Here is a 72,089-nt window from a genome sequence, read left to right as displayed (position 1 = left end):
TTGTTCGCTTTCTAACCTTTCCTTTGGATAAATAGAAGTGCGGTGACGACTCGAATTGTATGATTTACTTTTGATTTAGTCAATAAATCTAAAGGTAACGAATACCCCGCTACACTGAGCATCTTTCTTCTTGGTGCTATTCTTTATCTTCCCATAAGCATCTGGGTAAGTTTCCGGAAGGTTGAATGGATCAACCAATGGATCAATTCCTTCTTTAATATAATTAGCAAGGTCGTAGGCTAGAACATCTGAAGGATCAATCTTAGTGAAGATTGGGAAATTAGCAATAGGAATCCTTGTTCCATAAATATCTTCCTTGGAAGGAAGGTGATCTAGCTTAATAACTTTGGAAATAAGACCCATGCTTTTCAGATTCTTCCCCCCTAATACTTTCCCAACATCCTTGACTAACTCAGAAATTAATCCACTTACTAGAAGGTCTTAAACAAGACAATTCTCTACCAAAATGTATGAGATTAATCTTTCATTGGAAATAAACTTCCTCTTTTTGGAAGAGCTACCAGTTCTAGTTTCTCTTATTGAATCCTTGAGAAACCTAAACAAAATTGTTGGAAGCGACAACTTGATGCATTTCTCCAGAAAGAATAACATAAAGTTATGAGTAGTGTTGATATAATCAGAAGAGTTACTGTAGGGTTTGTGATGAATGCAAACCAGGATGATTTTGAACCAGACCCTCAAATCATCAGTCAAATATTTGGCACTTGGACCCTTTCCATCATCAAACTTCCTTCCTTCTTTGAAGATTACTGATGATACCTTGACATCTCTATGTGCATCATATTTTTTTAATTATACACCTTTTTCCCACAACCGTTGTGAGAAATCAAATTTGCGATTGACTTTTCCGTAACCACAATCTTCCTATTCATGATGTAGGAGGTGATTGTCTATTTTTCAGCAACTGCATGAATCCATAATTGTTTAACAAGAACTGGATAGACTGGACACGTCAATCTCTCAAAGAATGTATTCCAACCTTGGAATTCGATATTTCCTATTAGGTAAAAACCATTATCCTTTAGGTTCTTGAAATCTACTATGCTTTCACAGACAAGCATCGGTTCTTCGACCAGAGTATTGCGAGTAATTTCAGGAATCCCTTCCATAACTGGGTGATTTTAATTGGAAACAAAGTGAATAGGAGATTTTTATTGCTATTTATTCTCATCCATTGAAGTAAGTTGAAGGAGATGAACAGTTGCAGAGAGAATTTGGAGGTTTGAAAGAGTAAAAGTGTGGGAATAATGTGAGCATAGTGTGAAATGTGAGTGGAATGGGTTTATATAATTTTTTTCTAGATGTTGTTATTTAAGTCCATTCTACTGAGTTGATACAAATATTTTAACCTTCACATCCTCAGTTAGAATGTCTTTAAATAGAGGCAGCTGTAAGACCCTAATTTTGATCATAATATCCTTCATGTTATCTCATAATTTGCATTGGCTTTGTGATCACACCTTGACATCCTCCTTACCCATCATTCATTGGGTTTTCATGGGGAAATATCACCAAGAAAATTTGATTGTATCATACTTTTTTTCCATTATTTACTAACCAAAATGCCAAAAATATGTATTTGTATAACTTTACTTCTTTTAGGTAGTGTATGCATCCACCCATGCTCTATCAAGCCCACATCTAGGGTTTGAGACCCTCAATGCAAGGAGATCAATCAAGATATAGTTATCATTGGTTCTAGAAATCATATATGGATCCCCATTATCTTCACTTATCATTTTTATCAAGAAATCATCAAGAGTTTGAAGCTTGTTTGCCTTGGGAGCCCTAATTCATCTAGGTATCTTGTGTAACTTTCTCAGCAAGTTTCTTCAACACTTGATCAAATATTTCAAGGTATACTTCATATTATACATATATGATCCTCCATGAGTCCCAAAGATCAATAGAACTTCAAGTTTGCAAGTTAGTTCGAGGTGGTTGACCAGAGGAAGTCAACTAGTCAAAATTGGGGTTCCCTAGACCTTATTTCCTACAATGTTTGTCATATGAAAATGAATCCAAGAGAAACGTTACTCTTTATGACATTCCAAACAACTTTCATGTTGACATCAAGAGCTAGTTTTTCTTGGAAAGTCATTTTTTATGGTGAAAGATTATATGTCATTTTGTTTGTGCCCTAGTTAGGAGGTCAACTTACAAGGAACATAACTTGCTCAATTTTTAGGATATGAAGGCAATCCAAGTTTCATAATCAATTTCAATATGTCTTATCCAACTTTTATTCTTTTATAAACTTCAAATTAAACTTACAAGGGCATGTGCTAAGAGGAAACATTACAGGTCATTTTGGGCCATTACCATTGAACAAACAATTTTCCTCAACTTCTAAAATGCATAACACCTTCATGCCAAGTCCAAATGACGTCAAATTTATGACTAAATTTAATAGGATTGAAATATATACATCTTTGATAAAGGAATGTTTTCCATTCAAAACTCATAGAAAACATTATTCAAGGTGGAAGAAGTGGATATTTGACTTAGTACTTAGAAAAATTTCAATTATGTTTGATTTCTCAAACTTCCACCTCAAAATTCATCATGATCCAATCTTCAAATGGAAAAGTGTTCAACATGAAAGTTATTCCCCTTGATGTCACCTTTCCAAAAATTCCAATATCACCTCATTTGGACAAGATTTGAATAACTTGCACATGGTTACTCTTCATGGTTCCATTTGGATGAGTCACATGATCATTTCTTAATTACGAATGCATGACCTCATGTTAGACTTTCAGCATCATTCATGATCATTTTGGACCTGATTACATCATCTCATGGCCCTATCACACTCCTATGCAAGCATGCACTTCACATTTCTATTTTTGGCCAAAGTTTGGAAGTGTGTGAAAAGTAATGAACATGGCTATAAATACATGACCTTGGTGATCAGAATGTGGATCCTTTTGCCCAAGCTTCGAACCCCTTTCTCCCTAAACCTCATTGAAAGGATAATCTTGAATATTTCTTGGGAAATCGAGTTTCAATTCTCATTCTGTTTTGGAATTGAAACTCCAAGAGTCCAAGCTTTTTAATCATCAATATCATCTCCTGCAAGCTTCTAGAGTCAAGCCAAGCCAATTTAGAAGCAAGATTAAGCTGATTTGAAGCTCCCCGAAGGTGAGATTTCAGAAACTTCTCTTCTTCGATTCTCCCTAATTTCTCATCCGTTTTGATTAATTATTGGTTTGCTGAAGTCTTACCAATGTAGGCAACAAGATTGAGTTGCTTTGAGGTCAAATCGAAGCAACTCAATTCATGACCCTCAAAATTCAAATCCCTGTATCTTTCAATATACTTGGAATTGGAGAAAATTAAGGTCAAATTCGATCTCCTGAGCATTTTTTCTTTAAAATCATGTCGTTGTTTTTCATTTTGGTGAAAGTTAGTGGTGGACCAGTCCGGTGAGATCCACCGGAGAGGATGACCGGAGCCCTAGCTCCGGTGGTGTGGTGGTAATGTCCTATCCAACAGATCATCTCTCCATGTTTTAATCTCGTCCTTTGGTTTTGATTACCACTCCTACAACGCGTTTGACTTGGTCTTTGGTGGACTGCACAGGCGTGGCTATTAGATTTGCCACCTTAATTAATGAAGGAGATCTGATGGCCCCTGATTTTCTATATTTTCTGATTTTCCATTTAATTGTGTTATTTTGTTTAATTCATAATAAATCCATTTTTAATCCAAAAAATATGGGACTTTCACACAAAAAATTAAATATTTTTCTCTTCCATATTCTGAATTAAAATTATTTTTTGGATTGATTTTGGTGTATATTTTAAAGTGTTTTTATGTATATTTTTAATTGTTTAAAAATACTTTTGACTTTTTAAAAATATGGGACTTTCACCAAAAAAATTAAGTGTTTTTGTGTATATTTTTAATTTTTTAAAAATACTACTGACTTTTTAAAAATAGTGAAAGTTTTTGTCTAAGGTCCTTTAACCTTGTTTGACCTAAGATAAATCCCTTGGCAATTTATTTGGTGTTTTGAAGGGATTTTAGGTTTTGACCAAATAAAAATGTATTTTAATTCATTTTTAAAGTGACTTTTAATTTATTAAATGTTTAAAAATATTGTTGAGCCATTTTTATGGTCTTGTGATGTTTGACTTTCTGTTTGGGCCTTGGTCATGGTTGATTTGACTTTTGTTAGATCAAAACCATTGGATTTAGGGGTTGATGAAATGTACGTTTCATCTCCCAAAATGAATGGATGGTTTTGATTTGATGAAATTCCTCTCATGATCAATTTGTGTTTCTATCTTCCCCTTCCTCTTTATCTTCATCCCTAATTCCTTATTCCCTCATTTGACCAATGAAATCTCTAATGTCTAAAAGTTGATTGATTCTCAATGAACTTGTGTCAGATGAATCAATACAAGTATGATTGAGATAGGTACCTCCTATTTTCTTTTAGTGTGTGGTATATTTTAGGAGTTTGATTCTTTGTACCAAAGCTCTAACATGCATTAACATATATATTTTATTACCCGACCTCAAATAGTTGTGACTTCTACATAAGTCCAATTACGATTGCTTAATATAGAGCTAAATTTGACCCTCAAGGCATAACATTCTAGTAAGTGAGATTGTAAGTCTCCCATTCTTCATGGCATTGATTATGCTTTTACTTTCAAGTCATTTACCTTATGCAATTTAAATTATAGTCATTTATCATCCATGAGTATTCTCCAAAGAATGACTTAATAAATTAAAATTAAATACTAAAATTTGACTAACTCTTATTGATTATGCTTTTACTTTCAAGTCATTTACCTTATGCAATTTAAATTATAGTCATTTATCATCCATTGACATTTACATTCCATATAACTTGTTTATGTTTCAAGTCCTTTTCACTTTGCTCAATTGAGCCATATCTTGTGATTGTATATATTATTTGCTTGTTTTTAGTTTTGTTTGTGGTCTTAGTACCTTAAAACATTTAATAACAACAAAAACCCTAAAAAATATTTGGTGGACTGTTGAACTTGATTTGAACTTTTGGACTTAGGATTAGGAAACATTACCTATGCTAAAGGACTTGGCCAATGCCAACATTTTGAGACTGAGCTATCTTGAATTTTGCCTTAATTTGATGCAAGACCTTTGGGTGCTCTAGATTCACCTGCTACTCTGTCTTTGTGCTTAACTGCTTATTTTGATTGTTTGTGTCTCATGTTTTGTTCTGAGTTGCTTAAGGAATATTTCATCTGATACTTTGGAAGACAATAAAGACTGTTAGCTATTGGAGTGCTTGCTTGGATGTGACTATCTTTATTTGATGCCTTGATCTTCATGATGTCTGAATATTGCTCATTGCTCATTGCTTATTGTTTGATTAAAGTCCAAAGGAAAATGGGTTTCTATATGACATTCTTGTCTATTGGATTGCATCTCTTTGGTCAGATCTTTTCAACTCTTAACTTTTAAATTTGTGCTTAGGGTAGTCTCTTCATCTCCTCCAACCTTCTTTAATTTCAAAATCTCTCCCTATTTTCAAAAACTTTTCTTTGCTTATGATTTCAAACTTAGACATGTTTTATCGATTAGAAACTTTGGCCTTATGCCAATCAATTTTCAAACTTTTTCTTAAATCAAATTTGTAAATAAACTTAACCATATTGACTTAAATTTCATAGGATAAAAAAAGTAATTAATGACCCTATTCAAAACTTTAGCCTTTTGTTCCCTTTTACCTTAACTTTTTGTTAAAAATCAATTCACCAACTTATTAAAAAAATTTACCATGAACTACAGGGTTTGAACCCTAATTTTTATGTTGGTACGTAGTCATAAGACCAAAAGTCTTGTCAAACAAAAAAAATTAATTAATGAATTCTTTCCTCATCCCCACACTCTATTTCATCAAACATGTTTTATACTAAAAAAATATGCACACATAAAAAAGGGCTCCCTAGGAGTACCTAGGACACTTTGGGTGCTAACACCTTCCCTCTATGTAACCAACCCCCTTACCTGTAATCTCTGGCATTTTATTAGTTTTGATTTGAAAACTTCTTATCTTTGGGTTTTGTTCGTACTTTTCCTTTTTCCTTTAGAAACAATAAAAGCGCGGTGGCAACTCTGGTTTTATTGACGTTAAGGTTATCCATAGCTTGATGGTCATGAATTTACCGCTACAGAAATTAAGTGGCAAATCTGCTTGGGAGTAGTCCTCAGTGGGTTTAGCCTACTTTTTTATGTGTATATATTTGTATATTTAATGTTTATATGATATAATATGTCTGTTGTGCTTTGTGATCTCTGAGTGGTGAGATAAGTTCTAACCTGAACTTGAGTGCAACTAAGATAGGAGGATGGTATAGTTATGTTCAACTTGTGTGGAGTAGTCCTTAACAAGTTGGCTTAAGACCCATCTACTCAGTGGATAGCTCTTTAGAGTTACTGATGTGACACAAGTCATTTATGGATAGGCATTACTTTCTCTAATTTGGCGTCCGAGATGCTGAGGACCGTAGAACATTTAACCCAACTTGGCCTATTTAGGACATAGTGCGGAGATTGTTCAGGTGTAGACTTGATAATAGTTGTTATGCGATACTACACTCAGACGAGTTTCTCTTAAGAATATTATGGGTTGATGAGTCAGTCATCCTAACCTATAATATTCGATAGATGGGATTAATACTCTGGGCACTTTTGTAGAACTCCTTTGGGATGGTTCTTAGCCTGACTCCATGCTCGTGACTCACAACAAACCTTTTCATTCTCAGTTTATCTGATCAAATCTCATCAATATCTATTGAACTTGGGTGTTGATAAGGTGAAAACCTTAATCCACCAAAATGGATGATTGATATTGATGATGACTTGATCCATCCCTTGTTTATGATTGTTACATTAATGCATTCATGCACATCACGACATTCATCACAGAAAAATAAATTTCAAGAAAACTAAGAACTTATTTGCAAATATTTTTAGACCATGGATTGTGGACGAAGGAACACTAAGAAGTACAGTTTCAGATGTCCTGATTTGAAAGATCTAAGGAAGTTGTCATCCTTTGTATTAGGTTCAATCAACGTCATGGGAAACTCCTGTCTGTGTTATCTGTTGATGTGGTTGAAGGACTTTTGAGTGTTTCGGTTCAGTTCTATGATCCTCTCTATCGGTGCTTCACTTTTCTTGATTATCAGCTTGTGTCTATGTTAGAGTAGTATGCCCATCTCTTCGGAATACCCGTATCTAACAAGGTACTTTTTAGTGGATTGGAGGAGATTCCTGAATCTTACGTTATAGATAAAGCTCTTCATTTGAAAAAATCTGAGATTGATGCTCATTTGGTGAAGAAAGGAGGTATTCTTGGGTTGACTCTTGAGTTCCTCATTGGTATAGCTACTATTTTTGCTCAAGCCGGTAGTATGGATACTTTTCAAGCCATCTTTGTATTGCTCATCTATGGTTTAGCTTTGTTCCCTACCATTGACGATTTTGTTGATGTTAACTTTATTAGAATCTTCTTGATTGGGAATCCTTTTCTGGCTCTATTGGGTGACATGTATTTCTCTTTGCATTTGAGGAATTCTAAATATGGTGGGACTATTGTGTGTTGTGTTCCTCTTCTGTACAAGTGGTTTATTTCGCACTTGCCTCAGACGCTTGCTTTTTTGGAGAACAAGCAATGTCTACGGTGGTCTCGGAGACTTATGTCTCTCACTAATGATGATATTGTTTGGTATGATTCTGCATTAAGTAGTGTGGATATTATTGATAGTTGTGGTGAGTTATCTAATGTGCCCCTTGAGAGATAAACCTAATAACACTCAGTTAGAAGGTCTATTTTGTCATGAGGGTAAAGATCCCCAACTTTTGAAGAAAAGTATGATACATGCTTGGCATAATGTGCATAGGAAAGGAAGATCCGAGCTTGGTCCATGCAATTGTGTAGCTTTGGAGGCTTACACTCTATGGGTGAAGACGAGAGCTTTGGAAGCTTACACTGTATGATACATGATAGTTTCCTTTCCTCTTGTATTTGTATTTTGGTTTCTGAAATTATACTCAGTGTAATCCTTCCAATTTTATGAATAAAAAGAGATTTTATGGTCAAACGAATTGTTAATTGTTATTATTTAAATATATATATTAATTAAGGGATTAATTAACTTAATTAGTGTGGGAATTAATTATTTAGTTGTTATGAGAGATAGTTAAATAATTATATTAATTAAATTGGTATGACTAGTGAGTGGTTAATTATTTGAATTTAAATTTAAATAGAGGTATTTAAATATTAGGTATTTTGGGCCTAGTGATTAAATTAGATGAGTTAAGTCCAACTAGAATACCATTATAAATAGTAAGAGTGAAGGGAGTGAGAATCATAATTCACTTGAGCACTGAAGGCAATAGAGAAAGAGGAGAGGGAACGTAAAGAGGAGTTAAGGTTTCCATCAGAGTTACAAGGTAAGGGGGGAAATCCTTATTATTATGGGTTAGTATGATTGGTCAATGGGTAGGAACATGTTTTAGGTTGAAATTCTTAATTGGCATGAATTGGAATTATTAGGTTTTGATAAATACCCTTGAATTGTGATGAGTAAATTATGTTAAAACTGTGAATGAATCTATATTTGGGTGAGTCGTAATTTTCTGGACGTGTAGCTTTTTACGGAATCGAAATCGGAGGTCCGGAAGTCCTCCAACGGCGAAAAATGCGGGTAATTCTGCATTCTGTTCGTTGTTAGCGTAGGAACAGCTTTCTGTTATGCGTTAACCGGTTAACCCAGGGCGTTAACCGGTTAACACTGTTATGATAATTAAAAAAATTAATTTCTGTCTTGCGTTAACAGGTTAACCAAATGCGTTAACAGGTTAACACTGTTATAATTTGCCAAAAACGTATTCTGTCTTGCGTTAACAGGTTAACCAAATGCGTTAACAGGTTAACACTGTTGAAATACTGTTAGAATTGCATTATGTCTTGCGTTAACAGGTTAACCCAGGGCGTTAACCGGTTAACACTGTTGAAAAACTGTTAAATTTGTATTCTGTCTTGCGTTAACAGGTTAACCCAGGGCGTTAACCGGTTAACACTGTTGAAATACTGTCAAATTTGTATTCTGTCTTGCGTTAACAGGTTAACCAAATGTGTTAACAGGTTAACACTGTTTGAAAAGTGAAAAATTGATATTTAAATATTGTGTACGTTTTGGAATGGAATTATGTGTACATATTTGATGATTGGCCTATATTGGTGAATAATATATTGCATGAATGTGTATGTATGCCATTATTGAATTGTGAAAGGTTTATGATTATGAATGTGTATATGTACCAATTGTGAGTTATGGTGATATGTGGGATGTTAAGACGGTATAGGAGGTCTTAGTTGCATATGTGTTGGTATGTGTGCATTCATTCATAGCATGGTCAAGAGGTGATCCTTTATTGGAAACAGACGTAGCAGACGTTGATTCTTGATTGGAATCAGGCGTAGTATTAAGCGGTGATCCTTAATTGGAAACAGACGTAGCAGACGTTAATCCTTGATTGAGATTAGGTGTAGTATTAAGCGGTGATCCTTCATTGGAAACAGACGTAGGCTTTGGTCTTGTCCGGATCTGAAGCGTGGCTTGGATTCTAGATATTGAATCGGAAAGCGGTGAAACTTTGAGTTCACATTGCGGTACCACATGCATAGAGTCACATTGTCTTGCATTGAGTCGTCTATAGTTATGTGATCATTGAATGTGTGTATTGATGTGAGTGTGGAATGATTGTCTGTTAATATCATTGATATAATTATACCAAGTGTGATGAATTCTTAAATTGTGTTTTAATTCATTGTGCCTTATTATGCTATTTCATAATGATTTGGAATTCTCACCCTTTCTGTTTGAATGTTACCTTTACATGGGTATCGTGCAGATACTACAGAGTAGTATTGCTGGAGTAGGTGGACGGTAGCTCGCTCAAGATTAGCTGAAGAGTTTCCGTATTTAGTTTGAATTGGTAATGAGTCAATGCTCTGGTCATGTAACACTGGGTAGATTAGCGATGTTGAACTCGTATCTTATTTTGATATGCTTTATGTTATAAATCGTTTTATTTAATTTGAAGTAGTGACCATGGTATGGGACATGGATCATTTTATGAAATGCATGAGTATTCCTTATTTTCCGCTGCGAACGCATATGTTTGAATATTCATGATGATTGGAATGTGTTACTTTAATTGGCCAGGTGTATTGTTGGTTTTTGAAAAGTTTTAAGTTTCGAAAACGTAGATGTGACGCCCTTTTCTTATATGCGTGTTTATTTACTCTGATTATATGCTAAATAATTTGGGGTAGAAAAAGGGGTGTTACACAAGTGCCTCCAATGATTTTATTGAATTGGTATACGTAGGGATGAGGCTATAAGAAGGAGTCTGTGAAGGACGATTGTCTAAAGAAGGGGCGTCAACTAGCAAGAAGTATGGCTGGAGTTTCTCTAAGAGGAAAGAAGGAGAAGCTAATTCAGTATCAGTGGGGAGGCAGAGGAGGGCTCATGTTCGAAAAAGTTCTCAACCCCATCAACATCAACACCAAGTTTTTTTAGTAATTCTGGTTTTTTCCAATAATCCCAACAATCAATCAGTTCCAATTCAACAACAACATCAACAACAACCGTAACAAAGAACTAACTACAACAACAACAATAATCACCAACAAAATTTTGAGAGGAAGAAGGTCTCCTTTGACCCTATTCCTATGACTTATGCAGAGTTGTACCTGTCTTTGGTACTCAAAAATTTGATTCAGCCAAGAAACCCTCCACAAATCCATGAGCCACTACCATGGTGGTTCAAGCCTGATCTTCGTTGTGCTTTTCACCAAAGAGCCCCTGGTCATGATATAGAGAAATGTTATCCTTTGAAGTACAAAGTTCAAAAGCTTGTGAAGAGTGGTACGGTGTCCTTCGAGGACAAAGCGTCGAATGTGAAAACCAATTTATTGTCTGCTCATGGTAACGCTTCTATCAACATGGTGGACGGATGTCTAGGGAATTTTAGAGTGTTTGATGTGAGGCGTATCAGAAAGATCTCTGGTGGAGATGCATAAAAATTTAGGTTTGATTAGTGATTGTGAACATGACCATGATGGTTTTGTTATTTGCAGCATGAACCCCCGTGGGTGTATGATTATCAAGAGAGATATCCAGAAGTTGATGGATGAGAATATAATACAGATTCAACAGTCAAGGGATATGGGTGATGATGTCAATGTCATTGTGCCGGTGTTCAAAACCCCTGAGCGGGTAGTCATTCAGTTTTATAGCAGCAACAACAATAATGTCAATAGATCGGTATCGTCGTTGGTTATACGGATAGCGGGCCCTCTCCCTTATGCATCCGATAAAGTTGTGTCATACCAATATAATGCCACTATGATTTAAAATGGTCAGGAGGTTCCTCTACCAGTTGCAGACTCAGTGGTAAATATTGCAGATATTGCAAAGGTGACCCGTAGTGGTCGGGTGTTTAGTCCAGTCTTCCCTAAAGTGGTAGAAGATGTTTCAGCAAGTAAGAAGCCAGAGATTCCAGTAGTGAATTTGGTTAGTGCTCCAATGTGTCAATCTGGTGAATCTAACAAATTGAAGACTAACGACGATGATGAGGTGTTAAGGTTAATCAAGAGAAGTGAATTCAATATTGTAGAACAGTTGCTCCAGACTCCATCAATGATTTATGTGCTATCATTGCTAATGAATTATGAAGCTAACAGAGAAGCATTGCAGAAAGTCTTGGAACAGGCCTATGTTGAACATGACGTTACAGTGGATCAGTTTGACCACATTGTTGCCAACATCACTTCTTATAACAATCTGAGTTTTTATGATGAAGAGCTTCCTGAGGAAGGCAGGAATCACAATTTGGCACTGCATATTTCAATGAATTGCAAGGAGGATGCTTTGTCCAATGTGTTGGTTGACACTAGGTCATTGAATGTGTTACCAAAATCAAATCTGTCAAGAGTCTCCTACCAAGGCTCCCCAATGAGGTATAGCGGCGTAATTGTCAAAGCGTTTGATGCTTCTCATAAAACTGTCATTAGAGAAATGGACCTTCCAATGAAGATAGGTCCGGGTGATTTTCATATTACTTTCCAAGTGATGGATATCCACCCGGCCTACAACTGCTCGTTGGAAAGGTCATGGATTCATGAAGCTAGAGTTGTGACGTCTACTCTACACCAAAAGCTGAAATTTGTGAAGAACGGAAAGTTTATCGTTGTTGGTGGAGAGAAGGCATTATTGGTGAGCCATTTGTCATCTTTCACGTATGTTGATGCTGAGGAGGAAGTTGGAACCCCGTTCTAAGCCTTATCTATTGCTGATGAATTAAAGAAAAATGGGGCACCGATGTCTTCTTTGAAAGATGCATAAAAGGCTATTCAGGATGGTAGTATTGACAAGCAGGGTCGTGTTGTGGAGGTCGCTGAAAACAAGAAAAGAGCCGGACTCGGATTTCAACCAGGCCCGTTCAACGACAATGTCAAAGTTATGAAACCAATTTTCCGCAGCGGAATGGTCATTCATGGGAATGATCAACATTCACCTTCCATTATTGAAGACAGTTGTGATAAAGACGAAGCTTGCGCCAACTTTGTGCCGCATGGCCAGACTTGCAACAATTGGGTTGTTGTTGATGTTCCTGTTGTTATTCACCGTTCTAAGTAATTTGTTTTCATTTATTTTAAGAAAAATCCTTCTCCTGTGCCTAAGGGAGAAGTGAACATTGTTATACATTTTCTTTATTATCATCAGTAAAATACAATTTTATTCATCCACATCTATGATGTTTATTTTTATTTTTTTGCTTTTTTAGAAAATGGTTATCACAAAAAAACATAAATAAATAGTAGTCTTTCCATCTGTATAATATTTGTTTGCACTCCACTTCTATAAAATCAAAATATCAAATTATTATGCAGGTTGGTTTTCAAACCCATTGAATACAATGATCATACTTCCTCGCCAAACTTTGATTTCCCTATGTTTGAAGCTGGGGAAGAGAATGATGATGAAGAAGTATCTGATGAGTTATCCCGTTTACTTGAGCACGAGGAAAAAGCCATTCAACCATTTGAAGAGAAGATTGAACTAGTCAACTTGGGTTCCGAGGACGACATGAAGGAGGTCAAGATTAGGTCTCAACTATGTCCAGAAGCTAAGAAGGGGTTGATTGATCTTCTTCAAGATTATTCTGATGTGTTTGACTGGTCCTATCAAGACATGCCTGGTTCAGATTCTGAGATTGTGGAGCATAGATTGCCGTTGAAGCCAGAATAACACTCGGTAAAGCAGAAATTTGAGAAGAACTCATCCTAATATGGAAGGGAAGATTAAAGAGGAAGTGCATAAGCAGATTGACATTGGTTTTCTTGTTACCTCCGAGTATCGAAAATGGGTGGCAAACATTGGGCCTGTTACAAAGAAAGATGGAAAAGTCTACATGTGTGTTGATTACAAAGATTTGAATAAAGCTAGTCCGAAAGATGATTTCCCTCTGCCACACATTGATATGTTGGTAGACAACACAACTAAATTCAAAATCTTTTCGTTTATGGGCGGATTTTCTGGTTACAATCAAATCAAGATAGCACATGAAGATATGGAGAACACATTCATTACACCCTGTGGAACATTTTATTATAGAGTGATGCCTTTCGGTTTAAAGAATACTGGTGTAACGTACCAGAAAGCTATGACCACTCTTTTTCATGATATGATTCATAAAGAGATTGAAGTCTATGTTGATGATATGATTGTCAAATCAAGTGATAAAGAGGAACATGTTGAGCATTTATTAAAGTTATTCCAGCGTTTGGGGAAGTACAAACTCCACTTGAATCCCAATAAGTGTACTTTTGGTGTTCGTTCTGGTAAGTTGTTGGGGTTTATTGTCAGTGGGAAGGGTATTGAAGTTGATCCTGCCAAGGTCAAAGAAATACAAGAGATGCCTACGCCCAAAAATGATAAGTAAGTCAGAGGTTTTCTCGGCCGCTTGAACTATATCTCAATATTTATATCGCATATGACTGCCACATGTGTGCCTATATACAAGCTTCTGCGGAAAGATCAGTCTTATGATTGGACCAAAGATTTCCAGAAAGCTTTTGATAGTATCAAAGAGTATCTGCTTGAACCTCCAATTTTGTCTCTGCCTGTTGAAGGAAGACTGTTGATCATGTACTTGACTGTGATTGATGAGAGTATGGGCTGTGTTATTAGTCAGCAAGATGAATCTGGAAAGAAAGAATATGTAATTTACTACTTTAGTAAAAAATTCACCGATTGTGAGACTCAGTATATTATGCTTGAGAAGACTTGTTGTGCATTGGCTTAGGCTGCTAAGCGTCTGCGCCAATATATGTTGAATCATACTACTTGGTTGTTATCCAAAATGGATCCAATCAAGTACATTTTTGAGAAGCATGCTTTAACTGGGAGGATTACCCGTTGGCAGATGTTGTTATCTGAGTATGATATTGAATACCGATCTCAGAAAGCAATTAAGGGTAGTGCCTTGGCTGACCATATGGCTCACCAATCGATTGAAGATTATCAGTCAGTGCAGTATGATTTTCCTGATGAAGAGATTTTGTACTTGAAGATGAAAGATTGTGATGAACCATTGCTTGAAGAAGGGCCAGAACCTGGTTCCCGTTGGGGCATGGTATTTGATGGAGCTGTTAATTCGTATGGTAATGGCATTGGGGCAATGATTATTACTCCTCAAGGAACTCATTTTCCGTTTACAGCTAGATTTACCTTCAAATGTAGAAACAATATGGATGAGTATTAAGCTTGCATTATGGGGCTTGAAGAGGCCATTGATCTCATAATTAAATATCTTGACGTCTATGGAGATTTAACTTTGGTTGTGAATCAAATCAAAGGTGAGTGGGAGACGAATCAACCCAGTTTGATACCATACAAACACTATGCGAGGAGGATTTCCACTTTCTTTACAAAGGTTGAGTTTCATCATATCCCTCGAGATGAAAACCATATGGAAGATGCTCTGGCAACGTTAGCTTCAACGATTGTGGTGAAATTTTGGAATGAAGTTCCCAATTTGACTGTGATGCGTCTTGATAGGTCATCTCATGTATTTGCTATTGAATAAATCAAATATGAAAAGCCTTGGTATTATGATATCAAATGTTTCCTTCAAGGTCAGATTTACCCGTGTGGGGCATCTTTGAAAGATAAGAAGACTTTGAGAAGATTAGCTGGAAACTTCTACCTAAATGGTGATTTGCTTTACAAGAGAAACTTCAAAATGGTTTTGCTCAGATGTGTGGATAGACACAAAGCATACCTATTGATGATTGAATTCCATGAAGGTTCCTTTGGTACTCATTCCAATGGACATGTTATGGAAAAGAAGATATTGAGAGCATGTTACTATTGGTTGACAATGGAATCTGACTGTTGCAAGTACGTGAAGAAATGCGATAAGTGTCAAATCTATGCAGACAAGACTCATGTTCCTCCCACACTTTTGAATGGAATTTCCTCTCCATGTCCCTTCTTCATGTGGGGAATTGATATGATTGGTATGATTGAGCCCAAAGCTTCGAATGGACATCGTTTTATTCTGATGATTATTGATTACTTCACAAAGTGGATTGAAGCGGCATCGTATGCAAATGCAAACAAGAAAGTTGTTGTATGGTTTATCAAGAATCAGATTATATACCATTATAGTGTGCCGAGTAAGATCATTACTGACAACGGATCAAAATCGAACAATAATATGGTGTAAGCTCTTTGCAAAGACTTCAAGATTCCATACCATAATTCTTCTCCCTACAAACCCAAGATGAATAGGGTTGTTGAATTTGCGAATAAGAACATTAAGAAGATCATTCAGAATATGGTTGTGAATTATAAAGATTGGCATGAGATGCTCCCATTTGCTTTGCATGGGTACCGTACATCCATCCGTACTTCAACATGGGCAACCCCTTTCTCTCTCATTTATGGTATAAAAGTTGTGCTCCCTGTGGAGGTTAAGATCCCATGATTGTGTGTCTTGATGGAAGCCAAGTTGACTGAAGCTGAATGGTGTCAGATCAGATATGATCAGTTGAATTTAATTGAAGAGAAGAGATTGAATGCCATGTGTCATGGTCAGTTATATCAATAGACAATGAAGAAATCTTTTGATAAGAAGGTCAAGCCTCATTCAGAGAAAGTGACCTCGTGCTCAAGAAGATTCTATATTTTAAACCTGATGCTAGGGGAAAATGGACTCCTAATTATGAAGGGCCATATGTTGTTAAGAGAGCCTTCTCAGGTGGTGCATTAATTCTTACAACTATGGATGACGAAGAGTTCACTCATCATGTGAACGCCGATGCAGCCAAGAAATACTTTGCCTAAAAAAGAAAAGAACAACTCGCTAAGTTGAAAACCCGAAAGGGAGGCTTAGGCAAAAATGAGTGCCTCGGTGGATTGAAAACCCGAAAGAGTGATCCAGGAAAAAATTATAGACATAAAACAGAAAATTCATCCCGGTAGATTGAGTACCCCACCTTGGGGAAATCTAGGCAAAAATTAGGGATTATGGCAAGTAACTGCACCCTGTAGGTTTTGAGCAAATCATTTGGTTCTAGTTCATCCTTCTCAGCCAAAGACAAGAGCACAATGAATTTTAAAGTTGGTAGGGAGAGTAATGATCATTGTATTCAATGTAGCCATTTTCCATGTAAATTACCATTCTCAAACTTTGTAAATATCCATGAAGTCCCGTCATTTACGGACTACCATTCTATTAAATAAAGTTGAGCTTTTATCCAATTATTTCTACTCTTATTTACTTTTGTTAAATAAAATTGAATTTTTATGATGATAATTTTGAAATAAATTAATGAATGGTTATTTTTCTTAAAATAATAAAAAGCATTCACTTTAAGAATAATCGATTGCAGTAAGGAATGTCAACATTAAACTAAGAACATGTAAGTCTTGAAGTGTGAAAATTGTTGGTGTTCCCCAAGAAGTTTATTTGGTAACCTTTTCCTCCCCAACAGTTCGTCTTTTATCCCCAGCTTGGTCGATGAGTTTCTCCCCGAATGATTTCTTATACCCAGTAGGGTTGGTGGGTCTCATCTCCAGTTGAGCTGATGATCGGTCCCATTTGAAAATCCATATTCCCCAGCTGAGTTGCTCATGTTTTGTATCCCCCAGTTTGTAATTTTAATGGTTGGACCCTGGAGATCCGAAACCTTTATTTGGTTTCTAGATCCCCTTTTGCATTTGTTTGTGTTACATAACCATGGAAGTTTCTCCCATGTGTGAGTCAGTTTCGGTTATCTTTACCTTGGAATTAGTTCATTTCGTAATTTCCAAGAAGAATTTGAGGATTACTATATTGGTTTTTCATTTACTCCAACGAATCTCAGCTTCCCTAACATTTTTGCTCGATTCCTCATATAGAGTGTTATCTCTTGTATTCCCTGGCGGAGATCAGCTTTAAGTAGAAGTTCCCTTTTCCCAGACAATGTTTGAATCTGAGCAGTATTTGATTTTATTCCCTGCAAGGTTGTCTCGTATTTTATATGGTGTTAACTTAAAATTCTCCGCAATATTGACAGTTTAGGATCCTCAGCAGATCCTTCTCTATCCTTGGCATGATTGGTCGATTATCCTTCAGCAACGCTTTCTCCCCTCAGAGTTCGCCATTATTTATTGAGAGCATGTTTTCCCATGTCTTTCCCTAGCCATAGCTGATTCATTTGGAGTTAGATGATTTATTGTCATCCCTAGCACATTCTCCAATTGGTGTTTCCATCTTATTGAGATTAGCCGAGTGTTGTAGCGATGATTCAAATCTTTGTTATTTGCATACTTTGCGCTTTTTGTCAGCATAATCATAATCATATACATGCATATTCATGCATAAACACGACATCAGATATTTCATTGTGCATTTTATCGCATCAATTTTTCTTCTGATCCCCTGCTTTCGTGATACTATTTCCCCATGCAGATTATGTGTGTCTGTTCTCCTTCAATTGTAGAGTGTCAGCCCCTTTAAGAAGAAAACGTTTATCCTTTCTCATTCCCCACAAAGTTATTTCCTCGTGGATGATGATTATTTCAGTTCCCCCCCCCCCCCTCAGTTAATTATCTGGATGGAACTACCCCCCTTGAGTTATATCCTCATTGGGTTGAGTCCTTTTTTGACCGTTTCTTTCTAGTTTGTACCTAGATAGATCTTTTAGTCTCTGAGAGTCCGTTACCTAGTAACCGGTAATATTCTTCTTGGTATTGAGTACATTACTTTTTCCTTATACCTGGTAAAATGTAATTTACTTCCTTTGTTTTCCCCAGCGGATTCTTCTTCATGTTTCCCTGGTAAGTTTATCCTTGATATGATCATCCTAACTAGTGAAAGGTAATCTTCCTTTTCAGGTTTCTACCCAGTAAAAAGGTAGTTGTAATCTCTATTTTATTCCCCAGAGAGTCTATCCTTGATATGTTCACTTTAACCGGAGACATATTTTCTCTTCTTTGCGGTATTCTACCTAGTAACCGGTAGTTGTAATTCCTACTTTCCCCTGCTAAGTATATCCTTGATATTTTCATCCCAACCGATGACAAATATTCTCTCTTTGGTATTCTACCCAGTAACTGGTAGATATATTTCCTATTTTTCCCCATGTGGCCTATCCTTGATATGTTCATCCTAACCGATGACAGATATTCTTCCTTTGAGTTTATCCTTGATATGTTCACTTTAACCAATGACAGATACTCTCTTTTCGGTCTTCTGTCCAGTAACTGGTAGTTGTAAATCCTATTTGATTTCTCTCCCCAGTAGGTTATTCGTACCCATTAACCGGTAATGGATACACCTCTTTTTGCTCAGCGAGCCATCCTTAATATGTTTACCCTAACCGGTAACGGATGTCCCTCTGCCCGGGTGTATTATCTCCCTACCCAGTAACCGGTAATAGATAATATATCTCTTTTAGTCATGTGTTGAAGTTCATTCTTCCCCAATTGAGTTTGAGTGTGTATTTCCTCTGTGAAATCGTCATCCCCTGGTTGGTTTGAGTATTTCAGCTTTGTTCTGATCTACCCATTTCCCCTACAGATTTTTCCCTGGTTCCCTAACCGAGTTTTTGCATTGATTTATTTTTGTGGAAATCCCCTAATGTCTCCAGCAGTTTTTAAGTCGTAGCCTGGCCTACGCATAACTTCTTATCCCTTAGAGTCTCTATCTTCCCACTGAGTCTTCCTTATGGAATGCATTATACTTCTATGGATCTTCAGTCTCTTCCGGGTCCTTTTCCTTTGTGACAATATATTCCCCGTAAAGATTATTTTAACATTCATATCATATGCATCATGAGGTCTCTTAGGGACCAATTTTTTTCTAGACATTTTTATTTAATTCCATTCTACTGAGTTGATACGACGATTTTAACCTTCACATCCTCAGATAGAATGTCCTTAAATAGGGGAAACTATAAGACCCCAATTTTGACCCTAAGATCCCTCATGCTATCTCATCATTTGCATTGGTTTTGGGATCAATCCCTTGGCATCCTCTTTACCCCTCATTCATTGGGTTTGATGGGGAGAGATAACCAAGCACATTTGATTGTATCATACTCTGTTTTTCATTATTTACTAACCAAAATTCCAAAAATATGTATATGTATAGGTTTACTTCTTTTAGGTAGTGTATGCATCCACTCATGCTCTATCAACCTCACATCTAGGGTTTGAGACCCTCAATGCAAAGAGATCAATTAAGTGATGGTTCACATTGGTTCTAGACATAATAGATGAATCCCCATTATCTTCACTAATCATTTTGATCAAGAAATCATCAAGAGTTTGAAGCTTGTTTTCCTTGGAAGCCCTAATTCATCTAGGTATCTTGTATGACTTTCTTGGCAAGTTTCTTCAACACTTGATCAAATATTTCAAGGGATACTTCGTATTACATCATCTTATACATATATTATCCCCCATGAGTCCCAAAATATCAAGAGAACTTCAAGTTTTCAAGTTGGTTCAAGGTGGATGACCAGAGGAAGTCAACTGGTTAAAACTAGGGTTCCGTAGACCCTATCTCCTACAATTTTTGTCATACTAAAAAGATTCCAAGAGAAACGTTACTCTTTATGACATTCAAAACAACTTTCATGTTTCCATTAAGAGCTTTTTTTGCTTGGAAAGTCATTTGTTATGGTGAAAGATTATAGGTCATTTTGTTTGTGCCCTAGTTAGGAGGTCAACTTCCAAGGACCATAACTTGCTCAATTTTTATGAGATGAATGCAATCCAAGTTTCATGATCAATTTAAATATGTCTTCTCCAACTTTTATTCTTTGAGAAACTTGAAATTAAACTTGCAAGGGCGTGTGCCAATAGGAAACATTATAGGTCATTTTGGGCCATTACCATTGAACAAGCAATTTTCCTCAACTTCTAAAATACATAACTCCTTCATGCCAAGTCCAAATGAGGTCAAAGCAATTTTCAATTATGTTTGATTTCTCAAACTTACACCTCAAAATTCATCATGATCGAAGCTTCAAATGGAAAAGTGTTTGACATGATAGTTGTTCCCCTTGATGTCACATTTCCAAAAAGTCCAAGATCACCTCATTTGGACAAGATTTGAATGACTTACGCATAGTTACTCTTTGTAGAGGTGAATTCGTGATCATCGAGCTATGGATAAGCAAGACATCAAATAACAAGAGTCGCCACCGCGCTTTTATTGTTTCCAAGGGAAAAGGGAAAAGTACGAACAAAACCCAAAAAATAAGAAGTTTTCTAACCTTTGATTTGATAAAACTTCTCGGTTTTTGTTCGCTTTCTAACCTTTCCTTTGGATAAATAGAAGTGCGGTGGCGACTCGAATTGTATGATTTACTTTTGATTTAGTCAATAAATCTAAAGGTAATGAATACCCCGCTACAACGACGTTTGAAGAAGCTGTTCCACAATGTTAAATTCACTTTTCTTTATTAGACGTAAGACCTCATCATCATCATTAGTCTTCAATTTGCTGGGTTCACCAGACTGACGCATTGGAGCACTAATTGGATCCACGGCAGGAATCTATTCCTTCTTACCCATGGACATATCTTCCATAACTTTCAGAAACACTAGACTGAACACACGACCACTACGGGTCACCTTTCATATATCCTCAATATTTACCAATGAGACTACAACTGGAAGAGGAACCTTTTGACCATTTTCTATCATAGTGGCATTATACTGGTATGGCACAACTTTATTAGATGAGTAGGAGACGGGGCCCGCTAACCGTATAACTAACGGCGATACCGATCTGTTGACATTATTGTTGTTACTGCTATCATACTGAATAACTACCCGCTCAGGGGTCTTGAATATTGGCATTATCACATTCACATCATCTCCCACATACCTTGATTGTTGAACCTGAATAACATTCTCATCCATCAACCTTTGAATATCTCTTTTGACAATTACACAGCCACGAGGATTCGCACTACAAATAACACAACTATCATGGTCATGTTCACAATGGCTCACCTTGCACAAATCCTTGTGGATCTCTACCAAAGACCTGTGGATACGGCTTACATCAAATACCCTAAAATTCCCTGGAAAATTGTCTACCATATTCACTAAGGCGTTACCATGAGGAGGCAACATGTTGGCTTTGACATTCGGCGCTCTATCCTCAAAGGAAACCATATCATTCTTGACAAGCTTCTGAACTTCATATTTCAGCAGATAACAATTCTCAATATCATGACCAGGAGCTCCCTGGTGAAAAGCACAATGAAGATCAGGTTTGAACCACCATGGCAGTGGCTCAGGAATTTGAGGAGAGTTCCTTGGCTGGATAAGATTCTTGATTACCAAGGATGGATATAGCTATATGTATGTCATAGGAATAGGGTCAAAAGAGACCTTCTTCCTCTCAAAGCTTTGCTGATGATTATTGTTGATGTTGTTGTTGCTAAATAGGAACTGATTGATTGGTTGAATTGTTGGAAAAAATAGAATCACTGATGATACCTGGTGCTGATGCTGACAGGATTGGGAACTCTTCCTGGCATAAGTCATCCTCTGCCTCCCAACTGACATTGCATTAGTTTCTCCTTCCTTCTTCTTGGAGAAGCTACCACCATACTTATTGCTTGTTGACACTTTGTCTTCGGATAGACGCTCTTCCCGGACTCGTTCCTCTAATCTCATCCCCATGTTTACCATCTCAATAAAATCATTTTGGGCACTAGCGATCATACATTCATAATAAAATGAACTGAGCGTCTTCAATAAAATCTTGGTCATCTCCTTTTCTTCCAAAGGTGGACTAATCTGAGCAACTAACTCCCTCAATCTATGGGCATATTCTTTAAACGTCTCCTTGTCCTTCTAGGACATAAACCTCAATTGATCTCTATCTGGCGCCATATCAACATTGTACTTATACTGCTTGACGAAGGCTTCACCCAAGTCATTGAAAGTACGAATGTTAGCACTGTCCATGCCCATGTACCATCTGAGGACAGCTCCCGTTAGAATATCTTGGAAGTAGTGAATAAGCAGCTGATCATTATCAGTTTGAGTAGACATCTTCCTGGCATACACAACGAGATGACTCAATGGACAATTATTCCCTTTGTATTTTTCAAAGTCTGGGACCTTGAATTTCACCGGAATTTTAACGTTGGGAATAAACATAGTTCAGCAGCACTCTTTCCAAACAAATCCTTCCCTCTCAGAGTCTTCAATTCCTTGTGCAAATCAAGAAACTAATCATTCATTTCTTCCATCTTCTCATATACATATGGACCTTCAGACGGCTCATAGTGGTAAATAGTCTCCTTGATACAAGGAAGAGTATGAACAATAGGAGGAGGCACAGTCAGGATCGGGCTAGATGCCGACAGAGAAGTAAAAGTTAGCGCATATCCTTCAGGTATAAAGTTTGGTGGAATTCCCCAAGGGATCCCAGCTCGTATAGCAGGAACAAATTGGTTGGTCGTATCAACAGGTACAGATGGCGAAGCAATCTCTGAAATAACAGTCCTCTAAGGAAGAGGAGTTGCAGGAGGCGGAGATGGTTGGTTCTTAGCAGCTATCACAGATTCTATCAAGGTTGTGAGTTTGGCGATCTCATCCTTCAGTTCTTTGTTCTCTTGCTCGAGGTGCTCCATTATTCTTAAATGATTAGCTCGAGTGTTGTAGTGGTGAGTCAGCTTGGCTGATACATAAAATAAGAACTGATACGACATCTGGCGGAGGAAACCTGTTATGCAAATGATGCATGAAATGCAATGTTTTTTATTGTTTCTGATTTCAAGGAACACATGAAGTCTTATTTGTAAATATAATATTAATCAATAATAATAATTTAGTTGACCATAAAACCTCTTTTTATTCATAAAATTTGGAAGGATTACACCGAGTACAATATCAGAAACCAAAAAAATACAAAATACAAGAAAAAAGGAAAGTATCATCCTAAGGACCCCTAGCAATTGCATCAGATGATCTGGCCAAGGGAGCATTTTTCCTGCGGATGCATCGAATCTCTGACTCAAAGGATGTCTTCATCTGAGCCTTCTCGAGGACGAGTTGATCAACAATCTTCTTCCAAGAACCGGAAAGTTGAGGCATGCTAGAGCAAGATAAATCATTTGGCTCTCTCTGTCTCTTCACTGCACGCTCCTCCAGAATCTCAATAAGTGCATCTTTTTCTTTCGACTCAAGTTGCAACTCTTCATGCTTTCGGCTCAAAGCGTGGAACCGCTCTTCCCACATGTCTTTCTCTTGCTTTAGCTTAGCGAGTGCATCTTCCAACTCCTCTACATCTTGGTTAGGGAGAGTTAATGGTTCAACCACATACATAGGTCTCTCACAAGTGTACGGCATCTTGAACTCCAAAGCTCTCTTATTCACCCAAATAGTATAAGCTTCCAAAGCTACACAGTTGCATGGACCAAGCTTGGATCTTCATTTCCTATGCACATTGGCCAAGCACGCATCATTATACTCTTCAAAAGTTGGGATTCTTTACCCTCCTGATAGAATAGACCCTCTAACTGAAGGTTATTGGGCTTATCTCTCAAGGGGAACCCAAGTTGACAACAGGCATAACAGGGTTGTAGTTGATTCCTCCTTGTGTACCAATGAGAGGCACATTAGAGAACTCACCACAACTGTCAATAATGTCCAAGCTACTCAATGCATAATCATACCAAACAATACCATCATTAGTGAGAGACATAAGTCATTGAGACCACTATAAACATTGTTGGTTCTCTACGACAGCAGGCGTCTGAGGTAAGTCCGAAATAAACCACTTGTACATAAGAGAAACATGGCACACAATAGTCCCACCACCTTTAGTATTCCTCAAATGCAAAGATAAATACATTACACCCAATAGAGTAGGAACAGGATTCCCAATCAAGAAGATTCTAATGGCGTTGACATCAACAAAACTATCAATGTTAGGGAACAAAGTTATACCATAGATGAGCAGAAAAAAATAGCTTCAAAAGCATCCATGCTACCGGCTTGAGAAAAAACAGTAGCTCTACCAATGAGGAACACAGAAGTCAACCCAAAAATACCCCATTTCTTCACCAAATGATCATCAATCTCATTTTTCTTCAAATAAAGAGCTTCAGTTATGACATGAGAACTAGGAATCTCCTCTAATCCACTGAAAGGTACCTTGTCAGATATGGGTGTCGCATTACGCGAAAAACCGGCGGGAAACAAGAACAACAGAGCCGTCACCGTGCGTTATTTATCCCAAAAGAGGGAAAGGAAACGCTCAGAGTAAACCTGGAAAAAGCATGGTCTCGCGACCAAAGAGAATGGGATCGGGAGTCGGTTATGCGAAGGGAAGGTATTAGCACCCCTACGCATCCGTCGTACTCGACGGGATCCACGCACAATAGGAAGGAAAATGGTTGCTAAAACACTGCTCACAAACAAACACACTGGCTGAAAGAGACACAAGAAAACATACAAGACTGACTCGGCAGGATATCGCATCCTGGGCCTACTTAGTCTATCAAGCATAGACATCAGAGTCAAAGTAGTTCGGACTGGGGAAAACACATGCTCGCTAGGATGTCGCATCCTATGCATACGTATCTTCTTGGACGAAGAAGAATCAGAGCATTCGTAGCTCGGCTCATGCACGCCAAACAAAACAACACAAACACGGGCAAACATGGAACCCGAATGCCAATCGCTGGACTTATATCAGCTTCCGAACCAAACACACCCATACTGGAACCCGAATATCAATCGCTAGACTTATATCAGCTTCCAAGCACACAACAAGAGGACACAGAATGCCAATCGCTGGGCTTACATCCATCTCCTAACACACGCAAGGGACAAAACAAAAAGGGCGCCCGGAGAGATCTGCTCATCTCCTGCCTACGTACCTCATCTGGTATGAGGATCAGGGCGACGTAGTTCCCCTACGAAGGGACACAGGACTAGCCTAACCAGATAACAGAGGGAGACACAACTAGGGAGACTAACTAGAGCCTAGATGTTATCATGCAAAATCATCCCTAAGTCAAGGTTGCTACCTAACTTGCACATGGAGCAAGCTAAACCTAAGCACAGGCAATAGCAAAGCAAACAATCACAGATAGCACACACTATATACACACCAAGTGGGGCTCAAACAAAAGGTGAGGCTGCAAGAGCAAGCCAACTGGAAGGGTAATGTTAGCTCTTAACCTTGACATTGAGAGCCAAGGTGAAGCCAGATGAAAGGTGAGTGAAGATTAGACTTCACAGCTCTTATCCCTGGTCAGGGAGAGCTTCAGACAATGAAGTGTGGGTCCAGAAAGTGGGAACCCTTCTACACTTATGACACTGACTCAACTGATCTTGGATTAATGTCCACAAGGCATCAACATGTGATGTGAGCCAAGGGACGACTCAACAGAATAGCAGGAGGTGGACTACACACCTCTTGTGTCTGCCAATTGCCTTAACAAAGGTCTTTTCCTGCTTGGGGACAAAAATAAACAAGCACAAACATTGCCTCTTAAGGAGGACTTCAGACAGGTGCCTGGCCAAGTAACAGGCCAGGTCTTCCAAACTACATGGAGAAGAGATCATTATACCTCAGTGCTCAAGCTAGCAAGCAAAGCAAACACAAGTTCACAAGTGAACTAAGCAACTAAGGTACCTGAAATCAATCCAATATAATCAGTACTCAGCTCAAACAAAAAGCAAACAGACAATGGTCTACAGTTAACTATACAGTCAAACAACAGCCAATGCACAAAGGTGCAAGCCACATGGCACAAACTCAAGTTTCAAAACCTACAAAATAAACTCAAAGTTAGTCATAAACAAGCTACAAGCCAACTCCAATTGAGTGCACATCATCAAGCATAAGCAATTGTGCTCTTAACCTGAAACAAATCTCAAATGTGAGAACACAAGACCACTAGTACAAGAGTAGGGTCAAAATGATATCAAAAAGTCAAAACAGAACATGAAACTTATCAAAAGTCAAGATCAATCAATTAATAAACAAATCCAAGTGGTTTCACATTCATATCATTCATCATTATCATTTCATAAGGAAAAGAGTGCAAAACATGCAATTTGAAACCTCAAAGGACCAAACAGAATGGCTCAACTCAAATCAATTCACAAACATTTCAATAAATCCCCAAATAATTCATGATCAAACAGAATTCACAACATGACCTACATACCAAATTTCAGCTCATTTGGACCAAGGGAAGCAAGTTAATTAAATTCATAAAGTCAAACCAAGTTCAAACAAGCTCATACAAGGCATCAAAACATGCATCAACTTCAAGCAATCATAAAACAGAGACCAAGCATGATAAACGAATGGGACCAAATCCATGGCAAACCTCAAGATGTCTACAATACATATGCCAAATTTCAAGTCCATCCAATAAACCACCAGAATTTCCCAAATCATATAAAAACATGTCTCACAAAAAGTTAACAATTGGTCAAGCAGGGGAGAAAATCTCAATCAAATTGAAAATGCACTCAACAAATCCACAAAACTTCACATGTATTCTCAACATTCACAAGTATCCTCATGCAAAAATCCAGATCAATTCATGTTCATATGGCATGGAAACAAAAATCAACAAGTTGGACATGAATGGTGTGACACCAATTGTCACACCTCTAATCAAAAAAATCATATCTCACAATCCAGAAACTCAAAAATCACAAACCACATATCAAAATGCTCCTTAAGATGTCTAGAACAAGCAAAAACAATTTCATGAATTTCTAATGAAGCATCATCATTTTATGATCAAAAGAGTGAGCATGGTGCACAAAATGACATGTCCAAACAAACCCTAAGCATTTTCAAAATCCATTCGTGCACAATATTATTAAAAATCACCATAAAATCAAGGACATGATGAGGAGCATTCCACAAAAAATTTCATGAAATTTGGATTAAAATTGAATGAGTTATCATTTTTTGAATGAGAAAGAAAAATAAAAAATGTGAAATAAGGCAAGTGATACATGATGAACATATACAAAAGCAAAAATGGAAATTGTAAACACGGGGAATCGAACCCCTGATTAAATCACATGAGCGCGTTTTGGACTAAACGCTTCGTTTCAGTTATTGCATGGCACCTTCTGATTGGACAACGGGCGCGGGAAACACAAATTCGAAAACAAAGCCAGGCAGTACGGATCTAAACGCATCTGGAACGAAAAATCAAACACGTTCTTCATGTTCTTCCACACTCATCATCATCATGAACAAAGTTTCACCAAAACTTACAAGACCTATACCAAAATGACCGTCTCACTTCGTAGATCACTATTCTAACCTGGATTTGTCCTAATTCTAAACATATGAAGAGAATCAATTGAAATAAGTTTTGACATCAAACATTAAAATCCAGATTTCTTCATCAATTCTTAATGAAAATACACGATTCGAATTGCATTGTGCTCAACAATAAGAGATCTACAAAAGCCACATCACAATTCTAGCAATTAAAAGATTCGAGATCCAACCTCTTGAAGGTGCAGTTGTGGCTTTTGTTGGATTCAAGGCTCGAATTGTAGAAACAGATGTTGATTTATGCTTTAGGAAATGAATGGAGTAGGTTCTTTAGCTCAATTATGCTCCAGCTCCAAGAATCTTCAAAATGCCATGAACATGCTCCAAGTGCAACAGTCAAGAATCTTCAGGATTTTTCACTTTTCTTCTTCAACAGTTCCCCTACAGTACCTGCAGATGAGGATTGAGGCAAGCACAAACCAAAAGGATGAAGAAGTTCGATGGAAATGGTGAAAAAAGTGTGAGAGAAATTGAGAGAATTTTGGAAATTTCTGTTCAGATCTGAGATTCTGAATTGTGATTATTGAATGCAGTTATAATTAATGCTTTATACCACTTCCTAATCCAATTGTTAATCAAGATTAGCAAAATTCAAGTGATTTTGTAAAATGCACATGTTATGTCAAATGGCCAAAATGCCCTTTTCCAAATAGAACCAATGTAACAGTAAAAATTCCTTTGAAGCAAGTCCAATTTTCTGTTTAGAATGTGTTGGAAATGGTTTGGCATGAAAATCATGTGTATTTTTCAAATTCACTATTTTTCCCACCAAAATGCAAAATGAACACTTGAAAAATGGACTTTTGATGTGATGATTTTTGATGAAATGTGATGATGCATCATGATAGTACATGTCAAATGTGGTTTGCTCAAAAAATAATCACCCAATTTGGCCAAATGGTTCAAGAGTTATGCCACTTTGAATTTCAACTTTTCTTGAAAATGATTTGATCATAACTTGCCAACCACACATGAGAAATGAGTGTTCTTGGACTTTTTGGAAAGGTGAGAGCAAGATCTTCAACTTTCATGTTGGGAAAAATTCCATTTGAAGCTTGTATGATGATGTAAATTTGAGGATAAAAACTTTCCATTTTGGGCAGTTTCCAATTACAGGTCACCTGCTATTTTTGGAAACTTTTTATCTGACCTCAAATTCTTCAATCTTGATCTTTGAAATGTCAAATGAGACTTGTATGGACATGAATGAAGCCTTTCAAACCATCTCCCACCTTCAAATCCATGAATTTAGGCACAGTTGACCATAGTTGACTTTCTAGGGTTTCAGATGAAATCCAGCTTGACTGTTGAGCTTTGATCATCCAATTTTTGGCCAAATCACTCCAGAATGATCCTTGAATCATGTGAACTTGATGAACCAACCATAAGGCTTTGTTTCCTTGAGAAATGCACATGCTTGCTTGCTTGACTGATTTTCCTGACCAGTTGACCTAATCTTGTCTAATGGCTTGCACTTGGGCAAAGGACAATGCAATGCTATGCAATGGACTATGTTATGTTAATGACCTAATCATGAAAATGAATGTACAAAATGGGAGGTGCAAATTTGAGGTGCTACAATGGCCATACCCAAGAGATGGGCATACTCCTCCAACATATGCACAAGCTGATAATCGGGAAAAATGAAGCACCGATAGAGAGGGTCATGGAACTGGATCAAAACACTCAAAAGTCTTTCAACCACATCAGTAGATAGTACAGACAAGAGCTTCCCATGACGTTTCTTGAAATCCAAGGGATCTAATACAAAGGATGACAGCTTCCTCAATTCCTTCAAATCAGTACATCTGAAACTGTACTTCTTAGTGTTCCTTCATCCATAATCCACGGTCTGAAAATATTTGTAAATAAGGCCTTAGTTTCCTTGAAAATTTTTTTTCCATGATGAATGTTATGATGTGCATGTATGCATGAATGCAACAATCACACACAAGGGATCACATACAAGGAAAACACAAACAAAGGTCAAGCGATGGATCAAGTCATCGTCAAGATCAATCATCCATTTTGGTGGATTATGGTGATCAACACCCAAGTTCCATTGACATTGACAAGACTCGATCGGATCAACCAAGAATCAAAGGGTTTGTTGTGAGTCACGAGCATGGAGTCGGGTTAAGGACCATCCCAAAGGATTGTATTGCGGATAAAAATCTATAGAGCATGTTCTAAAAAGTTCCCAGAGTCTTGATTCCATCTATCAGATATTATAGGTTTGGATGATTGCCTTATCAACCCATAATACTCGCAAGAGAAACTCGTCTGAGTGTGGTATCGCGTAACAACTATTATCAAGTCTACACTTGAACAATCTCTGCACTACGTCCTAAATAGGCCAAGTTGGGTTAAATGTTCTACGGTACTCAACTTCTCGGACCCCCAAATTAGAGAAAGTAATGTCTATCCACAAATTACTTGTGTGACATCAGTAACTCTAAAGAGGTCTCCACTGAGTGGGGGATCTCATGTCAACTCTTTCAGGACTACTCCTTCAAAGCCAACATGACTATACTATCATCCTATCTTAGATTGCACTCCAGCTCGGGTTAGAACTTATCTCACCACACAAAGATCATCAAGCACAACAGACAGAATATATCACACAAACAATATATACAAACATCAAATATACAAATATATACACATAAAAAAGTAGGCTAAACCTACTGAGGACTACTCCCCAGCAGAGTCGCCACTTAATTTCTGTAGCGGTAAATTCATGACCATAAAGCTATGGATAAACTTGACGTTAGTAAAACCAGAGTCGCCACCGCGCTTTTATTGTTTCCAAAGGGAAAAAGGGGAAAGTACAAACATAACCCAAAGATAAGAAGTTTCCAAATCAAAACTAATAAAAATTCTAGAGATTACAGGTAAGGGGGTTGGTTACATAGAGGGAAGGTATTAGCACCCAAAGTGTCCTAGGTACTCCTAGGGAGCCCTTTTTTGTATGCATATGTTTTTGGGTATAAAAGATGTTTGATAAAATATAGAGTCTAGGGATGAGAAAAGAATTTATTAATTATATTTTTGTGTTTGATAAGACCTTCAGTCTTATGCCTACGTACCAACAAAAAAATGAGGGATCAAAACCCCGTAGTTCGTGGTAAAAATTTCAAAGAAGTTGATGAATTGGTTTTAACAAAAGTTTAAGTGAAAGGACACAAAAGTCCAAATATTTGAATGGGGTTGTTAGTTCTTTTTGTATTTTTTGAAATTAAAGTCAATATGGTTAAGTTCATTTACAAGTTTGATTTAAGAAAACGTTTAAAAAAATCAATGGCATAAGGCCAAAGTTTCTAATTATTAAAACATGTCTAACTTTGAAATCACAAGCAAAGAAAGTTTTTGAAAAAGAGGGAGAGACTTTGAAATTTAAGAAGTAGGAGAATATGAAGAGACTACCCTAGGCAAAAAGTAAAAGTTAAGAGTTGAAAAGATTTGACCAATGGGATGCAATCCAACATAAAAGAATGTAATATAGAAACCCATTTTCCTTTGGACTTTGACAATAAACAAGCAATAAGCAATGAGCAATAAGCAATATCCAAGCATCATATGAAGACCAAGGCATCAAATAAAGATATCCATAATATCCAAGAGAGCACTCCAATAGATAGTAGTCTTCAATGTCTTCCAATAAATCAGATGAAATATTCCTTGATCAACTCAAAATAAACATCATACATAGGCAATGATAACAAATATAACAAAATAGCACAGAGACACAGTAGCAGATGAATCAAAAGGTCCAAGATCTTGTATCACATGAAGGCATGGTCAAAGATAGCTCAGTCTCAGGTGTTGGCATTGGCCAAGTCCTTTAGTACAGAGAATGTTGCCTAGTTCTAAGTCCAGAGGTTCAAATCAAATCTCAACAGTCCAACCAGATGTTTTTTAGGGTTTTTCTTGTTATTAGGTGTTTTAAAGTCCTAAGACCATAAACAAAACAAACAAAGCAAACAATATATACAATCATAAAATATGGCTCAAATGAGCAAAGTGAAAAGACTTGAAACATAAACAAGTTGCATGAAATGTAAATGGCTATGAATGATAAAGGTACTGAAATTTAAATTGCATAAAGTAAATGACTTAAAAGTAAAACAAAAATAATAAAAGTTAGTCAATGGTTAGTCAAATGTTAGTGGTGAGTTTTAATTGATTAGGTCATTCTTTGGAGAACACTTAACCATTCATTCACAAGTATGAATCCTTGAACCAAGACATCATCCATGAGAAGGGCTCCAACTTGGATAAATCAACAAGTATGCCACTAGCTCCATGAAGGGAAAAAGGTCAAGTTCTCACACAATGCCATGAAGAATGGGAGACTTACAATCTCACTTACTAGAATGATATGCTTTGAGGGACAAATTTAGCTTTATGTTAAGCAGTCATAATTGGACTTATGTAGAAGTCACAATTATCTGAGGCCGGGAAATAAAAATGTAGGTGTTAATGCATGTTAGAGACTTGGTACAAAGAACCAAACTCCTAAAATATACCACACACTAAAAGAAATGGGAAGGACCTATCTCAGTCAGACTTGTGTTGATTCATCTTACACAAGGTCATTGATGAATCAACTAGCATTCAGATATTAGAGAAATCATTGGTCAAATGAAAGATTAATAAATAATAGGGATGAAGATGAAGAGGGAAGGGGAAATAGAAACACAAATTGATCATGAGAGGAATTTCATCTAATCAATACTATCCATTCATTTTGGGAGATGAAATGTACATTTCATCAATCCCCTAAATCCAATGGTATTGATTAAACAAAAGTCAAATCAACCATGAACAAGGCACAAACAGAAAGTCCAACATCACAAGACCATAAGAATGGCTCAACAAATTTTTTAAGCATTTAATCAATTAAAAATCAAATTAAAAGTGAATTAAAATGCATTTTAAAAAGGATAAAACCTCAAATCCCTTCAAAACACCAAATAAATGGCCAAGGGATTTATCCTAGGTCAAACAAGGTCAAAGGACCTTAAACAAAAAATTTCATGATTTAATGAAAGTCAAAAGTATTTTAAAACAATTAAAAATATATACAAAATCATTTAATTCATGAAAAATATCAAAATTAATCCAAAAAATAATTTTAATTCAAAATATGGAAGAGGAAAATGTTCAAAGATTTTTGGTGAAAGTCCCAAATTTTTTGGATTAAAAATGAAATTATTATGAATTAAACAAAATAAAAGGATTAAAAGTAAATTCAGACATTAAAAAGAAAATAAAAAAACAAGGGCCATCAGATCTCCCTCATTAATTGAGGTGGCAGATCTAATGGCCACGCGCGCGCTATCCACCATGTGCCAAGTCAAACGTGTTGCAAAGATGGTAATCAGTATGGACGCTCAAGATTAAAACATTTGAATCAAATCAGAAGGTTAGGAATTCGCCAATACATCATCGAAGCTAGGGCTCCGGTTATCTTCTCCGGTGGACCTCACTGGGCTGGTCCACCACCAACCACCATTAAAATAAAAAGTGAGTACACTGTTTTAAAGAAAAATGCTCAGGAGCTCGAATTTGGCCTCGGTTTTACCCAATTCCAAGTATATTGAAAGATACGTGTACTTGAAGTTTGAGGTGCATGATCCGAGTTGCTTCAATTTGGCCTCAAAGCAACTCAATCTTGTTGTCTACATTTATAGGTCTTCAGAAAACCAATAATCAATCAAAATAGTTGAGAAATGAGGGAGAATCGAAGAAGAGAAGTTTGAGAAAATTCACCTTTAGGTAGCAGTAATTTTGCTTGATCTTGATCTGAATTCACTTGGTTCTTCCTCCTCTTGCTTGCAGTGACCAATTGAGATGAAAATGGCAATGAATCCTTGGAGTTTGAATCTCAAAGCAGATGGTGAAATTCAAACTCAATTTAAAAGAAATCCTCAAGGTATCCTATGGTGTGGGGTTCTGGGATGGCTTGAAAAGGCTTGGGCAATGTGTGTCCTTGATTCTAAGGCAATGCTCCTTTATTTATAAGCTCATGAATTGATTTCCACACCTTTTGAATTTTGGCCAAATTTAGCAAGTTATGCATGGGTGCATGGGCATTGAATTAGGCTCAACCAATTATGCAATCCACTTCCAATTCGTGCATATTTGGTACTGAAATCATCACATGTAAGCATGCAAAAAGAAATTATCATTTGAGTTCAAAAATTGCCAAAACAAACCCAACAAAGGAACCTTGCGCAAGTCCCCCAATTCATGTCTAAATGAAGTGATCTTAGACTTTTTTGAAAGGTGACATTAAGGGGAACAACTTTGATGTTGAACACCTTTCCATTTGGATATTGGATCATGATGAAATCTGAGGTGGAAGTTGGAGAAATCAAACATAGTTGAAAATTTTCTAAGTATAAAGTCAAACCACCTCTTCTTCCACCTTGAATAACTTTTGCTATGAGCTCCAAATCGAAATCGTTTATTCATCAAAGTTTTATATATTTCAATACTATTCAATTTTCTCACAAATGTGACATCATTTGGATTTGGCATAAGGGATTTATGCATTTTAGAAGTTGAGGGAAATTACTTGTTTAATGGTGATGGCCCAAAATGACCTATAATGTTTCCTTTTGGAATATGCCCTTGCAAGTTGAATTTGACATTTATCAAAGAATAAAAGTTGGATAATACATATTGAAATTGATCATTAAGCTTTGATGGCCTTCATATCATAAAATTGAGCAAGTTCCTAACTAGGGCACAAACAAAATGACCTATAATGTTTCACCATAAAAAATGACTTTCCACACAAAAATGGCTCTTGATGCCAACATGAAAGTTGTTTGGAATGTCCTAAAGAGTAACTTTGCGCTTGGAATCATTTTCATATGACCAAAATTGTAGGAGATAGGGTCTAGGGAACCCCAGTTTTGACCAGTTGACTTTCTCTAGTCAACCTCTTTGAACCAACTTGCAAACTTGAAGTTCTCTTGATATTTAGAGCTCATGGAGGATCATTTATGCATAAGATGATATATAATGAAGTATCCCTTGATATATTTGACCAATTTTGATGAAGAAACTTGCTGAGGAAGTCACACAAGATACCTAGATGAATAAGGGCTTCAAAGGCAAACAAGCTTCAAACTCTTGATGAATTCTTGATCAAAATGACAAATAATGAACATGGGGATCCATATATGATGTTTAGAACCAATTTGGACCATTCACTGATTGATATCTTGCTATGAGGGTCTCAAACCCTAGTTGTGAGCTTGATAGGGCATAAGTGGATGCATATACCACCTACAAAAGAAACAAAGTTATACATAGACATGTTTTTGGTATTTTGGTTAGTAAACAAAAGAAAATAAAGTATGATACAATTAAATGTTCTTGGTGATCTCTCCCAATGCAAACCCAATGAATGAGGGGTAAGGAGGATACCAGGGTGTGATCCCAAAGCCAATGTAAATGATGAGATAGCACGAGGGGTCTTAGGGTCAAAATTGGGGTCTTACAAGACCGATTACTAAATCTTCTGAAGTCACTTTATTTAGTAAATAAAAGTTGACATGAGCTAGGTGTTTAACCCATAAACTAAGAGTTTTCACTCATGGTCACTAGACACTTAGTTCCAACCAAGGATACATTATATAAGTTAAGCATATAGGTGTTATTAACTCTCATGCCTTTAAACATACAATCCTTATTTTCATTATGTTCAAATAAGCAACAAGATTTTGTAAAAACAACTTTAAATCCCTTGTCGCATAGTTGACTACTACTAAGGAGGTTATGTTTAAGACCATCAACAAACATAACATTAGTGATAGTAGTAGACGAGGAATTACCTACACTACCTTTTCCAAGTATTTCTCTCGTGTTGTTTTCTCCATAAGTAACATAGCCCTTATTCGTTTGCACAAAGTAAATGAATAGAGTTATGTCACACGTCATATGTCTTGAGCATTCACTATCGAGAAACCATATCTTCTCCATAAAGTCAAGACATTAAACATGTAGAATCAAACGAGGGATGCTCAATACTAGAACTTGAAGCTTGAGTATGGACCTTGTATACTTACGCTATATGATCCCAAATGCTGAATAATAGGCTATACTTGGTGATCTCTTCTTCATTTTCATCATCTTCATCATCATCATCATATTCCAAATACTGAATACTAGAACTTGAAGCTTGAGTACGGACCTTGTATCCTCGCGCTATAGGATCCCAAGTATAGCCCATTAAAGTTAGAGATTTTTGACATAATTCTTGATTAGTAGTCACAGAGGTGTATTGAATTCCTAGAACAAAAACTTCAGCCCGATTAAGGATACTTTGAATAAATGAAGGATAGCAGAGAGCGGTTCCTCGACCTGACTCCTTTAGGGAAAAGATCTTGCTTACAATGTAGTGTGGCCAGTTAACCTTCAGCTTATGTTTCAACACATAAACCAAGTGTACTTCCTCCTTGCCAACTCTGGAGTAACCTCCCTTCTTAGGGCGGATAATATGTGTAATAACCCAATGTAAGATCCTGTCGATAGACTTTAAAAGTCCAGTAGTCACATTAGTAGGGAACAAGTTACTCTCAACAACATTGTTAGAAAAAGGTCTCTTCGGCATTGAGTTTAAGGCAGACCTGAACTCATAGTTTGGAGCAAATGCAGTATCGGTTATCTTAAGATCATTAGGAGACGACAGTGGAGAAATTTCAAACAGAGATTTCCAAACATCATCATTAACCTCAAGAATCCTATTACCGGTATTATATTTAAACTCATAACCCTCGAATTTTCCAACAACACCAGTATAAAATAATTTGAATAAATCTTCATTGTACTTAGTGGTACAGTCTAAGAATAAGTCAATTCTTTGAACATTTAACCGCTTAACAACTTCTGGAATGTGCATGCGTCCAGCCATTAATGGCGAGTATACGTACTGCTTTACAATTGTTCTTTTTTTGAACTTCTTTTCAAAAGATTCAGTAAGACCATCAGAGAGTAAAGAGAGAGCAGTTACTGGTATATTTTATCTAGGTTGTGCAGTGCCAGTGTGAGAAGAAGGTCCCCTTGCAGTTCTTTTTCCAGAAGTTCTTGATGAAGCCATTTGAGTGTTGTTTTGAAGAGATTTGAGGTAATTTTTTAGGGTTGTGTGAGGAAGAGAGAGATAAGAACTAGGAGATTGATTATGCAAGTGAAGAGAGATGCATCTGAAATGAGTCGACCTGTTAAAAACGCAGATGAGTGGACTTTGGGTAGCGAAGAGTTGACTCATGGGTCGACCTGTTGGGACCCGAAGTTAATGCAACGATGGAATTTGCAGCGAAGAGTCGACTCATACAAGTGATGAGTCGACATATCCTTGTTTAAAAACACAGACGAGAGGACTCTGGGTAGCGAAGAGTCGACTCAACGGTCGATCTGTTGGGACCCGAAACTCTGGGTAGCAAAGAGAAGAGTCGACTCATGGGTCGACCTGTTGGGACCCAAGGTTAATGATTTGAAAACATGAAATGCAATAATGGTCCTAATGATGAATGTATGTTAAATATGATTCCTAAGCAAGTTCACACATATTTCAAATATAGAAATGGATCAAGCTTAGCCTAAAACATAAACAAACATCAAGAAAGTGCATTATATAGAACAAGTACATACATATATAATTGATCAAGATAGTTCAAATAGATAGGAACAATATTACCTCCAACAACGATAGACGATGAATGCCCTCACATAGCTCGCACTTATCAATGTGATTCATCACATAATAGACAGACATAGATATAGAGCAAGCTTCATTTATAAATTTAAAAGCGGTCCGAGATATCGAGAACACCAAGCTCCTTACGAATATGGAAGAAAGGCTCTGTCGCAAGTGGTTTTGTGAAAATATCGGCAAGTTGATTTTTTCTATCAATGTGCTCGAAGACGACGTCACCTTTCTCAACATGATCCATAAGGAAGTGATATCGAATTTCAATATGTTTAGTGTGTGAATGTAGTATAGGATTTTTGGTTAGATTGATGGCGCTTGTTGTCACACAAAATGGGAATATGTTTAAGTTGAACATTTAAGTCAAGTAATTGTTGTTTGAGCCACAAGATTTGAGCACAACAATTACCGACTGCAACGTATTCCGCCTCGGCTGTTGACAAAGCAAATGAAAACTTGCTTTTTGCTGTGCCAACTCACTAAGGAATTTGAATAAAAATGGCAAGTGTCACTAGTGCTTTTCTTATCCGATTTGCAACCAGCAAAGTCGGAATCAGAGTAGTCAACCAAAGAACAATCACTTCCCTTAGAAAACCAAAGCCCATATTTTGAAGTACCACAAAGGTATCTAAGTATGCGTTTGACGACCTTTAAGTGTGATTCTTTGGGACATGATTGATACCTAGCACACATACATACACTAAACATGGTATCTAGACGAGATGCAGTAAGATAGAGGAGGGAACCTATCATACCTCTATACCTTTTTATATCTACAGCTTTACCATTTTCATCTCGGTCCATATTTACCGCAGTAGGCATTGGATTGTCGATTACTTTGGAGTTTTCCATATCGAAGTGCTTAAGTAACTCATTGCAGTACTTTGTTTGGCTTACAAAAGTTCCTTATTCAAGTTGCTTGATTTGAATTTCGAGGAAGTAATTTAACTCCCCCATCATGCTCATTTCAAATTCTCCATGCATCAACTTAGAGAATTCCTTGACCAAATTTATGTTAGTAGATCCAAAAATAATGTCATCTACGTAAAATTGAACTAAAATAGAGTGTTTTCCTTGACGCTTAATAAAAAGGGTTGTATCAACCTTCCCTCTTGAGAATCCTTGTTCTAGTAGAAACTTGCTAAGACGCTCATAACAGGCCCTATGGGCTTGTTTGAGACCGTACAAAGCACGTTTAAGCTTATAAACATAGTTAGGATGCTCATAGTTTTCAAAACTGTGAGGTTGATTTACATAGACCTCTTCATTAATGTATCCATTTGGAAAAGCAATCTTAACATCCATTTGAAATAATTTGAAGTTTTAAGAACAAGCATAGGCAAGCAAAAGGCATATAGCCTCGAGTCGGGCGATCGGAGCATAAGTCTCTTCATAGTCGATGACTTCCTCTTGGTTATATCCTTGAGCAACAAGGAGAGCCTTGTTGTGAGTTATAACTCCATTTTCATCTAACTTGTTCCTAAACATCCATTTAGTACCAATTACTCGATGGCCTCGCGGAGGGGGACAAGATCCCACACCTTATTTCTCTTGAACTGATTAAGTTCCTCTTGCATTACTAAAAACCAATGTTCATCGAGTAATGCATCTTTGGAGTTGTTAGGCTCAATTTGAGATACGAAAGCGAAATGATAACAAAAGTTACGTATCTTTGACTGTGTGGTGACTCCCTTTGAGATATCTCCTAGAATATTATCGATGGGATTATCCTTAGAAGATTTCCATTCCAAAGGAAGATCATTGTTATTAATCGGATGATCCTCCTCTTTCTTTTCAGATATGTGATTTGGCTCCTCCTCATCTTTTTCTGGATTGGGTTCAACACTCTTTTCTTCTTAATCTTTTATTATATTTTCCGAAGGAACAGCTGCACCATCAACAAAAATACCTTCTCCGACAATTTTCGGATAAGATTCATCAAAGGAAACATGCACGAATTCTTCAATGATACGTAACCTTTTGTTGTATACCCTATATGCTTTACTAGATTGAGAGAATCCAAGAAAGATACCTTCATCGGCTTTTGAGCCAAATTTACCAAGGTTATTTTTCCATTATTTAACACAAAGCATTTACATCCAAAGACATGAAGATGTGAAACATTAGGTTTCCTTCCCTTTAGCAATTCATAAGAAGTTTTGTTTAGAATAGGACGAATGAGTATCATATTCAATACATAACAAGCCATGTTTATGGTATTGGCCCAAAAATATTTAGGAAGGCCATTTTCATTGATCATAGTCCTTCCAAACTCTTCTAAAACTCGGTTTTTACGTTCCACTACTCTATTTTGTTGTAGAGTTCTTGGAGCAGAAAAATTATGATCAATGCCATTTGTTTCACAAATTTCCTCAAAAAGGTGGTTTTTGTAACACCCCTTTTTCTACCCCAAAATACTTAACATATAATCAGAGTAAATAAGCACGCATATAAACAAAAGGACGTCACATCGACGTTTTCAAAAACTAAAAGCTTTCAAAAACCAACATCATTCATCATCAATACACAATACACCTGGTCATTTAAAATAACACATTTCAATTATCATGAATATTCAAGAATATGCGTTCGCAACGGAAAATAATGAATACTCATGCATTTCATAAAATGATCCATGTCCCATACCATGATCATCTCTCAATAATCTCCTCAAGATAAAATAAAACCAAATCCAGAATATTTGGCACGATGGCCTCTCCAACAGCAATTTCAAATAAATATGTTCACAAGTAATAACGTAATGTATATCCAAATAAGATATGAGTTCAATACTAACAATCTACCCCGTGTTACATGACCAGAGCATTGACTCATTACCTAGTCTTCAACTAAAATACGGAAACTCTCCGGCTAATCTCGAGTGAGCTACCGTTCACTTACTTCAGCAATACTACTCCTGAGTATCTGCGCGATGCCCATGTAAAGGCAACATTCAAACAGAAAGGGTGAGAATTCAAATCATTATGAAGAAGTATAATAAAGCACAATGATTAAATCAACAACTAAAGAAATTCATCACACTTCATATAACCATGTAAATAATATTAACCAACATTTATTTCACATGATTCAAACATCCATCAAAACTCAAGGAGTATAATATTAAAATCCAATATTATATTCCCAAATATACACATAACTACAATTATCACGTAATCACATATCCAAACATCACCAAATTCAATTACCATATCTCATACACACATCACAATCACATCAATGCATACATTCAATTTTCACATAACTCTAATGTGACTCAATGCAAGACATGTGACTCTATGCATGTGGTACCTCAATGTGAACCCAATGTTTCACCACTTTCCGATTCAATATCTAGAATCCAAGTCACGCTTCCGATCCGAACAAGATCAAAGCCACTACTACGCCTATTTCCAATTAAGGATCAACGTATGCTACATCTACTACGCCTATTTCCAATTAAGGATCAATGTATGCTACGTCTATTTCCATTCAAGGATCAACGTCTACCACGCCTATTTCCAATTAAGGATCAACGTGTGCTACATTTACCACGCCTATTTCCAATTAAGGATCAACGTGTGCTACCATGTGAACCCACAGTTTCACCGCTTCCACCATGAAGCCGACCATGCCATGAATGAATGTACAAATACCAACAACATATGCAATTAAGATCATCTCTACCATCTTAACATTCCACATATCACCATAATTCAACTCTATGAATTATCCACCAATGGTACATATACACATTCATAACAAATACACCATTCACATAATATGCAATTAAGATCATCTCTACCATCTTAACATTCATAACAAATACACCATTCACATAATATGCAATTAAGATCATCTCTACCATCTTAACATTCATAACAAATACACCATTCACATAATATGCAATTAAGATCATCTCTACCATCTTAACATTCATAACAAATACACCATTCACATAATATGCAATTAAGATCATCTCTACCATCTTAACATTCATAACAAATACACCATTCACATAATATGCAATTAAGATCATCTCTACCATCTTAACATTCCACATATCACCATAATTCAACTCTATGAATTATCCATCAATGGTACATATACACATTCATAACAAATACACCATTCACATAATATCTATTAGAGTCACCTTTCTAATTCTTTAAACCCCAACCCAAAATGTTTCACGAGTTGAAAGTTATGAATAAAACCGTGCACGAAGGCGTTACTAAAAAGTTGTTGTTTTCTAAATTTTCCAACATAATTTTCATCTTCTTCAACCCCAAAAACGTTCATGAAATAATCTCCAAAATTATTTTTTTCCTGAAACAAAGTTATAGCCTTCTGTTTCAGATATCCAACGCTTCGAATGGCACTCGATTTGGACTTACGGATCAAAAGTTATGACCAAAACGATTCCGACCGAAAAACATAAAAAGGGCTCGCGATTCCGACGGACAAAATGCAGAATTTTCTGCGGTTTTCATCGTTGGAGGACTTTCGGACCTCCGATTTCGATTCCGAAAAAAGCCAAACATTCAGAAAATTATAACTCATACAATACTCTAAGTATATAACGTTAATTTGCAGTTTTAACACAATCAAATCACCACAAATCAAGAATACTCATCAAAACCTAACAATTTCCACAACCATACAAAATTAGGGATTTTAACCTAAACATGCTCCTACCCATTGACCCAATCATACTAACCCATAATAATAAGGATCCCCCCCTTACCTCTTCAATTTTCTGGAAACCCTAGCTCCTCTCTTGTTCTTCCCCTCTTCTCCTTACTTTTCCTCTTCTCTTTCTCTATTATTGGCAAATGATCAAATGAATCCTAATTCTCACTCTCCTCACCTCTTATATACTAGTATTCTATTTGGGCTTAAAGCATGATACCTCTAATTTAATTAATAGGCCCAATAAGACCTAATATTTAAATATCTCTAATTAGTTCAATTAAATTAAACTAACACAATATACCCACCAAGTTAATTAATAGAATCGATTATTATACTACCTAACAACCAATTAATTAATTAACACTCCAAATTAATTAATATAATCGATTATTATACTACCTAACAACCAATTAATTAATTAACACTCTAAATTAATTAATATAATTGATTATTATACTACCTAACAACCAATTAATTAATTAACACTCCAAATAAATAAAATAAAATATAGTAATAATAATATAAGAAATAATTACTAAAATTGGGTTGTTACAGTTTTCAAATTCACCTCCATGATCACTTCGGATAGTAACTATGCTAGTGTTCAATTTGTTTTGAGAAATCTTGGCGAACTTTTCAAAAGCTGAAAAAGTGTCATTTTTACTTGCTAAGAAAATGGTCCAACAAAATATAGAGTAGTCATCTACAATAACAAAATCATAGTAGTTTCCACCTAGACTTTTAATTCTAGATGGCCCAAAAAGGTCCATATGGAGAAGTTCAAGGGGTCTTGTTGTAGAAACAATGTTTTTAGATTTCAAAGAGATCCTTGTTTGCTTTCCCATTTGGCACGCATCACATAAGTAATCTTTTGAAAAATTGATTTTGGGTAGACCAATTACTAGATCTTTTGCAATAACTTTATTTAGCAAGTCAAAGTTGACATGCTCTAATCGCCTATGCCAAAGCCAAAAGTCTTCATTCATGGAGACAAGACATTTAGCGCTAGTCAAAGATACTTCATTCAAGTCAAGCATGTATACATTATTTACCCTCAAGCCCTTAAACACATCATTATTTTTATCATTATGTTCAATCATGCAACAATCTTTTGAAAATGATACTTTATATCCTTTGTCGCATAATTGGCTAATGCTAATAAGATTGTGCTTAAGACATTCAACTAAAAGGACGTATGAGATAGTAGTAGATGGGGGATTACCTACACTGCCTTTTCTGAGTATAGCTCCCTTGTTATTATTACCGTAGGTTACAAATCCTTTCTTCTTAGCCACAAATTCAAAGAATAAGGAAATGTCACCCGTCATATGTCTTGAGTATCCACTATCGAGAAACCATGTTCTCTCTATAGCCTCAAGGCATTCCACCTACAAATTAAACAAGGGAAAGAGGTACCAAATTTTCATTGGATACTTGTGTGTGAATGAAACTTTGGTTGCATTTGGGCAACCATTGGAAAATTCCTTTAGGAACAAAAAATCTCCTAAATCGGCATTTAGCAATAGTGTGTCCCCTCTTGCAACAATATAGACAATTTAAGTTCAAATAGAGTTGATTTTGCTAACTTGATTATTTACCACATAAGTGTATTTTTAATAAGGATTATTCATGTTACTTCTAAAATGTGATTGATCAATAACAAAGGTAACTTTAGGTTGTAAAGCCTTGTCTAATTTAGCTTGAAGAGTTCTAACCTCTCTTTGCCAAATGTGACAAGTTTCACATCCAGACCATCTAAACCAAAATCCTCTATCATCTTCAGTTTTGAACTTAGTAGCCTCTATCATAGATTTCTTAAGAGTTTCTAATTCCTTTTCGGAATCAGAAACCTTCTTTTCTAAAAACTAGACAATTTTCTTATTTGAGGCTAAGCGTTTAAAAGCTTCCTTGGCCTCATTGTGTAGAGTACGAAAGGATTTTTGCAAATCAAGATAAGACATTTTATCAACATGATCATATTTAGAATGACTTACATTCTTTTTCTTCTTTTGATGAGCCATAAGACAAAGATTGACCTTTTCTTCTTCATCACTTGAGTTATCATCGCTTGAGGACTCATTATCACTCTCCCATGCAATGTATGCTCTTCTAGCTTTGCTAGATTTCTTGTGACATTTGTCTCTTCCTTTGTCTTTCTTCAACAATAGACAATCCGGCTTATAGTGACCGTCCTTTCCGCAATTGTAACATGATCATCTTGACTTAGTTGTCTTACCTTCTTCTTGATTTGGGAATTTTGATTGTCATATATAGTTGACTAGATTTTTATCCGAATGTTGAACTTCATTCTTTCTACAGTATCAGTTATACCTCCTTACAAATAACCCCATGTCTTCATTCGAATCTTTATCATCATCCCTTGATTCACTCTCACACGTATCATTGGTGGATGACTTAGAACTTGAAGCCTTTAAAGCGATAGACTTCTTTTCAGTGTCCTTTGCTTTCTCCTTCTTTTCCTTCTTATGACTCTTTTCATGTTTCTCAAGGTTCATGATCTCTTGCTCATGATCTTGAAGCTTACCAAACAATGTTGTCATGTCCAATGTTCTTAGATCACTGGCTTCCTTAATCGTAGTGACCTTTGGTTGCCATTCCCTGTTAAGACATCTTAAGATTTTGTTAGTAGCAACATCATTAGGGGTAGTTTTATCAAGAGCGTTTAACCGATTTATTAGATGAGAAAGGTCAAATTCTTGAGTTAAAGTGTTGATTCTAGCTAGTTTGATATCATTGGTTCCCTCATGGGCAATTTGCAATGAGTCCCACATAGCTTTAGCACTAGTATAATGGGAAACCCTATAATACTCATCAACACCTAAGGCGACAATGATCATATTTCTGGATTTCCAATCATAGTTATACTTTTCATCATCCTCTTCATTCCATTGTGCTTCAGGTTTAAGTATAACAACACCATCCGCATTGGTCATAGTTATTTCCATAGGACCATCTTGGATGACTTTCCATACCTTCTTATTAATAGAGTTGATATGAATACACATATAATCTTTCCAATAACTGTAGTTTTCACCGGGAAAAATAGGCGCTCTATTGTACACCCCTTTAGGATCGTTACTCATTTTCTAAATAGTTATATGTGAAGCACTAGATGAACTGGTGCTCGTGATACCACTTGTTAGACTATAGTACCGATCTAGAAGGGGGTGAATAAATCAGTATTTAAAATTTAGCGCTTTTTAAAATTATTTTTAAAGGTTGCGAAACCTCCCTAGACCACGATCGTCTAAACAATTTATTACTAGAAAGATCGGATATGCGAGAAACCTAATGGAATGACTAAGATAAAGATAATCAACAACTATCTTAATCAATCAATCAAATACACAAATCCTTGATATAGTTACCACCAATGATGAGTTACCACAATGACAAAACAAGTGAAATATTGATAAACTTGTGTGAAGTTAATTTTATCAAACACTTCGTGTGCATACTACACCAAGTCTTAATTTCACTAGAATTAATTGTGCAGAATTTTCCTTAGTTGCAATCAAAGTGATTGCAACAATCTATCGAACAACTTTAATGCACAACAATTAAGTGAGATGAAGCTTACAATTAATTTCACACAAAATTCAATTTATGCAGAATTTAAAGATTTAGAGAAAGACAGAACAACACCAGATTTGTTTAGGCAGTTCCCCTTTCGTCCTCGCTTGGGGTACGTCTGCCCCCAATTCTAAAACTAGAATTGAGATATTTATTATCAAATTGCAAAATTTATACAAGAGAAGAAATTATCACCACCAAGCAAACCTAAGTGTCGTTGTAGATCCTATTTACTTCTCTCCCCTTGATTCGAGTTGAACCAAGTGCTTCAAACGTTCCGAACAAACCTTTGATTGTATCTACCTTATTGCAAGAACTCCAAGTTCTCCAAAACTCTAGCTCGGCTGATTTCGATCACGACACGCTTGATCCCAAACCTTTCTTCACAATCCTTAGGTTATTGTTACTTGTTCAAATGAACTCATCGTTCTTCAAACCTTTCACTCAGCTGAATCTATGAAGCAAAGATTTGTGCAAAAAACCCCATATCTTGGACAAAACCCAAAGATTTTATTCAAGAAAAACTCACTCAAAGCTTCTACCCAAACTAAGATACAAAATCCTATTTGGACGTTATCACTACAACAATGCATTATGATCAACAAAAAAATGTTATATGTAGTTGTTGAAACATGCAATGAAGAATGAAGATGAAGAGGAACTTTAGTGTATATCTTTCACTTTTTTTGTTGACAGTTGAAAAAGAAACCCTAGAATATATATATATATATATATATATATATATGTGTGTGTGTGTGTGTGTGTGTGTGTGTGTGTGTGTGTGTGTGTGTGTGTGTGTGTGTGTGTGTGTGTGTGTGTGTGTGTGTGTGTGTGTGTTTGTGTGTGTGTGTGTGTGTGTGTGTGTGTGTGTGTTTTTGTGTGTGTGTGTGTGTGTGTGATGCATAGACCAAATCACAAATATAATAGAATATTTTTGCAAAATTACACAGCAGAAAATTGAGTAAAAACAGCGACCACTATATATATATATGTATGTGTGTGTGTGTGTGTGTGTGTGTGTGTGTGTCTGTATGTGTGTGTGTGTGTTTGTGTGTGTGTGTGTGTGTGTGTGTGTGTGTGTGTGTGTGTGTGATGCATAGACCAAATCACAAATACAATAGAATATTTTTGCAAAAATACACAGCAGAAAATTGAGTAAAAACAGCGACCACTCGACCTGTTCGCACAGGTCATTCGACCTGTTCAGACCCATAGCAAATCAACTCAATTAAAACAGGCGAAAATTCGACTCAAACAGGAGATGAGTCGACTCAAAGAGGGTTTTCCAAAATTTAGTCGACCTATGACTCGGCCTGTTCAGACCCGTAGCAACATGGTTCAAACGAAACATGTAATGAATCGATGCAACAGGTGGATGAGTCGACTCATCTTGTTTTTCCAGGATTGAGTCGACCTATGACTCGACCTGTTCATACCCGTAAGTTACACAAAATGTGATATGCATGAATGAGTCGACTGCTCCAAGGCATGAGTTGACTCAAAGTTCTTAAATGGTCAAAAATGAGTTGTTGAGATGTATTTTGGTCAATCCAAATCATTCTCTTATGGACATAAGGTACCAACAATGATCAAGTACATTATTGACATATATGAGATGCTCCTATATGCATAGACTCATTAAATTTATACTTTGAGCATGTTAGAGAATGAACGCACTCTACGATATGATGACATTGTCCAAAGTACACAGTATGAGCTACTAAAAGGTTTGACATTGTTAAAATAAAGACTAAGAACCTTTGTCCTCATAAAAACTGACTCGGAACTTCTGAGTTATTCAGATTCTGATTGGTGTGGAGACAGAGTTGACAGAAGAAGTACTTCTGGATACTTGTTTAAATTTCAAGAAAGTCTTATTTCTTGGTGTTCCAAGAAACAATCAGTTGTTGTTTTGTCAACCTGTGAAGTATAATATATTGCATGTGTTGTGACTGCATGTCAAGCTGCGTGGCTTTTAAATTTACTGCAAAATCTGAAGATCAAAGTAAACAAGCCTCTAAAACTGATGATTGATAACAAGTCTGCAATCAATCTTGCCAAGAACCCAGTGTTGCATATGAGAAGCAAGCATATTGAGACTAAGTATCATTTTCTCAGAAATCAAGTTCAAAATGGAGTGCTAGAAGTTGTGATTGTAACATCCAGAAGCAGCTGTCAGATGTTTTGACGAAGGCGATCAAGACTGATTAATTTCTCCGCTTAAGGGATGGAATTGGTGATGTTAGTTTTGGTTAAGCTGAATATGAATTAAGGGATGATGTCAGAATTATTTCATATTTTGATAAACTTGTTGACAAAGTTTGTTAGAATGTATTTTAGTATTTCTCTTAAAGTCTCACTTGTATTTAAGCAAATGAGTAGTGTGAATAAATTGTACCTTTATTTCTTTTACAGTTTGTATGTGCATTTTTGTATAACTGTTTTGAAATTGTGAAAATTTATTATTATTCTCTATTCTCTCTTATTCATTATTCATTTTTATCACCTCTATGCACCAACAAAAAAAGATTTTGAAAATGATCACCAAACAAACAATTCACTTATTTCTTGTCATATTTATACAATTTTTACAAATGACTTCCTTAGATAAAAAAGAAGTATACCACGATAATGAAGCAACTCGCATTTTGTTGTCTAAACAAAAGCAATCGACACTATTTTTTTTATTTGGGTGAAAATACTTTTATCCCAATGTTATCGTATCTTAAATTTCAACAACATTGATACACACCGACAGCCATTTCAAATTTCACCAATATGTAGAAACAACAAGAGACTGGTTCTTGTTCACTACCACCCTTAGTCATAAATGAAACTTAATATAAGCAGTATAGGAGATGGATGATGCTTTGTCTTTTTTGTTTTGAAAATAGCGTCATCTTTGTTGTGCACCGCAAATGTAAGTGATTAATTATTGAGGAAAAACAATAAAGACTGAGGTGTGGTTAATCTTTGAACCACAAACCACAAACCACAAACCAAAAACCAAAAACCATACTTGTACTACTGTTGTGTCGGTGCAAATTTTAATGTTTCAGGTTGCTGTCGGCAGCGCAGTTGGTTTTTGAATCTGCATGAGGATAGTATTACTCTTTATTATTAGTATTTTTTTTCTTTTGTTTAAATTTTTATTTTAAAATATTAATATACTCAATCCGTTTTTAAATTATTATTATTTTAATAAATAAAATTTATTTTAAAATAATTATAATTCTTACTTTTCAATATAATAATAATTATAGTTTTCTTATTTATATTATTTTATTATTACTCGGGACAATACTTCTAATATTTTAATAAAATTAATCTAATAAAAAGATAGTAATATATTTTGACAATATTCTTTTATTCATGCAAAAAATTTAAACTCACAAAAGGAATAGTAATATTTATTAGTATTATGTTTTACTAACATATATATTTTTATTATATTTTAATTCATCTTAGTATTTTACTAATAACATGTTTAATATTTAAAAAATGTATATATTTACTACTGTATTTTTTTTAGAATGGCAGTAAATATAAAAATCTGAAAAATAAAGTATTTTTAGTTTTTAAAAATGATATTTTTAGAGGTATTTGGTCTATTTATGTCATTTATTAATTGAATGGAAAATCCTATCATTTGTTTGATCCAATAACAGTTTGAGAATTTTTTCGTGCTCTTTATAGGGGAGTGTTCTTGATGCAGCTGGAAGGATTCTATTCTATCGATAGTGATTCTTGTTGTTGTAATCTAAGTGTCTTTCTCTCTTGTTTTTGGGTGTTAGTCTTTTGGGTGTATCCTATGTGGCTCTGATACTTTTTTCTACAATGTCGTATTACATTTACGTACGTAACAAAATACAATGTTATTCTTACGTTAAATTTTTAGAAAAATCTTATATCAAACTCTTACGTTAAATTTTAAAAAAAATCTTATATCAAACACGTTCACTGATGAACGAAATTTTACTTTTTTATAAAAAAAATATTTTATAAAAAATATTTTTATTTTTAAAATTATTTTTATAACATAAATATAAAATTTGTCATTAACCAATTTTATTATTGTATTAACCATAAAAATATAGATTAATAACTACATATTTTTTTATAATTTATTAATCAAATTTATTATTTTATTAATGAATAAAATACATAGTATTAATCAAATTCTGTCATTAAAATATAAAATATAAAATTTGATTAAAAATTATATTATATTTTATATTTTAATATCTGAATTTGGTTAATACGGTATATTTAATAGTAAATTTGGTTAATAAATTATAAGTAAAATATGTGGTTAATAACTCATATTTTTGTGGTTAATACAATAATAAAATTGGTTATTGATAAATTTTATATTTGTGTTATAAAAATAATTTAAAAAATAAAAATATTTTTTTATAAATTTTTTTTTAGTTATTAAAAAAATAAAAATATTGTTCACCGTATTTTATATAGTAAACAGTGTTTGGTCTAACATTTAGGTGTAAAAGTTGATGTTGGAATAACAAAGCTCAACAAAATACAAATCTTAAACAACTCACATTTTATTTGGTTAGTTTTTTATTATCGAAAAAATGTAACCTCTATTAAATATATGATGCATTAATTTATTTAAGTTACTTTAACCTTTCTTTTTTACTATACATCATGTTAATTATAGTTTCTCCAATAAAAGAAATTAAGAAATGTTTCTTCCTCCCATAAAACTCTCTTTCATACTTCTATTAATGATCTTGTAACTACATTGCTACAAAATATATTTCTATAAAATATATTTTTCGTAAGACCATTCATCTTGTAATTACGAATGAGTTTTAAATTATAGGTCATAGATTATCCATATAGGACTAACAATAGTAATTACATATATCCGTACCATATTAAGAGAATAATTATATTTAATCATAAGTACCTTAATAACACAATATCATACTCGATATGAGTATTCATATTATACTTGTACTTTCGTATTCATGATCTCAAAAGTGTGGATGTTGAAGATAGAATAACACATTATTATTATTGTATGCTAAAGAATTATTGTGTTTTTTCAATATTGACCTAAACATCAAATTATGATGCTTCCTGAGATTAAAAGAATGATATATATCTCAGTATAATAGAATACGACTTCTTAGAGTTATTGTATATTTTGAATTCTTCTTAGAATATATCATATTTTATAATGCGCGCAAAAATATATGACAACATGAGAATAATAATCTAAATTCTTTAGATTATATAATTATGTACACATGCATTTCCATTGATCCAATAGAATAAAAATTTAGTCTGCTAGTATTCAATCCCTGATCTACAATGGGATATTAATTTTATTTTTAGTGCAAAATTATACTGAGAAGTGGTTCTATAATATATCATCATTAAAGTTTTACAAACTCAACCACATATTTTGCACGTATATAGAATATATCATTATTTATATAATTTCACATAAAAGAATATGATGGTCATATCAAAGATTTATCATCTTTTGAGTGAGATCAAATCCATATAATTTTAAATACGATATATTAATAACTAACTCAAAACTAAAAAATTTAACTAAAGACATTTGAGAAACATTTATGTTACGCGTAATGGAAAATATGAGACTTTAATTGATTTAATATTAAGGATATAACAAAAGTAGTAATAAACTTTCATCAACAACATAAGCCTCTATAATAATAATATCTGAAATAAATAATATTTATTTTTTATTTCTAATATAATTGACATGTTAAATTCTCCCACTTGATAGAGAATAATAGTTGAATTAAAATTTAAAAATTTAAAAATTATTTTAAATAAATATTCAATTATTTTCTCTATCATAGAATGATCATATCAAGTAATGTAACATTGATCTAATATCTTCATCACTTTCATAATATTTAGATAATTGAAATTCATTTTAATAGAAAAAATATTGAAAATAAATTATCGATTTTCATAAAGTATAACATGTCTTTAAAATTAGTTAATTTTTATTATAATTTCAAATAATAAACTTAACAGTAGTAAATAAGAAATGTACCATCAATGTACAAATATTATATTACAAAACAATTCTAATACCGATAGGTATTCAAATCATAATTTACATAATCACAAATTGCAAGTACATTATTCAAAATAAATTATATTATTAATAATATATAGATGGAGTATAATTATTGTCAATATAATGTTTATTATAATTAAAGTAACTTTAATTTATTTTACTAAATAAAATCTGTACAACTGTACACAAGATATGTGAATTACAATAATGTAAATTAAGATTGATTAAATTATATTTAAAATGATTTTTTTTGTATAATTATATTCATTATAGGTGATATTACAATTATATAAATTAAGAATTATTATTTAATTATATAGAATATAACTCTTAAAATAAAAAGATTTTAAATATTCTCATAAAATTGTAATTTCTTTTAAATTGAGTGTATAACAAGAAATCAATTTTATGATAATAAATAGAGTGTTTTGATTTTAAATTTTTTTGGTAAAATAATAATTTTATATAAAGCACATTTTATAATTTTTAAAGGAGTACGTAATACTAAAAACAATTTTTTTTATTACAATTATATAATTAATTATTAAAAATTTAAAATAAATCATGACTAGCCTCATAAAATTTGACTTGCGTCCTTTTATAGTGTATTTGATGACTTATAGAGTATTACAAGTAAACCAATATATCAATTGTTATTAAATATTAATTATTGATGAATTATTTGATTGAGTTTTGCATATGAATTGGTCGGGATGGATTGGATCATTCAGTTAAGTTCAATGAATGGTCCTTGTCCTCAGTCATTTAACTATTAAATAATTCATCATATATTTCTCCACTAACACTACGCCAAAAACTGGAATAGACAGCGCACCTTAGAGGGCGCTTTATTACAAAAGCGCTCTCTAAAGTGAAGCGAAAAAATAAGGAGCAATAGACAGCGCACTTTAGAGGGCGCTTTTGTAAAAAAGCGCCCTCTAAGGTGAAGCGAAAAAATAAGGAGGAGATAGAGGGACAACAATACATGGCACTTTTTAGAAAGCGCCCTCTAAGGTTACCCTTAGAGGGCGTTTTTAATAAAGCGCTGTTATAAGTCCATGTGCATTTCCAGTTTATAAAGCGCTTCTGGAAAGCCTTAGAGAGCGCTTCCATAAGCGCCCTCTTAGGCCCCCTTTAGAGGGCGCTTTTTTTCCACAAGCGCTCTCTAAGGTCCCCTTTAGTAAACATTAAAATTATAACATACTGCGCGTTTTGTTATTTCACTCTCTGTTATTTTCGTTCTTTTTCACGTTAGGGTTCTAAGGCGTTCTCCTTCCACCTCTGTTAGATCTACGACGTTTCCTCCTTCTACCAATCAAAGGTACACGATGCATACATTATTACTTGCACTATTGCTTTGTTTTAGCTTTGCCCCATTTCAGTTTTATGTTATTGTTGTCTATGCTACGTTTGTTTCGACCTGTAAAGTTTCAATATTCATAGTCATTTAAATAGTTTGGGTTTATTAGGCAATTGACGGTTGGTTTTTAAATTGCTGAATTTGATATCGCTATGAATCACATTCAAAGACTGTTGTTAGGGTTCGGTTATGGTTGCATTATAGAGACAGTAGAAACCTTTGATTCTAGTAACTTAGCGTACATAGCGTAGCTAGTAACTTAAGAAGTTTAGGTATGGATGTTATTTGATAGAGTAAATGGAGACATGAATGCCCTGCACAGAGTATCTTCTGAAATTGGTTTCTCTTCTGAAATTGTTTTTTGTTTATTCTAATTAGTAATGGATAATACATGGATGTCTTCCAATCGATTGTCGAGAGAGTACGAGAATGGGGTATCAGAATTCGTTAAGTTTGCCGTTGCGCACGCCGAAGACCCCAGTAGAATGATATGTCCTTGCTTGGGTTGTTGTTATGGGAAACGGGTTGACGCAGTTCAGTTGACATCGCATCTAATGAGGCATGGAATTGATTGAAGTTATACATGTTGGAATTTGCATGGTGATAAAAGTAACGAGAATGTTGAACCGGGGGATAGTACGACCTATGCCTCAAACTATAGTGGCGCAGATACATACGATTGTGATTGAGTTGAAGAGATTGCAGAAGCACTTGAAGGAGATCTTAAGGATTGTCCCGAAATGTTTGAGAGGTTGGTAAGTGATGCAGAGAAACCTTTGTATGATGGTTGCACTAAATTCACAAGATTGTCTGCGGTATTAAAGTTGTACAACTTAAAGGCGGGCAATGGATGGTCGGATAAAAGTTTCACAGAGTTATTAGCCCTTTTGAAAGATATGCTTCCTGAGGATAATGTTCTTCCCAATCGAACATATGAGACCAAAAAGATGTTGTGCTCTATTGGCATGAGCTATGATAAGATACATGCATGTCCAAACGATTGCGTTTTGTTTCGAAATGAGTATGCATCGTTAAATGAGTGTCCTAAATGCGGTGTCTCGGGATATAAGAACAAGTTGTCTCCAGCAAAAGTCTTGTGGTATTTTCTTGTTATTCCGAGATTTAGACGCATGTTTCATAGTGAAACCGATTCAAGACACTTGACCTGGCATGCAGATGAAAGAATTATAGATGGAAAGTATCGACATCCGGCAGATTCACCACAGTGGTTGAAAATTGATAATGATTATCCTGAATTTGGAGAAGAATCAAGAAACCTTCGCTTGGCATTATCTACTGATGGAATGAACCCACACGGTATCCAGAGTATCTCACACAGTACATGGCCTGTGATTATTATGATTTATAACCTACCTTCATGGCTATGTATGAAGCGTAAGTACATGATGTTGTCTATGTTGATTTCTGGACCTAAACAACCAGGGAATGACATAGACGTGTACTTGAAGCCCTTAATCGAAGATTTAAAGATTTTGTGGGAGACCGGTGTGGAGGTTTATGATGGATATAGGAAAGAAAGTTTCAACTTGAGGGCGATGTTGTTTGGCACAATTAATGATTTTCCAGCATACGGAAATCTATCAGGGTATAGCATAAAAGGTCAATGTGCGTGTCCTATTTGTGAAGATAAAACAGATTGGAAGCGCTTGGAGTTTGGTCAGAAGAATGTCTTTCTCGGTCATCGGAGATTCATAAATTCAAATCATCACTACCGTGGATGGAGAAAGGCGTTCAATGAAGAGACAGAACAAGGCAGAGCTCCACCTATATTGACGGGTGATCAAATTTTTGAAAAGGTGAAAGATTTGGATACTCAGTTTGGCAAGCCTTTTGCCCACACACTTGTCAAAAGTGGGTGGAAGAAGAGGTCAGTTTTTTTGAATTGTCGTATTGGAAGTCCTTGTATGTGAGACATTTTCTTGATGTTATGCATATTGAAAAAAATGTATTTGAAAGTGTTATTGGCACGTTACTCAATATACAAGGAAAGTCTAAGGATGGCCTTAAGGCAAGAAAGGACTTGATAGCGATGGGAATAAGAACTGAATTAAGACCCTTGAAGAAAGGAAAACGAACATATCTACCGCCTGTTGCTTATACTCTATCTAGAAAGGAGAAAAAAACATTGTGTAAGTTTCTAAGTGAAGTTAAAGTTCCAGAAGGGTACTCTTCAGATATTAGAAGACTTGTGTCTATGAAAGACCTCAAGTTAAAGAGTTTAAAGACCCATGATTGCCATGTTATAATGGAACATTTTCTCCCAATAGGTATACGTTCTATTCTTCCAGAAAAAGTAAGAAGCTCTATAACTAAGTTGTGTTCTTTCTTCAAGTCAATTTGCAGTAAGGTGATCAATCCTGCGATCTTACCAATGTTGCAAAAAGAAATCGTTATTACTTTGTGTGAGCTTGAAATGTTTTTTCCTCCATCATTTTTTGACATAATGGTAAATCTAGTTGTTCATCTTGTGAAAGAGACATAATTGTGTGGACCAGCTTATATGAGATGGATGTACCCTGTTGAACGTTATATGAAAATATTAAAAGGGTACGTGAAGAACCAAAGTCGACCAGAAGGTTGTATGGTTGAAAGATACATTGTTGAAGAAGCGATTGAGTTTTGTACTGAATATTTGTCTAATGTTCAGTCAATCGGACTCCCCAAGTCTCAGCTTGTCGAAAAGAAAGAAGGAAAAAATCTAATTGGAAATAAAATCGTGGCAGTATCAAGGGTCGAACGGGATCAAGTGCATTTGTATGTTCTGCACAATGAGAATGAGGTTGAGCCGTATGTTGAAATTCACAAGGATGTTCTCCGAGGTTTAAATCCCAATAGAAATGAAAATTGGATAGTACGAGAGCACAATCGATGTTTTATACCTTGGTTTAAGGATCATATTTATTCAAAGTATTATTCAAATCCCGCTTCAATAACAGAAAGGTTGAGATGCTTAGCATATGGTCCAAGTTTCCATGTTTTTTCTTATAGCGCATACGCGATTAATGGATACACATTTTATACCAAAGAACAAGATGATAAAAGTACTATGCAGAATAGTGGTATCACCGTGGTAGCTGAAGCAATGCACATATCAAGTGTGAAGGACTTAAACCCCAAATTTGCAAATCTGTCGTATTTTGGTGTTATCGAGCGCATTTGGGTGTTTGATTATGAGAAGTTTCAGATTCCTATATTTGGTTGCAAGTGGGTTGAAAATAATAACCGCATTCGAATGGATAAGTCAGGATCTTTGCAAGTGGATCTTAATAGGGTGGGATACAAAGATGAGTCTTTTATTCTAGCCTCTCAAGCTAGACAAGTGTTCTATGTCAATGATCCGAAAAGTACGAAATGGTCTATAGTTCTTTTTTCCAACAAAGTAATTGATGAAAACACTGGAGATCAAGGTGATATTGATGTTGAGATTGAATCGTTTACCAGAAATGATCAAGATGAGAATATTATATCAAATGATTCATATATTAGAAATGATCATAATGAGGGTATTTGGATCAATCCAACCGTCCGTGTTGTTAAGAGACATGTAGAACATATTCCAACCAAGAAAAGAAAGAGAACTTAGTGAAAAAGGTACAGGTCAAATGATTTTAATTGTTTTCTTTATTACAGGTAAAATGACTTTTATGATTTTAATTGTTTTTACATTTGTCATCTGATTTTAATTGTTTTCTTTATTACAGGTAAAATGGCTATTATGAAGTCAATCATTCGTGCAAGGGGCAAGGGATACTTGAAAGTATCAATTGATATTTGTTTAGATGGAGATGTTTCATTGTCGTCAAGCCTCATTCGCGTAGATGATGATGCTGGATATTTGAAAGTATCCCTCTACGATAATGGAACATGTCCATCTAAACAAATATCAATTCTATCTTCAAAAGATAAGGGACCAAAAATATAAGGGGATTACGCAGCAAATCGAGTCAGTTGCATCAAAAAAAAAGGTATAAACACAATTATATGATATTTATGCATAGAAAATGTTAATTCTTGATCTTATACTTCACCTAACTAATTTTAAGATATTTTAGGTTCATGCTATTGATATTGAACAAAAAGAGGTTGTTGCTAAGAAGACTGCTGTTAGCAAAAAAAACATACATCTCAGAGATGCTTTTGCTACTTAGTTTTATTTCTTTTTAAGTTATGAATTGGTTGTATATTTAGAATCTTTAGAAGTTAAACGATTATATATCAGTGGATTGTTGTATATGTATGGATTGTTGTATATAAGGCTTGTTGAATGCAATGTGTGAAAAAGGGCTTCAAATTATACAGTTTTGGGTGTACTGCTTCAATATACAGGTTGTCTAAAATAAATAAATAAATATAGAGGGCGCTTTTTAAAAAAAATAATTTAAATAACCACCCACTTTAGAGGGCGCTTCCCAAAATAAGCGCCCTCTAAACCCTTTAAATTTCCACTTTAGAGGGTGCTTTCCAGTAAAAGCGCCCTCTAAACCCTTAAAAGTTTCCATTTTAGAGGGCGCTTTCCAGGAAAAGCGCCCTCTAAACCCTTAAATGTTTCCACTTTAGAGGGCGCTTTCTTTAAAAAACGCCCTCTAAAGTGGCCCTTAAAGGGCTTAAAGAGCCACTTTAGACAGCGCTTTCACCAGGAAAAAAAACGATGTCTTTACCTATGCTAGCGCCAGATTAGAGGGCGCTTTAAAGCGCTGTTATAGGCCAAAAAAAGCGCCCTCTTTTCCCTTATTTGGCTTAGTGTAAATCAAACTGAAAAACATCATTTCTTCCATAAACAAAATTCGAAAACATAATTTTTTCGGTAACAAATTTCAGAACGTCATCACCTTTCCTCCAACTTGAATAAGACAAGGAAAACATGGATTCAGGTTAGCAATGTTAGTTGTTGTTGTTTTTGTTGTTGTTTTTATTGTTGTTATTCTTGTGGTTATTCTTGTTGTTTTTGCTATTGTTCTTTTTTTGTTGTTGTTGTTATTATTATTGTTGTAGTTTTTGTTATTCTTGTTTTTGTTCCTGTTATTTTTGTTGTTGTTCTACTAATGTATTTTATTTTATTAAAAAACATATAATAACGATTGTTTAAAGTAACTATTGTGATAAATTAAAATATATAATCACAGATAATTAAAATACAGTTGTGATAGATTATGGTTGCACGATTATAATGGAAAAAATCATATATACAATCAGACGTCCTTGTTTGTGTGTGCTTATATATATATATATATATATATATATATATATATATATATATATATATATATATATATATATATATATATATATATATATATATATATATATATATATATATATATATATATTATATATATATATATATATATATATATATATATATATATATATATATATATATATATATATATATATATACATATATATATATATATATATAGTAAGAATGATTTATCTATACTTTTTAGTAATGAATAATGTTTAATAATTATTGATGGACTTTTCTTAAAGTGCATTAATTGTCAATTGTCCTCAAGTAATAACATCTATGTGTACATATTAGAATAGCTTATATTATTCTTTTATTCTTTTTACTATAAGATAATATATTGTACAGTTGGCTACTTCTTATTGGGCCTCTTAGTGTTTGTATATAAACTCTTATCTTGTAATCTTTTCCTTTTTTATCAATGATACACAAGAAAAGTTTCTTTACAATGCTTCTTCTTCATCCCTTAACAGTTTTTCTGTTATTCTGTTACACGATCTCCACCATTGTTGACATGGTATCAGAGCTTTAGAAGCTCTGGTAGCCATTGTTTCCTTTTGCTGCGATCGTCTTCTCTATTCTTGTTTTTCCTCTTCTTCTCCGATAGCACCTTTTCTTTCTTGTTTTCTTTGATTCTTCAATGGCAAACCAGAGCTATGCCGATTTCACAACCAATTCTGCAAATCCGTATTATCTTCATCCTAACGAGAATCCCGCTCTTGTTCTCGTTACGCCTCCTCTCACGGACAAGAACTATCACATTTGGGCGCGTTCTATGCACATCACGCTGATCTCCAAGAACAAGGAGAAGTTCATCGACGGAACCCTAGCCAAGCCACAGGTATCTGATTCTCTATATGCGCCATGGATTCGTTGTAATACCATGGTTCTTGCATGGATTCAGCGTTCAATCTCGGAGTCAATTGCAAAATCGATTTTATGGATTGACAATGCCGCTGGCGTTTGGAACAACTTACAGATACGATTTTCTCACGGCGACATCTTCCACATCTCTGACATTCAAGAAGATCTATACAAGTTCCGGCAAGGTACTCTCGATGTCTCTAACTATTTCACTCAGCTGAAAGTAATGTGGGATGAACTTGAGAATTACCGGCCAATCCTTTTTGCTTTTGCGCAATCCCTTGCTCGTGTGGTGCTATAGCTTCTGTTAAGATATATAGGGAACAAGATTACGTTATACGTTTTCTTAAAGGATTATCTGAAAAATTTGCTCAGTCCAAATCTCAGATCATGATGATGAATCCATTACCTGACATCAACAAAGCTTTTTCTCTTGTAATTCAACAAGAACGTGAAATGGATAGTGTGGCATCTAGTGTTGTTGCTCCTGCAGGTTCTGCTGAAGATGCTTCTGCATTGCAGGTTCAGGCACATGAAGGCAATTATGCCTCTAAACAAGGCACAAACTCTTCTTGTCCCAGAAATCAGAATTCCAATGCTCAGAGAAGCAACAACCGTGTTTGTACTCACTGTGGGCGCAACAATCACACTGTTGAGACATGCTTCATTAAGCATGGATACCCTCCAAGATTCCGAAACAAAGCAAAATCTCAAGGGATTTCTGCAGCTGCAGCAAATACTGACAGTACGTCTAGTGCATCTCCTCAAGGTTCAACCACACCATCATTTGGTTTTACTAAAGAGCAGTATGACAGCATCTTAGCTTTGCTTCAACAATCCAAGTCCAACCATGTTGTCAATTCTGTCAGCACCTCTCCCTTTGTCATGACTTCTCATTCCAGCAATGTCAATGGTAAGAATCCTCTTTTATGGATCCTTGATATTGGTGCCACTGACCATTTCTCTTTTGATCTGTCGTCGTTTATTACACATAAGAGCATAATTCCCATACATGTTACTCTCCCTGATGGATCACAGGTCACAGCTTCCATTTCTGGCACAGTTTCCATTTCACCCTCTCTCACCCTTCACAATGTTCTCTATGTTCCTAGCTTTAATGTGAACCTTATTTCCATAGCAAAACTTGTAGATTGTAATCATTGTTCTGTTCAGATCAGTGCTAATACTTGCCATATTGTGCAGAATCATTCCAAGGCAATGATTGGTATAGCTAGCTTGCACAGGGAGCTCTATGTTCTTGAATCCTTGCCTAGCAATTCTTCTGTCAGCAATTCTTCTGTCAATAATTCATGTATTTTTGTTTCTCAAAATACATGTAACCTGTGGCATTCTAGACTTGGCCACATTTCTAAGATAGGTTTACAAGCTATTTCTAAATTTTTTCCCTTTATTACATGTAATAATGACAATGTACCTTATGACTCTTGTCACTTTGCTAAACAAAGAAAGTTGCCTTTTTCTAATAGTATATCTCAATCTATTGTTCCTTTCAATATTTTACATGCTGATTTATGGGGTCCCTTTTCTACCATCTCCACTTTAGTACATAGATATTTTCTAACTCTTGTGGATGATTACAGTAGACATACTTGGGTAATTTTCTTAAAAACTAAAGATCAAACCAAACAAAGTCTCATCAATTTCATAACTTACATTGAAAATCAGTTTCATACCACCCTTAAATGCTTGAGAACAGACAATGGCACAGAATTCATTGCCATGACTAGTTTTCTGTTGTCCAAAGGTATTACTCATCAAAGAACATGTGTTGAGACACCCCAGCAGAATGGGGTGGTTGAGAGAAAACACCAACACATTCTCAATGTTGCTAGATCAATTTTTTTTCACTCTAATGTACCTTTAAATATGTGGAACTTTTGTATTCAACATGTTGTGCATATCATCAACAGACTCCCTAGTCCTCTTCTGAAATATAAAATCCCTTATGAACTTTTGTTCAAGCAACCTCCTGTCATGTTGCATCTCAAAGTCTTTGGGTGCTTGTCTTATGCTACTTCCCTCCAGGCACATAGAACAAAATTTCAACCTAGGGCTAGAAAAGCTGTTTTCATAGGATATAAAGAAGGAACCAAAGGATTCATTCTTTATGACCTTGAAAACCATGACATCTTTATCTCAAGAAATGTTGTTTTCTATGAAACCATTTTTCCTTTTAAAAGTCACATTTCTCCCCCTGCTATATCTCCACACACTGCCCAAAATCTGGATGATATCCTCCTTCCCACATCTCAGTCATCTTTTGGTCAGCAACATAGTACAGACATGACTTTATCTTCTGATTTTTCATCTTCTACAAGTACAGATCCTGCTGGCCCTACTTCTCCTAGCTCTGTCTCCCCTGTACCCACTGATTTGACCAATCACAACCCTACTGCATCTACTTCTAGTGAACCTACTGCATCTACTTCTAGTGACCCTCTTTTAAATACTCAAAATAACATCCTTACACCCATACCTGTCACGAATACACAGGATAATCTCATATCAACAGACATTCAGCCTTTACCTACTAGACATTCCTCTAGAACTTCTCATCCTCCTCCACATCTAAAAGACTATCATTGCTATGTAACTTCCTCTGAACATTCTTCCAAAGCCCTTTATCCCTTATCTTCTGTTCTTAGTTATGATAAACGCTCACCCTCATATAAACATTTCTGTTTCTCTGTTTCTTCTATTGTTGAACCAAAAACCTTCAATCAAGCTATTAAACTTGATTGTTGGAGAAAGGCTATGGATGCTGAACTGCAGGCTCTTCAAGAAAACCATACATGGAGAGTGGTTGACCTCCCACCTGGTAAAGTTCCCATTGGTTGTAGATGGGTTTATAAGGTCAAATATAAATCAGATGGCTCCATTGAAAGATATAAGGCTAGGCTGGTAGCTAAAGGTTATACACAAATGGAGGGAGTTGATTATTTTGATACATTCTCACCTGTGGCAAAGATTACCACAGTTAGAGTTTTATTGTCTATTACTGCCATCAAAGGTTGGCATCTTGAGCAACTGGATGTCAACAATGCATTTCTCCATGGTGACCTCCATGAAGAGGTATATATGACAATGCCTCCTGGAATTTCTATTGATTCTTCTTCTAAGGTGTGCAGGTTGCAAAAATCCTTATATGGTCTCAAGCAGGCAAGCAGACAATGGTACTCTAAACTCTCATCTTTTTTTATTTCTTTAGGATATGCTCAATCTCAAGCTGATCACTCTTTATATGTGAAGTCTCACCATAATTGTTTTACTGCTATCTTAGTGTATATTGATGACATAGTCATTGCTGGAAGTTCTTTGTCTGAGATTGCACAAGTTAAGCAGGTTTTAGATCAGAAATTTCGAATAAAAGACCTTGGTAAGCTCAGGTTCTTTTTGGGATTCGAAATTGCTAGATCCTCTCAGGGCATTTTCATGAATCAGAGGAAATACACTCTTGAATTGTTGGAGGACACAGGTTTTCTTGCAGCCAAACCATCCTCTGTTCCTTTTGATCCGAACCTCAAGCTTTCTCCTATTGATGGTGCTCCTCTAGCTGATCCCACCCTGTATAGAAGACTCATTGGAAGATTGATCTACTTGACCAACACTAGGCCAGATATCTCATTTGTTGTGCAACATATGAGTCAATACGTTTCTAAACCTCATGATTCTCATTATCAGGCTGCTACTAAGGTGTTGAAATTCCTTAGGTCTTCTCCGGCTAAAGGCATCCTATTCTCAGCTTCCAACACTCTTAAATTGTGTGTTTTTGCTGATTCTGACTGGGCCAGGTGTCCCACCACAAGGAAATCTGTTACTGGTTTTTTTGTGATTCTTGGCTCTTCTCTTCTTTGCTGGAAGTCCAAGAAACAAAACACAGTATCCAGATCCTCTACTGAGGCCGAGTACAGAGCTTTAGCTTCTCTTACTTGTGAGATTCAATGGTTACATTACTTGTTCAATGACTTCAACATTAGTTTTTCTCAACCAGCAGCCGTTTATTGTGATAGCAAATCTGCTATCTATCTAGCTCATAATCCTGCTTTCCGTGAAAGAAGCAAACATATTGAGTTGGACTGTCATGTTGTAAGAGAAAAGATTAACTCAAGACTTATTCACTTGCTTCCTATTTCCTCTGCAGCTCAATTGGCAGATGTTTTCACCAAACCGCTGCACTATCCAGCTTTTTCATCATTTATGCACAAGTTAGGACTCTGCAGCTTGCATAGTCCAACTTGAGGGGGCATATTAGAATAACTTATATTATTCTTTTATTCTTTTTACTATAGGATAATATATTGTACAGCTGATTACTTCTTATTGGGCCTCTTAGTGTTTGTATATAAACTTTTATCTTGTAATTTTTTCCTTTTTTATCAATGATACACAAGAAAAGTTTCTTTACAATGCTTCTTCTTCATCCCTTAACAGTTTTTCTGTTATTCTGTTACACGATCTCCACCATTGTTGACAGTACATATTCATATAAATTGTTTTAAGTTTTAACGCAACAATTATTAAATTATTATGGTTGGGTAAATTAAGAAGTATGCTAAGTATATATTTCAAGATTGTAAAAAGTAGTAAAATTACAAGAATAAAACTAATTGAAAAATAAAATTAGATCATATAATGCTAAGTATATAACTCTCATCCGTTATTGGGTTTGTATATGAAAGACTAAAGTCCATATAATGCTTCAAAATGATAATAAAAGTGTCATAAAATGGTCTTCATCACAGTGGTATAAAGGGACCGTGGACTTCCTTAACTTTTGTGGTGACTTACAATATGTTCGACTCAACTCTTTTTCACCTTTTTAGGGGTATGTGCCATCAAATAAAATTTATCACAAGGTTCAATGCATTGTGATGGTTCACTTATTCTACATTGTAGTTTATTTCATGTCATTTATCTTAGGGATTTCATAATGCCCCGTATATTTTATAACCACCATGCAAAAATACTTAAATTCTTTCAGATTTTGGAGATGCATTTTTGGACTCATTCAAGTCTAAGTTAACGTTAAAATATTCCGGAGATGTATCTATGAAATAATATCGGAGATGCATCTCCAGAACGATTTGGAGCTTAAATTGCGCCAGAACCCTTCCCCATCCTCATTTCTCATATTTAAAAAAAAAACACTTCAAACTCTCTCAAATTTATTCTCATCAACAAGTCAAAAATCAAGCAACCAAGTTCAAAGGAACTTCAACCAACATCATAAACATCATCCAACACTAAAGCAAAGTGAAAAATTGTAAGTTTTTTTATGTTTTGAATAGTTTTTGAGTTTTTGTGTAAATTAGTAGAAATTGATGTATAAGTTAGAAAATGAGTAAAAATTGGATGATTGATAGTTTAGACATAGTATAAAACATGATAGTTGGCTGAAAATAATTATCAAGGCAATATGTTTTTGGTTTCCATATTTGCATTGCCATCGTTGACGCAGCTGCTAAGTTGCAGAAAATTCTGGAGATGCATCTCCATAATTTTTTAATGTTTTAGTTTCCTAGCAACCGGAGATGCATCTCCACGATTTTTCAATTTTTTAATTTCCCATCAACCGGAGATGCATCTTTCAGAATTTTCTCTATTTTTTTTTTCGTTTTCTTCATGCATCTCCAAAATTCCAAATGCTCCTGGTCCCTCTGGCCATGAAGAGAAATCTATTTATGGGCCTCATGTCTCTCTTCATGCTTATCCGTATTCTTCTTCCCGTAGGAGAAGAATTTCACCTACTAACACATCACTCCCTCCATCCTCCCGCAGACGCCAAGTTTTACCTATTCAGGCACCTGAGATACCTGAGTCACCAGTGGTATTGGAGGAACCTCTGCCACCTCCTACTGCTAATGTTGTTGAGTCAGTGCCACATCAGGATGGTGAGGCTTCTGCAGATGCCGAGCCAAAGGAATTTGGAGGAGGCCCTATAGATTTGTCATTATTGTCTCTATACCCAAACCACACTGCCAGACATATCTAGGACAGAGAGGTAGCATTAGTTAGATTCATTCTTTTTAATTTACGTTTATTTTAATTGACAGGTTTGTGACATTGATTTTTATTTTTTCAGGACCGTGATCCGCTGAAGTTTATTAACCGCGGGCGAAAGATTACTAGCTTGCCTCAGCCGAATGAGGATTGGTTTCAGGCTACTTTGTCCTTATCTGGCCTGAAGGACTTATGCATGACCGGTTATATTACGATCAACCACGAGATGCTCAATGCATTTATGGAGAGATGCCACTCGGAGACCTCATCATTTCACCTCCTTCTTGGTGAGGCGTCTATCACACTCGATGATGTCTCGTGTTTGCTACATATTCCGATCAGGGGAGACTCCTAGATTATGGGAAGATTACCAAAGACGAGGCACTTGAGATGATAGTAGACTATCTAGGGGCTAACCCAGGGGAGGAGAAGAGGAGTTGGATAGGACCAGGGGGCTCATGCTAGATTTGAATACCTGAAAAAGGTATATACATATGAGCTCCATAGAGCACATCAGGCTATAGGTGATGACGAATAGGTGGGGCTCCACATATCACATGCTATGAGAGCATACCTACTATATTTGGTTGACACTATGATTTTTGTAGACCAGAGTGCCACTTATACAAATGTCGTCTACCTACAACATTTTCAGGATTTCGAGCAGATCCATGAGTACAACTGGGGGACCACTTGTTTGGTCTACTTATACTCGAAGTTATCAGAGGGATGTAGGTGGAAGACAAAGTAGGTCACATGCAGTATCACACTACGAACGGTAGTATTTATTAGTCTTTTAATCTTTTTATGTCGTTTTCATTTCATCTTCCCGTGCATCTCCGACTAGGCGAATGTACCGACTTACTCTGAGGATATGTCGCGTGCTACTGCATTTTTCCCGCTCAGAAGGAACCAGGTGATTGAGTCGTTTATAGTGTATCTTGACCGCTTGGTTTCCGAGGACATGCACTTCAACAACTATGTCAATCACCATAAGACATGACGATTTGACGAGATAATGTTATACTCTTGATGGTTTGCCTGTGAATCACGTCTCACAGGTCCTCGTCTGCCCGAGTGTGTTATGTGACAGTTCGGTTACACTCAGACCATTCCCAAACACCCTATTGTATCTGCTCATCCGATTTTGACACGTTGACAAATGTATGACATGTTTGATGATTATGAGAGGTATTTGGTACCGGAGGAGGCACGATGTACGATAGTCCCGAGCTACTAGAGCTACGTGGACGGGTACATCAGTTGGTTCTTTAGGGTATCACATTCGTATATGGTGCATTCTGCTCTACGAGAACCACCTAGGTCAGCTCATCAGGAGATACTAGAGGAGGAGCAGACACAATTAGATTATGTTGAGGATGTCTTGCCTAGATGTTGTTGTATTGTGGAGATTGCACAGACATGTATATTAACAAAGGTATCTTCCTTGATGGATCTGATGTGAGGCAAGTCCTAGATGCCATCATGACGGAGGCACGGGGGCATTGATGTACTAGAGACAACGTCGGAGGAGGGAGGATTGATGGCCGAGGAGGCAAAGGAGTTAGAGGAGGTAGAGGCGATTTATTCTAACATACACAGTAGTGCATTAGTAGTAGTAGTAGTAGTAGTATGGATTATATTCTATTTTGACATTATGCTACTTTATCGTTGTTCTCAATTTTTTTCCATTTATCGGTCTTTTATTTATATATGACATTTTTGGACCATTTGGATTTATGTGCATCATTATTTGTATATTGATTCTATTATTTAAATCTCGTCATATGACATGGTACACAATGCTTATAAATTTCCATTTGAATACGCGTTAACAAAACATAACATAAAACATATTCTGATACGTTACAGAGATGTAATTTCGTAAAATAAACGGAGATACATCTCTGAAATATTTTAACATTCAATCAGAAATTGATGTGTCCGAAGATCTATATTTTAAATTTGTAGATATTTAATTATTTTTGCATAATGGATAAAAAACATATAGAGTGTATTAAAAATCTATTTTATTTTTTATATTCTTATCGTGTGTTTCTTAATAATCTATTTTATTTTTTATATTCTTATCGTGTGTTTCTTAATAACTTATTATTATTTTGTTCCGTTCTAAACATCAACCCATAGTGTGTAATTAGTAGATAATAAATAGGCGTGGCAACATAATCCGTACCCGTGGATATCCATCCGAACTCGCCCTAAAGTTGACGGGAAAAACCCGCTTTGACTGAATTTGGGTTCAGGTTTGGGTTTTCCCCAATTATAAAATATAGGGACGGGTCGGGTAATGGGGATACTAGTACCTACCCCGAACCCGCACAGTTTATTTCATTATGTACATTATTTATTTATTTTGATAATTTAGAATATTAAATATGTGGTCAATATTTTGATATTTTAATTTTAATTTATTATTTAAAAGATTTGAAATTTATGTATGGAATTTTTTTAGATTGTTTTATTTTATTATTTGTAAATTTAATTTAATTTTGGAAAAAATAAATATTTTTATTAAAAAAAATGATTTTACTAAATGAATAGTGACAGGGCGGGGATACCCGAACCCGTTTGGGACGGTATTGGATTTTGTTTCTCCATTCCCGTTTGATTTTGGGACGGAAAACAATGATTGTTTGGGGAATTGGATTTGGGTTTGGGAAGGTAAAAACCGTCTCCGATCCGTCCCGTTGTCATGTCTAATAATGATTTTGTTTATTAGTGAATAACAATATAATTTTTTATATTAAGAAAAAAGTTAAAATATTTAATCATAATGATTTCCTTTGTATTTATTCTATTGATAAAAATTGCTAAAATTGGCTAAAACACTTAGCAAATGACATTAACAAATGTGGTATCATCAATTATCTTTGTTGGAAAACATGTTTGACGCACAAAATGATGTAGTATCTTTAATCTTAATTTAGTGAATTTTTCTTCATATATATATATATATATATATATATATATATATATATATATATATATATATATATATATATATATATATATATATATATATATATATATATATATATATATATATATATATATATATACTCAAAAGTAATGAATCATTGACTAAAGTGTCTGAATCTTATTTCTCGCCACATCTTATTTATGTTGTTTATATTATTATAATATTATAGTAATAAAATAAAAATACACTTTTATTTACAATTGTAATCACTTTTATAATATATATATATATATATATATATATATTTAAAAGAGGTACTCAAAACTATTAGGATTATTGAATTTGAAGAATATCATGAGTGTATTAAGAAATGGTGATGGATATTATGGTTGATTGTCTAGGATATGGTGATTTTCTATGAATAGTGGAAGATAAAGTTGAATGGAGTCATAAGGTTGTGAAAAAGGGGCATTATAATTAGACACATTCAATTAATTCTCATTATGATGTATTATGATTTACAATAATACACATACATCACACATGCGCACTTTGTCGGAATCTATCTTAATAGAATAAAAGTCAATCATTTCTTTATTGATTTTTCAAGATTTTTGTTTCTCATTCTTTATTTGAGTGATTCAATCATATTTTAGTTGCAAAATGATTCCGTCGTATAAAGATTTGAAGAGAGAAGATAATTTTATAGAGAAAAGAGAAGAAAGAAAATCAAGGTTTTAGAGAAGAGAATAATGTATTGAATTGAATAAAAATATATTTATTTACTCACTTACAAATATAGGGTACCCCTATTTATAATGAGATTGTTTACCCATCAAACAATCTCAAACTGACCAACTAACTTCAACAAGTTATCCAACTGTGTCGAATATTAGCTACTCTGACTTCGACTAGCTGTATTCGATTGACTGTCGAATACGTGAACCTCATTCTGTAACACCTCGGATTATATTAATTTATTTAATTGAATTTAATTGAATTTAATTGCATTTTATTTAAATTATTCAAATTAATTTATATGTTTTATTTGGATAATTGGAGAACATGTGTGTTATGGAGGGTGTTGAAAAGAGTTAAGGGAATGGTAGAAATTAATTACATTTATTTTAATTAATTTAACTTGAGTGGAATAATTAAAAAGAAGGTGGCGGTAGAAAAATAAGGGAAATAATACAATTTGATGGATAATCGAATTATTATAATTAAATAATTAAAAATAAAGAAAATCAGAGTTACTAAGAGGAGTTAGGGCAATATGGGAAATATGAGAGTTAGTTGAGGGTGATAAGGGAATAACATAATTAGGGAATTAGGTTTTTGTTTAAATAAAAAAGAGTGAGGGATGGACTTTGACAATACGTATTATTTTGGAGAACAAGAGAAAAGAGGTAAGGGAGGCAACCTAGAATTTGGGAAGAAAACACCATTGTTGAGGGGCTTAGAGCTTGCTTTGCTATAAATCCAAGGTAAGGGAGATTATTCTTCTATAGGTGTATATTGTATGAAGGGTAGAGAGAGATCATCACTCTCCTATAAGTTTTTCTTTGGGTTTCACCATTGTCCATGTGTTCATGTGTTCATGTGTTCTTGATGAAATTTATGCAAATTGTGTGCCCAATTATATGATTCATGATTTAATATGTGCATTATAACATGTTTAAGTGTTATGAGATTGTTATATGCTGTGAAATTCATGACATGGCGTGTTTGGATGTTATAACGTGAATTGATTTTATGTATGAGGGTTAGGGGATAAGGAAGATGAAGCAAACGTGTTGAAAATTGGGATATTGGGATTTTGGCTGATGTCGATCGATTGACATCCTATGTCAATCGATTGTACGCGTGAAAAATTAGAAAGTTTTATAAAATTAAACCATGTAAATCGATTAGGCCCCCCATTCAATCGGTTGCTTTTAACCAAAGTGTGAAAAACTGGAAAGGCATAATAGGAGGAATAATGTTAATCAATTTCCCCCATATATCAATCGATTGATGTTGGTGAAGCCCTAGAGACCAATAGTTTCGGTACTTGTATCAAATTATTTATTAATATTTAAAAGGAATTTCTTTATTATGATTGTTTTTCCAAAATAATAAAGTCCCTAGAATAAATAGTTTGTTCAATGAAATATAATTGTATTGGACTAACAATACACATACATTTCATCTGACAAGGGTTGGACCAACAATACAACCAAGGTTTAGTAGCTTTTATTTTTGCTTAGATGGGATTAAGAAGGACTTCACAACATCTTGTAGGCCATTCATTGGAGTTGACGGATGTCATCTTAAGACTAAGTATGGAGGGACTCTTCTTATTGCATTTGGTAGAGATCCAAATGACCAATACTATCCCATAGCTTTTGGTGTATGTGAAATTGAAACAAAGGAGTCATGAAGGTGGTTTCTTACCTTGCTTTTGGAGGAAATTGGTCAAGAAAAGAGATGGGTTTTTCATCTCTGATCAACAAAAGGTACTTTCATAACTATAATGTTTTTTTTGATCTCATCCCTAATTATATAACATGTTTTGGTTTTCATCCCTAACTATGTTAATTGTTTTTGGTTTCCATCCCCAACTTTGTAGGGTTTGATCCCTGTCTTAGAAGAATTGTTTGAGAGGGTAGAACACAGACTTTGTCTTGCGCATTTATATGCCAATTTCAAAAAGAAGTTTGATGGAGGGACACATATCAGAGACTTAATGATGGTTGTTGTAAAAGTCACATATATCCAAGCCTGGGATGCTAAGATGAAAGAATTGAAGGAGCTCAATATGAAAGCTTGGGAGTGGCTGTCAGGCATACCTACCAAAGCATGGTGTAAGCATGCATTTTATTTGTATCCTAGATGTGATGTTCTTATGAATAATATATTTGAGGAATTTAATAACACTATATTAGCGGTAAGAGATAAACTAATAACTATGTTAATGGATAATAAACTATCTCATGAATAGGAATGCCAACTTAAGAGAAAGGGTTCATAGATTGAATCGTAGGATAATGCCTAGACCTAGACTTAGGTTGGATAAAGAAGTAGAACATGCAGGGAATTGGATTCCTAATTATTTTGGTGACACCTTATGGCAAGTTGAACATACCCATACCAGGAATAGCTTCATTGTGGATACGTAAAAGAAAACACACACGTGTAACTTTTGGGAACTAGTGGCCATTCCTTGTAGACATGTAGTCGCGACATTAGGTCTTAGGAACCGATCCCCTAAATATTTTTTTGATGACTATTGTCGCATTACGCGAAAAACCGGCGGGAAAAGAAGAAACAACAGAGCCGCCACCGTGCGTTATTTATCCCAAAAGAGGGAAAGGAAACGCTCAGAGTAAACCTGGAAAAGAACATGGTCTCGCGACCAAAGAGAATGGGTTCGGGAGTCGGTTATGCGAAGGGAAGGTATTAGCACCCCTACGCATCCGTAGTACTCTACGGGATCCACGCACAAAAGGAAGGAATATTGGTTGCTAAACACTGCTCAAACTCACACACACTGGCTGAAAGAGACAAAAGAAACTGACTGAGACTGAACTCGGCAGGATATCG

The sequence above is a fragment of the Lathyrus oleraceus genome, chromosome 6 (assembly GCF_024323335.1).
Source record: "Lathyrus oleraceus cultivar Zhongwan6 chromosome 6, CAAS_Psat_ZW6_1.0, whole genome shotgun sequence".
Classification (NCBI taxonomy): domain Eukaryota; kingdom Viridiplantae; phylum Streptophyta; class Magnoliopsida; order Fabales; family Fabaceae; genus Lathyrus; species Lathyrus oleraceus.
The sequence above is the reverse complement of the archived record's forward strand: the minus strand, read 5'-3'. Positions refer to the sequence as shown.